Source organism: Arachis ipaensis, chromosome B10 (assembly GCF_059453495.1).
Source record: "Arachis ipaensis isolate K30076 ecotype BB chromosome B10, ASM5945349v1, whole genome shotgun sequence".
In the NCBI taxonomy this organism is placed as follows: domain Eukaryota; kingdom Viridiplantae; phylum Streptophyta; class Magnoliopsida; order Fabales; family Fabaceae; genus Arachis; species Arachis ipaensis.
In genome coordinates this window covers 19,986,153-20,058,241 of record NC_142435.1, presented here as the reverse complement: position 1 = coordinate 20,058,241, position 72,089 = coordinate 19,986,153, and the positions used below count along the sequence as shown (strand labels likewise).

Below are 72,089 nucleotides of genomic sequence, written 5' to 3'. Positions count from 1 at the left end.
TCTCATTCTAGGAAGACCATTCCTAGCAACTGGACGAACCCTCATTGACGTCCAAAAAGGGGAGATAACCCTGAGAGTCAATGAGGATGAGTTTAAGTTGAATATTGTCAAAGCTATGTAACATCCAGACATATCAGACGACTGCCTAGGCGTTGATATTATTGACTCCCTGGTGGAAGAGGTCAATATGACTGAGAGTCTCAAATCAGAGCTAGAGGACATTTTTTAAAGATGTTCAGCCTGATCTGGAGGAACCAGAGGAAATAAAAGAACCTCTGAAAACTCCTCAGGAAGAGGAGAAACCTCCTAAACCCGAGCTCAAACCACTACCACCATCCTTGAGATTTGCATTTCTAGGAGAAGGTGACACTTTTCCTGTAATTATAAGCTCTGCTTTAGGGCCACAGGAAGAGAAAGCACTAATTCAGGTGCTAAGGACACACAGGACAACTCTTGGGTGGTCCATAAGTGATCTTAAGGGCATTAGCCTAGCCAGATGCATATACAAGATCCTATTGGAGGATGATGCTAAGCCAGTGGTTTGACCACAGAGGCGGCTAAATCCCGCCATGAAGGAGGTGGTGCAGAAAGAGGTCACTAAGTTACTAGAGGCTGGGATTATCTATCCTATTTCTGATAGCCCTTGGGTGAGCTCTGTCCATGTTGTCCCTAAGAAGGGAGGAATGACAGTGGTTCATAATGAAAAGAATGAACTGGTTCCCACAAGAACAGTTACAGGGTGGCGTATGTGTATTGACTATAGAAGGCTCAATACAGCCACCAGGAAGGATCATTTTCCTTTACCATTCATAGACCAGATGCTAGAGAGACTAGCCGGTCATGAATATTACTACTTTTTGGATGGCTATTCAGGTTACAACCAAATTGCAGTAGATCCACAAGACCAAGAGAAAACAGCATTCACATGTCCTTCTGGAGTGTTTGCCTATAGAAGGATGCCTTTTGGTCTGTGTAATGCACCTGTAACCTTTCAGAGGTGCATGCTCTCTATCTTCTCTGATATGATAGAGAAGTTTTTGGAAGTCTTCATGGATGACTTTTCAGTATTTGGAGACTCATTCAGCTCCTGCCTTAACCATTTAGCACTTGTTCTGAAAAGATGCCAAGAGACCAACCTAGTTTTAAACTGGGAAAAATGTCACTTTATGGTGACTGAAGGGATTGTCCTTGGGCATAAAATTTCAAACAAGGGAATAGAGGTGGATCAAGCTAAAGTTAAAGTAATTGAAAAATTACCACCACCTGCCAATGTTAAGGCAATCAGAAGCATTCTGGGGCATGCAGGATTCTATAGGAGGTTCATAAAGGATTTTTCAAAAATTGCAAAACCTCTGAGCAATCTGCTAGCTGCTGACACGCCATTTGTGTTTGACACAGAGTGTCTGCAGGCGTTTGAGACCCTGAAAGCTAAGCTGGTCACAGCACCAGTTATTTCTGCACCAGACTGGACATTACCATTCGAACTAATGTGTGATGCCAGTGACCTTACCATTAGTGCAGTATTAGGACAGAGGCATAACAAGCTTTTGCATGTCATTTATTATACTAGCAGTGTCTTAAATAATGCCCAGAAAAATTACACAACCACAGAAAAAGAATTACTTGCAGTGGTTTATGTCATTGACAAGTTTAGATCATACTTAGTAGGATCAAAAGTGATTGTGTACACAGACCATGCTGCTCTTAAATATCTACTCACAAAGCAGGATTCAAAGTCTAGGCTCATAAGATGGGTGTTGCTTCTGCAAGAGTTTGATATAGAAATAAGAGACAGAAAAGGGACAGAGAATCAAGTAGCTGATCACCTGTCCCGGATAGAACCAGTAGCAGGAGCATCCCTCCCTCCTACTGAGATCTCTGAAACCTTTTCGGATGAGCAATTGTTTGCTATTCAGGAAGCTCCATGGTTTGCAGACATTGCAAACTATAAGACTCAAGGTTCTCCTTTTGTAACCATGGAGAGGAAGTATGAAAAGTTTCTCTCACTGCAAAGTCAACCCAAGCCCCCACAGTCAAACTCTAAGTTTGGTGTTGGGAGGCCACAACCAAACTCTAAGTTTGGTGTTGAACCCCCACATTCAAACTCTAAGTTTGGTGTTAGGAGGTCCCAACCTTGCTCTGATTATCTGTGAGGCTCCATGAGAGCTCACTGTCAAGCTATTGACATTAAAGAAGCGCTTGTTGGGAGGCAACCCAATGTTATTTAATTATATCTAGTTATTTTCCATTGCTATTTTATGTTTTCTTTAGGTTGATGATCAGGTGAAGTCACAAAAACTACTGAAAAGGCAAAAACAGAATGAAAAACAGTATTAAAAATAGCACACCCTGGAGGAGGAGCATTCTGGCATTTAAACGCCAGAAACAAGCATCAACCTGGTGTTAAACGCCAGAAACAGGCTACATTTGGGCGTTTAACGCCAGAAACAGGCAGCAATCTGACGTTAAACGCCAGGATTGCACTGCAGGGGCGTTTACACGGCTAATAGGAGCAGGGATGATACATCCTTGACCCCTCTGGATCTGTGGACCCACAGGATCTATGGACCCCACAGGATCTCCACCTACGTCACCATTCAAATTCAAACCATTCCCCTCCCAAACCCACCCATTCACACACCTCCATCTCCTCCATCTTCTCCACTTCTTTCTTCTTTTGCTCGAGGACGAGCAAACCTTTTAATTTTGGTGTGGTAAAAGTATTGCTTTTTGTTTTTCCATAATTTAGTGGTAGAGCAATTGACTGCAGATCAAAGAGCTATGAGGGAGGAGCAACAAAGGCAAGGAAGAGATATAGAGAAGCTCAAGAGCACCATTGGTTCTTCAAGAAGAGGAAGACGCCACCCTCATTAAGGTGGACCCATTCCTTAATCTCCTTGTTCTTATTTTTCTGTTTTTTGTTTACTATGCTTCATGTTTAATTATGTTTGTGTCTTTACTATATGATCACTAGTATCTAAGTGTCTATGTCTTAAAGATATGAATGTCCTATGAATCCATCATCTTTCTTAAATGAAAATTGTTTTTTGAAAAAGAAAAAGAAGTACATGAATTTCGAATTTTAAAATAGTTTAATTATTTTGATGTGGTGGCAATACTTTTTATTTTCTGAATGAATGCTTGAACAGTGCATATGTCTTGTGAATTTGTTGTTTATGAATGTTAAAATTGTTGGCTCTTGAAAGAATGATGAAAAAGGAGAAATATTATTTGATAATCTGAAAAATCATAAAAATGATTCTTGAAGCAAGAAAAAGCAGTGAAGAACAAAGCTTGCAGAAAAAAATGCAAAAAAAATAATACAAAAAAAAAAGAAAGAGCATGAAAAAGAAAAAGCAAGTAGAAAAAGTCAAAAGCTCTTTAAACCAAAAGGCAAGAGCAAAAAAGCCAATAGCCCTTAAAACCAAAAGGCAAGGGTAATAAAAAGGATCCAAGGCTTTGAGCATCAGTGGATAGGAGGGCCTAAAGGAATAAAATCCTGGCCTAAGCGGATAAACCAAGCTGTCCCTAACCATGTGCTTGTGGCGTGAAGGTGTCAAGTGAAAACTTGAGACTGAGCGGTTAAAGTCGAGGTCCAAAGCAAAAACAGAGTGTGCTTAAGAACCCTGGACACCTCTAATTGGGGACTTTAGCAAAGCTGAGTCACAATCTAAAAAGGTTCACCCAGTTATGTGTCTGTGGCATGTATGTATCCGGTGGTAATACTGGAAAACAGAGTGCTTAGGGCCACGGCCAAGACTCATAAAGTAGCTGTATTCAAGAATCAACATACTAAACTAGGAGAATCAATAACACTATCTGAATTCTGAGTTCCTATAGATACCAATCATTCTGAACTTCAAAGGATAAAGTGAGATGCCAAAACTGTTCAGAAGCAAAAAGCTAACAGCCCCGCTCATCTAACTAAGACTGATCTTCATAGATGTTTTTGGAATTCATTGTAAATTCTCTTCTTTTTATCCTACTTTGTTTTTAGTTGCTTGGGGACAAGCAACAATTTAATTTTGGTGTTGTGATGAGCGGATAATTTATACGCTTTTTGGCATTATTTTTAGGTAGTTTTTAATATGTTTTAGTCACTTTTTATTATATTTTTATTAGTTTTTAAATAAAAATTATATTTCTGGACTTTACTATGAGTTTGTATGTTTTTCTGTAATTTCAGGTATTTTCTGGCTGAAATTGAGGGAGCTGAGCAAAAATCTGATTCAGGCTAAAAAAGGACTGCTGATACTCTTGGATTCTGACCTCTCTTCACTCGGAATACATTTTCTGGAGCTACAAGAGTCCAATTGACGCGATTTCAATTGGGTTGGAAAGTAGACATCCAGGGCTTTCCATCAATATATAATAGTCCATACTTTGCTCAAGGATAAATGACGTAAACTGGCATTCAACGCCAGTTCCATGTTGCAGTCTGGCGTTCAGCGCCAGAAACAGGTTACAAGTTGGAGTTCAACGCCAGAAACAGGTTACAACCTGGCGTTCAACTCCAGAAATAGCCCAGGCATGTGAGAAGCTTAAGTCTCAGCCTCAGCACACACCAAGTGGGTCCCATAAGTGGATTTTTGCACTATCCATCTTAGTTTACTCATTTTCTGTAAACCTAGGTTACTAGTTTAGTATTTAAACAACTTTTAGAAACTTATTTGGTACCTCATGATATTTTTAGATCTGAACTTTATACTTTTTGACAGCATGAGTCTCTAAACTCCATTGTTGGGGGTGAGGAGCTCTGCAGCGTCTCGATGAATTAATGCAATTATTTCTATTTTCCATTCAAACACGCTTGTTCCTATCTAAGATGTTCATTCGCGCTTCACTATGAAGAAGGTGATGATCCGTGACACTCATCACCTTCCTCAATCCATGAACGTGTGCCTGACAACCACCTCCATTCTACATCAGATTGAATGAGTATCTCTTAGATTTCTTAATCAGAATCTTCGTGGTATAAGCTAGGATTGATGGCGGTGTTCATGAGAATCAGGAAAGTCTAAACCTTGTCTGTGGTATTCCGAGTAGGATTCAAGGATTGAATGGCTGTGACGAGCTTTAAACTCGCGATTATTGAGCGTAGTGACAGACGCAAAAGGATCAATGGATCTTATTCCGACATGATCGAGGACCAACAGATGATTAGCCGTGCTGTTATAGAGCATTTGGACCATTTTCACTGAGAGGATGGGAAGTAGCCATTGACAACGGTGACACCCTACATACAGCTTGCCATGGAAGGAGCCTTGCGTGTGTGAAGAGGAGTACAAGAGAAAAGCTGAAATAAAGAGGACAAAGCATCTCCAAAACTCCAACATATTCTCTATTATTGAGTAACAAGTATTTATTTTATGCCCTTTGACTTTTTACAATTAAAACTAAAAATTATTATTGATATTATATCTTGACTAAGAGTTACAAGATAACCATAGGTTGCTTCAAGCCAACAATCTCCGTGGGATTCGACCCTTACTCACGTAAGGTATTACTTGGACGACCCAGTGCACTTGCTGGTTAGTTGTGCGAATTTGTAAGAAATAGTAAGATTGACATTGACATATACAAATTTGTGCACCATGTTGCTTGTCCCTAAGTAACTAAAAACAAAATAGGATAAAATGAAGAGAATATACAATAAATTTCAAAATATAAATGAAGCTTAGTTCCAATTAGATGAGCGGGACTAGTAGCTTTTTGCTTTTGAACAGTTTTGGCATCTCACTTTATCCTTTGAAGTTCAGAATGATTAGCATCCATAGGAACTCAGAATTCAGATAGTGTTATTGATTCTCCTAGTTTAGTATGTTGATTCTTGAACACAGCTACTTTATGAGTCTTGGCCGTGACCGTAAGCATTTTGTTTTCCAGTATTACAACCGGATACATAAATGCCACAGACACATAACTGGGTGAAGCTTTTCAGATTGTGACTCAGCTTTGCTAGAGTCCCCAGTTAGAGGTGCCCAGAGCTCTTAAGCACACTCTTTTTGCTTTGGACCACGACTTTAACCGCTCAGTCTCAAGCTTTTCACTTGACACCTTCACGCCACAAGCACATGGTTAGGGACAACTTGATTTAGCCGCTTAGGCCATGATTTTATTCCTTTGGGCCCTCCTATCCATTAATTCTCAAAGCCTTGGATCATTTTTTTCCTTGCCTTTTAGTTTAAAGGGTTACTGGCTTTTTCTGCTTGCCTTTTTTTTTTCTTTTTTCTATTTTTTCGCAAGCTTTGCTTTTCACTACTTTTTCTTGCTTCAAGAATCAATTTCATGATTTTTTAGACTATCAATAACATTTCTCTTTTTTCATTATTCTTTCAAGAGCCAACAATTTTAACATTCATAAACTTCACTATAAAAAATATGCATTGTTCAAGCATTCATTCAGAAAACAAAAAGTATTGCCACCACATCAAAATAGTTAAACTGTTTTCAAGATAGAATTCAAAATTCATGTACTTCTTTCAGAAAACATTTTTCATTTAAGAAAGGTGAAGGATTCATAGGACATTCATAGCTTTAAGACATAGACACTAAACACTAATGATCATGTAATAAAGACAAAAATATAGACAAAACATAAAGCATAGAAACGAAAAACAGGAAAATAAGAACAAGGAAATTAAAGAACGGGTCCACCTTAGTGACGGCGGCTAGTTCTTCCTCTTGAAGATCCTATGGAGTGCTTTAGCTCCTCAATATCTCTTCCTTGCCTTTGTTGCTCCTCCCTCATGGCTCTTTGGTCCTCTCTGATTTCATGGAGAATAATGGAGTGCTCTTGGTGCTCTATCCTTAGTTGCTCCATATTGGAACTCAAATCTCCTAAAGAGGCGTTGAGGTGCTCCCAATAGTTGTGTAGAGGGAAATGCATCCCTTGAGGCATCTCAGGGATTTCTTGATGAGGGACTTCCTCATGCTCTTGTTGAAGTCCATGAGTAGGCTCTCTTGTTTGCTCCATCCTCTTTCTAGTGATGGGCTGTTGAGATGAATTTCTCTATCTCCCATGACTCGGAGTTGGAAGCAACTGCCTTCCCTTTCCTCTTTCTAGAGGTTTCTCTAGCCTTAGGTGCCATTAATGGTTATAAAAAACAAAAAGCAGAGGTTTTTCCCACACCAAAATTAAAAGGTTTGCTCGTCCTCGAGCAAAAGAAGAAAGAAAGGAGGAGAAAAAAAAGAAATGGAAGAGATAGAGGGGTGTTTGAATTCGGCCAAGGGGGGTTTAAGTGTTTATGATGTGTGAAATTGAAGGTGGTAAGGAGGGATATTTATAGGGTAAGAGAGAAAGGGAATTCGTGTAAGAAGGGGTTAGGTTTGGGAGGGAAATGTTTTGAATTTGAATGGTGAGGTAGGTGGAGTTTTATGATGGGTTTTTGGGAAATAGTGAATGGTTGTGAGTGGTGAAGAGATTATATGAAAGAGGTATTGATGTGATTGGTCAAGGGTATTTAGGGAAGAGTGTTATGAAAAGGTGTGAAGAGGAGAGAGAGTAAGTTGGGGTAGGTGGGGATCCTGTGTGGTCCACAGATCCTGAGGTGTCAAGGAATTCTGCTCCCTGCACCTTTCTGGCGTTTAAACACCCTCTGTGTGCCATTTCTAGCGTTTAACGCCATCTCTGCTACCTTTTCTGGCGTTAAACGGCAGGCTGATGCCCTTTTCTGGCGTTTAACGCCAATTTGTCTGCCAAATCTGGTGTTTAACACCAGCCAGACACTCTTTTCTGGCATTAAACGCTAGTCTATCTGCCAATTCTGGCGTTTAACGCCCAGAATGTTGCCAGACTGGGCGTTAAACGCCCATTCTACTATCCTTACTAGCGTTTAAATGCCAGTAAGCCTGTCCTCCAGGGTGTGCTATTTTTTATGTTGTTTTTTATTCTGCTTTAATTCTGCAGCTGTTTTTGTGACTCCACATGATCATCTACCTAAAGAAAACATAAAATAACAATGAAAAACAAATGTCTATAAGAAATATAATTAAATAACATTGGGTTGCCTCCCAATAAGCACTTCTTTAATGTCAATAGCTTGACAGAGAGCTCTTAGAGAGCTTCACAGAGACTCAGAGCTTAATGGTGGCCTCCCAACACCAAACTTAGAAGTTGAGTGGGGGGGCTTTGTTTGACTCTGTGTTGAGAGAAGCTTTTCATGCTTCTTCTCCATGGTTACAGAAGAAGATCCTTGAGCCTTAAACACAAGGTAGTCCTCATTCAATTGAAAGACTAACTCTCCTCTGTCCACATCAATTACAACCCTTGCTGTGGCTAGGAAGGGTCTTCCAAGAATGATGGATTCATCCTCATCCTTCCCAGTGTCTAGGATTATGAAGTCAGCAGGGATGTACAGGCCTTCAACCTTCACTAAGACATCCTCTACAAGTCCATAAGCCTGTTTCATTGATTTGTCTGCCATCTCTAATGATATTCTTGCAGCTTGTACCTCAAAGATCCCTAGTTTTTCCATTACAGAGAGTGGCATGAGGTTTATTCCTGACTCCATGTTACACAAAGCCTTCTCAAAGGTCATGGTGCCTATGGTACAAGGTATTAAGAACCTTCCGGGATCCGGTTTCTTCTGAGGTAATTTCTGTTAAACCAAGGCATTCAGTTCATTGATGAGCAATGGAGGTTCATCCTCCCTAGTCTCATTACTAAATAACTTGGCATTTAGCTTCATGATTGCTCCTAGATACCAAGTAATTTTCTCTTCAACAATATCTTCATCCTCTTCAGAGGAAGAATACTCATCAGAGCTCATGAATGGCAACAGTAAGTTTAGTAGAATCTCTATGGTCTCTGTATGAGCCTCAGGTTCCTTTGGTTCCTCAATAGGGAACTCTTTAGTGGTCAGTGAACGTCCATTGAGGTCTTCCTTATGGGAAATCACTGCCTCTTCCTCATCTATAGGTTCGGTCACTTTGGGTATATTGACGGCCTTGCACTTTCTCTTTGGATTCTCTTCTGTATTGCTTGGGAGAGTACTATGAGGGATTTTAGTAACTCTTTTACTCAGCTGACCTACTTGTGCCTCCAAATTTCTGATGAAGGACCTTGTTTCAGTCATAAAACTAAGAGTGGTCTTAGATAGATCAGAGACTATGGTTGCTAAGTCAGAGAGGCTCTGCTTAGAATTCTCTGTCTGTTGCTGAGAAGATGATGGAAAAGGCTTGCTATTGCCAAACTTATTTCTCCCACCATTATTATTATTAAAGCCTTGATTAGGTTTCTGCTGTTCCTTCCATCAGAAATTAGGATGATTCCTCCATGAAGGATTGTAAGTGTTTCCATAGGATTCTCCCATGTAATTTACCTCTTCCATTGCAGGATTCTCAGGGTCATAAGCTTCTCCTTCAGAGGAGGCTTCTTTAGTACTGCCGGATGTATCTTGCAATCCAGTCAGATTCTGAGAAATCATATTGACTTGTTGTGTCAATATTTTATTATGAGCCAATATGGCATACAGAGTATCAATCTCAAAAACTCCTTTCTTCTGAGTCATCCCATTATTCACAGGATTTCTTTCAAAAGTATACATGAACTGGTTATTTGCAACCATTTCAATGAGTTCCTGGGCTTCTGCAGGTGTTTTCTTCAGATGAAGAGATCCACCAGCAGAGTGGTCCAATGACATCTTGGACAATTCAAACAGACCATCATAGAATATACATAACATACTCTATTCTGAAAGCATGTCAGAAGGACACCTTTTGATCAATTGCTTGTATCTTTCCCAACCTTCATAGAGGGATTCACCTTCCTTCTGTCTGAAGGTTTGGACTTCCACTCTAAGCTTGCTCATCTTTTGAGGTGGAAAAAATTTGGCCAAGAAAGCATTGACCAACTTTTCCCAAGAGTTCAGGCTTTCTTTAGGTTGTGAGTCCAACCATATCCTAGCTCTGTCTCTTACAGCAAAGGAAAAAAGCATAAGTCCATGAAACTTGCAATTCTACTGCATTAGAGAAACTAATTGAGGCTTAAGCTCAAAGTTGTTTGCTCCAATTGCAGAAATTGAGATGCTTCTTCCATAGAAGTCAGAAGTTGGTGCAGTAAAGTCACCAAGCATCTTCGTTGCATCTCCATCATTGTTGTTGGGTTCGGCTGCCATGTCTGCTTCTTTTTCAAAAATTTCTGTAAGGTCCTCTCCGGAGTGTTGTGTTTTAGCTTCTCTTAACTTCCTCTTCAGAGTCCTTTCAGGTTCAGGATCAGCTTCAACAAGAATATCTTTATCCATGTTCCTACTCATATGAAAAAGAAGAGAATAGAAAAGAAGATGAATCTTCTATGTCACAGTATAGAGATTCCTTTATGTGAGTATAAGAATAGAAGAATAGAAGAATGAGGTAGAGAGAGAATAAGAGGAATTCGAACACAGAGAGAGGGAGGGGGTTCGAATTATGAGTAGAAGAGAAGTGTTAGTAAATAATTAAATAAATAGAAAGATATGAGAGAGAGAGTATTCAAATTTTAAAAGGAAGGAGAAGAAACATATTTTTATTTTTATTTAATTAATTAAGTTAGAATTCGAAATTTAAGAAAAGAAATAAAATAAAATTAGAATTTAAAACAATTAGTTAATTAAAAAGAATTTTGAAAAAGTGGTTAGTTGTTTTCAAAAATTAGAAGTGGAAAAGTAATTAGGTGGTTTTGAAAAAGATAAAAAATAGTAAACTTTTTAAAATTAAAACAAACAAGTCAAGTGGTTAATTGAAAAAGATTTGAAAATAAATTTTGAAAAGATAAAAAGTTAGAAAAAGATTTTGAAATGAAGTTTTGAAAAAAGATATGATTGAAATTTATTTTAAAAAAGATTTGAAAAAGAAATTTAAAAAGATTTGATTTTGAAAATTAAAGTTGATGACTTGACTAACAAGAAACTAAAAGATATGATTCTAAAATTTAAAGATTGAACCTTTCTTAACAGGAAAGTAACAAACTTGAAATTTTTGAATCAAAACATTAAATGTTAGCAATAATTTCGAAAATTATGAAATAAAATTAAGAGAAACATTTTGAAAATTAATTAAAAATTTTTCAGAAAACATGAAAGAAAAATGAAAAAGATTTGATTTTTGAAAAAGATTTAAAAAGATAAAGTTTTTAAATTGAAATTTTGACTTGATTAACAAGAAACAACCAAATTTTGAAAATTTTTGACTAAGTCAACTCAAAATTTCGAAATTTATGAGTAAAATAAGGGAAAGATATTATTTTTTATTTTTCAATTAATGAAGAAAGAGAAAAAACAACAAAATGACACAAGACATAAGAATTTAAGATTAAAACAAATAATACAGGCAAGAATACTTTGAATGTCAGGATGAACACCAAGAACACTTTAAAGATCATGATGAACATCAGGAACATATTTTTGAAAATTTTTAAGAAAAGAAACACATGCAAGACACCAAACTTAGAAATTTTTAATGTTTAGACACTATGAATTCGGAAATGCATATGAAAAACAACAAAAAACACAAAACAAGAAAAATTAAAGATCAAACAAGGAAAATCATCAAGAACAACTTGAAGATCAAAGAACAACACCATGCATGAATTTTCAAAAATTTAAGAAAATTAAAAAAATGCAATTGACACCAAACTTAAAATTTGACACTAGACTCAAACAAGAAACACAAATTTTTTTTGGTTTTTATGGTTTTATTAATTTTTTGTATTTTCTTTTGTTTATTTTTCAAAAAATTTTTGGAAATAGAAAATAAAGAAATTCAAAATTTTTAATAAGAATTCCAAGATTCCTGTAATGTTAGTCTAAAGTTTCGGTCCAAAAGAATTAGACATGGCCAAATGGCCAGCCAAGCTTTAGCATAACAAATACAGATATGTTCTTTTTACAATGGAAAGTGAAAACCTCAGTCCAAAAGATTAGACATGGCTTAACAGCTAGCCAGGCTTCAACATATCTCATGAAGCTCTAGAATTTATTCTTAAATATTTTTTTATGAATTTTTGAAAACTAAATTTTTTTTGTTTTTTTTTTCGAAAATAAAAATCAAAAGCTTAAACATAAAATAAAATTACCCAATCTAAGCAACAAGATGAACCGTCAGTTGTCCAAACTCGAACAATCCCCGGCAATGGCGCCAAAAACTTGGTGCACGGAATTGTGATCACACTTTTCACAACTCTGATACAACTAACCAGCAAGTGAACTAGGTCGTCCAAGTAATACCTTACGTGAGTAAGGGTCGATCCCACGGAGATTGTCGGCTTGAAGCAAGCTATGGTCATCCTGTAAATCTTAGTCAGGCGAATTAAAATAGTTATGAGGTTTTGATAATTAAAAGATAAATAAAACATAAAATAAAATAAGATACTTATGTAATTCATTGGTGGGAATTTCAGATAAGCGTTTGGAGATGCTTTGTTGCTTCTGAACCTCTGCTTTCCTATTATCTTCATCCAATCATGCGTGCTCCCATCCGTGGCAAGCTGTATGATCCTCTCAGTGAAAATGGTCCAAGTACGGTTTCTGCACGGCTAATCAACTGTCGGATTTCTCGTCTCGGATGGAAAATACCAGGTACAGCTACCGCACGGCTAATCATCTGTCGATTCTCACTAGCGTCGGAATAGGATCTCTCTATCCTTTTGCACACTGTCAATGCACCCAACTCATCCCTTCTCGGATCCTACTCGGAATACCACAGACAAGGTTTAGACTTTCTGGATCTCAGGAATGCTGCCAATTGGTTCTATCCTCTACCACGAAGGTTCTAATCTCATTAACTCGGTCCGTGGATTAGAGACCCAAGAGAATATACTCCGGCTATCATCCAATGACTACGTTGAACATCATGTAGACCACTTGTGGTTGTCAGGCACGCGGATCTTGACTAAGCGAGTAACGAAGATAGTGGGTGATTGTCACGGGTCACCCCTTCATTCTGACTTAACTGAATTAAGTACGAGAGTATATCTTGGAGAAGAAGTAAGCGTGAATTGAAAGAAAAACAATAGTACTTGCATTAATTAATGAAGAATAGCAGAGCTCCGCACCTTAATCTATGAGGTGTAGAAACGCCACCGTAGAAAATACATAAGAGAAAAAGGTCTAGGCATGGCCGAATGGCCAGCCTCCAAATGTAACATAAGATGATCCAAGTGTAAGGACTAAACGTCCAAAGATATGCAAATACAATAGTAAAAAGTGCTATTTATACTAAACTAGTTACTAGGGATTACAGAAAATAAGTAACTAAGTGCAGATAGTGCAGAAATCCACTTCCGGGGCCCACTTGGTGTGTGCTTGGGCTGAGCATTGAGCTTTACACGTGCATAGGCCATTTCTAGAGTTAAATGCCAGCTTGGATGCCAGTTTGGGCGTTTAACTCCAGTTCTGGTGCCAATTCTGGCGTTTTACGCCAGAAATGAGTCTTTGGCTGGCCTTTAAACGCCAATTTGGGCCATCAAATCTCGGGCAAAGTATGAACTATTATATATTGCTGGAAAGCCCAAGATGTCTGATTTCCAACGCAATTAAGAGCGCCCCAATTGGGCTTCTGTAGGTCCAGCAAATCCACTTCGAGTGTAGGAGGGTCAGAATCCAACAGCATTTGCAGTCCTTTCTCAGCCTCTGAATCAGACTTTTGCTCATATCCCTCAATTTCAGCCAGAAAATACCTGAAATTACAGAAAGACACACAAACTCATAGTAAAGTCCAGAAATGTGATTTTTGCATAAAAAATAATAAAAATATAATAAAAAGTAACTAAAACATATTAAAAACTATGTAAAAATAATGCCAAAAAGGGTATAAATTGTCCGCTCATCAGTATGGTTGAGGGTTATGTTGAGGGTATGTCTCATAAGCATATGGTGGTGGTTCTTGAAAGTCACAAGGAGATTCACCATAGCCATTTGATTGGTATACATCATAGAATGACTCTTGTTCATAGTGTATTGGTGGAGGTTGTTGCCATGAGGATTGATCATATGCATATGGCTCCTCCCACCTTTGATTGTCCCATCCTTGATACACATCTTCATTGTAGCTTCCATTTCTTACAACATAGTTAGAACCAAACTTATAGCCAAAGTGAGAATTCATGATAGTAAAGACAAAAATAAAAAGCACAAAAACAAAGAGATAAAATCTAGCTACTAAATCAAACAAGAAAACTATTCACAATATTCACATATGTACAAAAACCAATAACAAGGCAAACAATTGCAATTCTCCGGTAACGGCGCCATTTTGATGAGTGGATTTTTGACGGTTTAGAATTTCACTAATGAAATCGCGTTGTAAGTATAGTCTCTAAACCAACAATAATCCTTTCATACAAAAATTTGTTTGTCACAAGTACAAACCCCTAATAAATCTAATAACTAAAGTATTTAAACCTCGGGTCGTCTCTCAAAGGAATTGCAGGGTAGTGTTCTTGTTATTGGTTATGGACATGTATATTTTGGGGTTTTGAATAGGAAACAAGAAAAGTAAATGGCAATGGAAATCAAATGACAAAAAGGTCTTGGCAAGGTTTGGTGGTCAATGATCTCTATCCTTATCACTAACCACAATATAATAATTGCAAGGATCAATCCCACTAAATCATCCTCTAACAAGTAAAGAAAAGTCAAGTGAGCTATATCAATCAAAGTCAATAAGTCCTAGCTATTCACTAGTTGAGTTAATGAGAGCTAGAGTCAATGGCTACCAACTATCAATCACTTGGACATTAGTAACTCAATAATTCCTAAGTTACCTCCCCAAGCCAAGAGCATAAAATTCTACTCTAACATCCTTTCAAGCATTTTAACAAACACTTGGAAGGCATAAAAGGAAAGCATAGTAAATTGACAACAAGAATAAAATCTAACAACAATTTATTGCAAAGAATTAACAACAACAATCAAAGAAAATACAATTAACATGAATTACCTCAAATTGCATTAAAAGAAAATAGAAGAAACAAGAGTAGATCAACAACAAAGTATAGAGACAAAATAGAAGAAATTACAACAAGAGAATAGAAGAACAAGATGTAACAACAAAGAATTGAAAGGTAGAAGTAGATGAAAGTATGAATTAAAACCTAAATCTAAGCTTATTATCCTAAACCTAATCCTAATCCTAGAGAGAAGGTGGAGCTTCTCTCTCTAAAACTAACTCTAAACTAATCCTAATGTGTGAAGTAGTGGAATGAATGAATTGATGACTCTCCCCTTCAATCCTTGGTTCTTTTAACCATTTTGGCACCAAAGTTGGTTTAGATTGGGCCCCACAATCCCTGTGAATTCGATGGGCACATTTTCACTTAAAAATCACGTGCCAGCACTGACGTGTACGCGTACAGCATGCGTGCACGTCCTTAGGGTTTTCACGATCCACGCGTGCGTGTATAGTGCGCATGCGCGTGGATGATTGCATCCAAATCTTTGGCTTTTTCCATGTGTTCTCCACTTTGCATGCTTTCCTCTTCACTCCTTTGATCCATTCTTAGCCTTTTCAACCTGAAATCACCTAACAAACAAATCAAGGCATCTAGTGGAATCAAAGGTGAATTAAAATCATCAAATTAAAGGTCTAAAAGCATGTTTTCACATTTAAGCACAAATTAAGGAAGAATCACAAAACCGTGCTATTTCATTGAATAAATGTGAGAAAAGGTTGATAAAATACTCTAAATTCAGCACAAGATAAACCCTAGAAACGAGGTTTATCAACCAATCATAAATGCCTTCTTGTTTGCTATTATCCAATTTGTAAACTTTTACTTTTATTTCTGCTAAAATGAAAGAGTACTCTCTAGATGAAAACAAAATTTATTCCTTGTGTATTTGGCTAAAATTAGGTTTAATGCTAATCAAGTAATCACCACAAATCTTGAACAAGCAAATAGTTTGCAACTTAACATTTACATTAATGATAAAAGTTCAACAACATAAATTTTTATTACCAATTAGAAAGAATAACCTAACAATTCATAATTACAATTACTAATTACTAATTACCAACCAAATCAAGAAAACAACAATAATTAGAATAGAAAAAATAAAAAATATAGATGTTCATTACTTCATTTTTGTTGGAAGGGGGAGTGAATAAAGGAGTATGGTGCTAGCGGTTCATGGACTCTCTGAGACGAGATTTAACTCCCGTAGTCGTCATACTTCTCGCAAGAGTAGCAATAACAAAAAATATTGAGAAAAGTTAGAGGATCATAGGAGATTTAATGGTGAAATGGACATGAATTAGTGAAACATTACGGCTAGCTATTCCTCAAAATCGCCACTAGACTTACCTCTTGCAGCAGAAACACGACTTCCATTACTTCTTCTAAAAATTCATCTAAAAAAAATGCCAACAAATTTTCACCCTCCCCTTCTAAAACCCTTAACCCTTGATAGCTCAAAAGAGGGAGGGCGGGATTGAGAGTTTCCGAAATTGATAGCTCAGAGGAGGGATGGCAGGATTGGAAGTTTTTGAAAAAGTTCAAAATTAATAAAAATAATTAAAATTAAATATATTTTTTATTTCTTAAATCGATTCATTTATACATTAGTCCAACCAGGTTCATTTAAAAATAATTAAACTAGAATAGGAAAATTATGCTAGACCTAGGGCTGGAAGTGAGTCAAGCCAGCTCATGAGCTTGTTCGAGCTCGACTCGTTAATAGCTCAATAAGCTGAACTCGTGAGCTGTTGAGCCGAGTTTGAACCTGAAATTGAGCTCATAAATTATGAGTCGAGCTTGAGTTTGGATAAGCTCAACTCATTAGCTCGTGAGCTGGCTTGATTACACACACACACACACACACATATTTAATCTATGCATTTAATCTATACTTTTAATATATATATATATATATATATATATATATATATATATATATATATATATATATATATAATTTAAAATTTTATATTTATTTTTTATATATAATTTTGATGTTAAATAAAAAATTTATAATTTATTGATAGATAGATAATATATAAAATTGATCGTTTTAAATATTTTTTTAAATATATAAGTTATAATTTATTGATATAGAATTATAGACTATGCTCCTACTATTTGAGCCAATTCGTGAGCTCGAGCCAACTTGTAAGCTTTCGGTGAGTCGAGTTTGAACTTAAGAAATAGGCTCGATTGTTAATGAGGCGAGTTGTGAGCCAAACTCAATTTTCGTGAGCCGAACTTGAGCTTGGTTTAGCTCGCCTCGGCTCGACTCACGTCCAACCATATGGATGGACCAATTCTTGATTTCCGGTCCATCAAGAAGGACACATGCCCACAAAATCTTTAATGCCAAAATACATCCAGTAATACAGCTTTGAGTTTAAGCAAAAGTCATTTTTTATAACTTCATTGGAGTATCCTCCAAAAAAAATTCCTTAATTGTCTCTTCAATCCCAAACACACTGGTAGTGAACGCAAGAGGACATTAAGTACCTTTCTTAGTCGATCAAATCAAACTCAGATTTTTCAATACTATATGCTGCATAATTACGTACCATGCTTTTTCGTCTCTACTAGTCTTGTCACTGCACTTCCAGGTCCTCTTTAGTCATAATTTAAAAATTTCGTGATCCATACCATAACACAAGGGTAAGTGAAATGCCTCATCACCAACTAGTATCAGTAATAACAATAAAAAATATGAGATCAACTAAACGGCTAATTTTTTCTTATATTGGATTGTTATTGATGATTTTTGTGCATATTATGATATCTTAGTATAACATGGTGATTTGAGAGGTATGTAGGATAAAAAACGTCAGTATCGATTTTAAATAAGACAAAAAATTAAAATAAAAAGTTATTAGAAATCGTGATCGTAACTCACATTTTCAAATAAGATAAAATGATATCAGAAATTGTAAGTCACATTTCAATTTTTAAATTTTAAAAACTGTAACTTATAAAACACGAGATATTATTTTTTTAACTTCTATCATGTCCTGAGTATACAGTAAAGAATCATTAAACATACAGCTCGAGCACTATGTACCTGGGATGTGACATATATGTTTAATGTTGTCAATTGTCTACCTATTACACATTTCGATAAATATTGAATTTATTTAATCTCAATAAAAACACCCACGTAATTGCAGTAGCATTATTTCCTTTATAGGAAAAATTTTTAGAAATGAAAAAAAATGATTTCATACAAATCATATTTTCATCTTTATATTCCAAATCCAACTTTTTTTTTAATGCAACGACAACTTTGTCCACTGCATTGCCAAACTTCTGCATTCTTGTTAAAGTTCGCCCACCGTACCGTAGCTGTGATACTATTGTTTTATTTGAGCGAACTTACCCCTATCAATCCTTAAATATTACATTTATCAAGTCCTCTTCATTCCCATCTACACTTACCTTTTCTTTTATATTTAGTTTTGCTCAACCGACTTTTGTATAATTGCCAACTGAAGTGAGAGAGCTGTTGACATTAACAAATTTTATAATACACGTGATTAGTCAACACATCGAACAACAAATCTAACTTGAAAATAATCCTCCATGTTGAACTGCAATCAAAATGCGATTACGTAGTCAACACTAGGCTGGCGAGAGTTAGCATTATGGTTTAGGGTATCAAACTTTTTTCTTCAAGACAAAAACTGTCTTATTAGTTATTACCATCGATATGGGTATAAGCAGAGGTAGATTCACCGAGGGCAAGTCGTGGCTTTTGTTCTCAATAAATTTCCAAACTTTCATTATATATTATATGATGTCAGAAAAATTAATATTAGTCTTACTACCCTAATAATTTTTTAATAAAGTTTTTATACTACAAGGCATACTACTTGATCTTATTTCTTACTTTTTAAATTTGGTTAGCTTTTTTTTGCTAATAACTATATTTTTATAGGTCAAATATCATATCAAAATTAAGTTGTATTATTAACATCAATGTTCGTAATAGTTATATGACTTTTGAGTTACTATTAATATTATGACTAGTAGTATTAGTATTGCTGTCGTGACTAAAAATTTTGGATTAGGTATTATGATTACTAGAAATATATTGAGAATATCAATTATAGGAGGAAGGGTTCCAAAGCCTCATGGTGGAGGGGTCTTCACTCTCTTCGTGGTTTTCTGTTTTTTTTTTTTTTAAACTGAAAACTCTATCAATCACTGAGAACAATTTTTTTTTTGTTATTAGATGGAGCTTAAAGCCTAAAGAAAACAAACAAGAAATAACCAAAGTACATATTAAGCGGGGTAATGTTGCCCCCTCTATCATCCACATAGAGAATTCTAACAAGATCCTGGGGAGGAGAATCCCATAACAAAAAACCTTCTTCATGCTCTAAACTCTTTCTGCCTAGGCAATCAGCACTGTACAAAATGAATCCTCCAATTATAGTTTTTGAGCTCAAGGATTCTATGAATTAGAGGATTAGGATGCCTGGTGAGATTCTTTCCCCCATTGAGGAGCTTCACCACTGCCGCGGAATCGCATTCAACAATAATCTTTTTCAGACTCATCCTCCACGCCAGTTTCAAGCCATCCGCCACTCCCCATAGTTCTGCAGTAAAAGCTGAACAAACTCTGAATGTTTTGCGTGTAACCAGCAACCTACCTCCCCTCTTCATTTTGAATCAGCCCGCCGTAGCCAACCCTTTCCAAATTTTGCTGCACAGACCCGTCCAAGTTGAGTTTCGCCTAACCTTCCGGAGGAGGCTGCCACCTAATTCCGATTTCAATCCTTTCTATCATTCTCCCCACGAGGTAATCTTTCTTATACGCATTCTTCATTTCTTGAATTTGCTTGAAAATTTCTGCTTGAATGTGATTGGGTTTGTTATAGCCTTCTTCGTTTGCTTCTTTGTTTCTCGACATCCACAATTTTTAGCAAATTATGATGAACAATTCTGTCTATTTATTTCGCTGAGTGTTACCTAGTTGTTAAGTGAAATTGGTTACAATCCACTCTTCCTAGTTTAGATGGAAGAAACTATAGATTTTACTAGGCATTAGGAATCTAATCCACACTATTGAGGCCTTTCTACAATCTCTGAACATATGTAAAAGATCTTCTTGCACGCTTGGACAGTAGTTACAGCTTCCATTACTCCTAAAGATCCTAACTTTCTTTTGGTTTGTCAGGATCCTTCCATGAATTATAGTCTACATTAACACTTTAGCCTTCTGATGCCCTTTCCATTTCCATATCCTACTCCATATGGTTTGCTTTGGTTTGGTCCAATTGTTGATTACTTTGTAAGTTAATCCAACTGAGAAATCTCCGTCTTTCAAATATCTCCATCCTCTTCTAGCATCTTCCTCATTCTGGTGAGCGGGTGGCATGGCTATGATTTTCTGAATTAGGCAGATTACTGTTGAGCTGCTCTAGATTCCAGTTTCCTTCCTCATTTGTCCATTCCCAAACCAAGCTATTGCCGTCGATGTCCTGAGTTAATGTATGACCTTCCAAGGTTCCTTCTCCATTAACCCAATTATCCTTCCAAAATTTGGTAGTTGGCCCATTCCTGATAAGTTGCATAGTTTTCTCTGACTAATCATCTCAGTTTCATGATCTCCTTTTAAAGGTTGGAGTCTGTACTTCTAATCCGAGCCTGACTCACCCCTAATTTTCGTCATACTACTTATGGATGAGCACTTTAGTCCATAGCTGATCAGGATCTTCCTGAATTTGCCATAAGACTAAAGGTTAGTCTCCTAAATCCCATACCTCCTTCATGTTTGGGATGGCATAAGATTTTCCAACCGATTAGATGCATCCTTTTCTGACTTGGTTCATCTTCTCATATGAAGCTTCTCTGAGCTCTATCTACTTCCTGGCATATACCTTTTAGAATTCTGTCATGTTGCATGTGGTAATTCAAGATCGGGCTAATAGAGGCTTGAGCTAAAGTCAATCTCCCAGCCAATGATAAGCATTTACTTTTTTATCCTTTTAATTTGCTTTTCACTCTTCCAAGCACGTCCTTAAATTTCTCTAACGTTTCTTTGATGGTTTTCATCTATTTAGTTGAGGCTTCTGCAAAAAGAAGTAAATTATCTGCAAACATCAAGTGCGAGATCTTAGGTCCTATTCTTCCAACTCCAATACGGTTCCAAGTTCCTTGGAAAACTTTTTCTTCTATAATATGGGACAGCTTGTCCACACAAATAATAAAAAGGTAGGAAAAAATTGGATCTCCTTGTCTAACTCCTCTTTTTGACATGAAATCTTCTGTTTTGTTTCTATTCCAGAGAATATTGTATGATACGCTTGACATGCAACTCATGACTATCTTAATAATTTTTTCTAGTAACTTGAATTCCTTTAGCCTAGTCTTGATGAATTCTCATCTCAATCTATCATACGTCTTCTCAAAATCGATCTTTATAGCCATAAATCTTTTCTTCCCCCATATTCTTCTCATTGTTGGATCAGCTCCTTTGCTATGATGATGTTGTCTTGAATTTTCTTTCTTGGTATGAAACTTGATTGGTGGATCATTATTCTACTCTCCAAGTGGGGTTTGATTCTCTCAACTAGAATTTTGGTGATAATCTTGTAGCTCACATTGCACAAGGCTATAGGACTGAATTGACTGATATATTCCGGGTTGTTAATCTTAGGCACAAGGACTAAAAGAGTGGAGTTAGCCAGTTGGATGAGATTTAGTACTTTCCAGTATGAGCCAATAAAGTCACACACTTTTTCCTTCATGATATCCCAGTTGTTTTTTGTAAATAAGAGCCGGAAAACCATCACTTTCTGGGGCCTTTGTGGATCCAATGCTAAAGACTACTCTTTTTATTTTTGCTTCGTTGGGGTTTTCTCTTAGCTTCCTGCAATTATGAATATCAAAATTAGGGGTGTCATAGTGATCAAGCTCAAAAGGAACAATTCTCACCTCTTTTGTATAAAGATTTTTGAAATGGTTGATTATGTGCATTCCTAGTTCCTCTTCATCTTCAATCCACCTTCCTGTTGTGTCTTTTAATTTAAGGATTCTATTTTTTCTTCTCTTTATGATGGCTTTTGTGTAGTAAAACCTGGTATTTCTATCCCCATCCACGATCCATTTCTCTCTAGACTTACACATCCAGTATGTTTCTTCCTGATCAAGGATCACATTTAGTTCCTGATTCAGTTTTTGTTCTAGCTCTTTAAGGAAAGGGTTTCTCCCATAATCATTACTTCTTTGTATACCTGTTAATCTGTTTAGAATTTTGCTTTTTTTGTTTAAAAATATTGCCAAAACAATTTTTATTCCACGCAGTCAAGTCCTTCTCCAACTTGTTGAGAGCGACCATAAAGCTGTTATGATTGTCTTAACTACCTTTTAAAATATTATAGAAGTCTGGATGTAGCCCCCACATAGTTTTGAAATGAAATGGCCTGTTCTTTTCCTTAATAGAATCTTTTTCCACTGTGATGAGTATGGGGTGGTGATCAGAGTTAGTTCTGATCAACACTTCCACCACCGCATCATGGAATCTAGTTCTCCAAGGTTAGTTAGCTAGAGCTCTATCAAGCCTTTTGAAACTCTATCGTAACTTTCCCATTTTTGGTCCTCTCGAAGTGTATCTTGGGCCAATGGATCTTAGGTCAATAAGACCACAACTGTTAATCCAATTCGCAAACGCATTACACGCTTTCGTGTCGATGTTTACTCCACCTTTTTTGTCTGTACCATCCTTTATTTCATAAAAATCACCTGCCATAAGCCATTCTTCTTGCATGGAGTTAGCTATGTTTAAGAGCTTTGGCCAAATGGATCTTCTATTTTGGTAATGTAGGTTGGCATAGATCGCAGTTAAAAACCAGTCCCTTCTGCCATGTTTTCTAACTTTCATATGAATGTATTGATTTTGAGACTCCATCACAATAATGTTTAAGTCGATTCTATTCTGAAGGATCTAAATTCCCCCTACAAATCCCTGCGCATCCTCTATGATATAGTGATTAAAATCTAGTTGTTATATCATTCTCTTGGTCTTATCCCTACTGCACTTGATTTTTAGTAGAATTGCTATATCTGGCTTGTGTTACCTCATCAACTCTTTAAAAGTTCTTCTAAATGCTCCGCTAGCTGCCTGGCTAACATTCCATACAAATAATTTTATCATTATAAAAATAAAATAAATAAGAAAAAAGAAAACCAATAACCAACTAAAAAAATTCGGGGAATTAATTCATGTGCATATTAGTGTCCTTCAATGCACTGATCTGTGGAGTAGTAAAGTCCACTCCCTCAATTAGGTTGTTAACAAGATCTCTGTTTGCTTCCTCTGTATCCATAGGCGTTTAGCTAGCTTCCCCATTTCCTGCATTAGTGTAGGAGTCTGGAGGTCTTCAAGAGGCTGGGTGTTCTTTGCTTGTAGGCTCAATACATTCCTCCATCAAAGTGGGTGTGTCAATGGTTTCTTCAATCCAGTTCTGTTCATGATGCACATTCGCTACTTCTATATAATTTTCTTCTTATTCTTCAACTTCCTCTTCTGTCTCTTTTGGCTTCATTTGATTGCCTCTTTCAGACTTTGTACTTTGTTGCACTTGAAAGTCCTTCTATTTTGTTTGCTGATTTTTATTGGTTTTAGATGTTTCCTTATTGCTTTTTCCTTTTAGATGCTTGTTGTTAACTCCCTTGTTGTTTTCTTTTTGTTGCTGTTCTGGTTTTTTGTTGGTTCTGTCATTGTATTTATCTTGCCTCTCTTCATTTATAGTCTGCTCTGGTTCCTCAATAGTAAGCACTCCATATCGTGAGTTTGTCTCTGTGTAGTCTTCTTTTCCTTTGACTTTACTTATTTTTGGTTTGTTTCTGGCTTCTTCCTCTTTTTGGTTTCTTCTTCCCCTTCTTGGACGTTGTACTATCATCCGTTCCCCAAAGTTATATTGTTCACCAGTCATTATTTCCTTGCCTTTATCTCTTTTAACCATGACGCCTGCTTCTTCAGCATCTCTTAGTGCGTCACTGTTTTCTCTTTCTTTGTCTGAACTATCTGCTCTCCCCTTGTTTTACATGTTATGGATTTCATCCCCCTGTGTTTTGTCTCTCTTAAATGGACAATTTTTCCACACTGAAAGCATATTTGGTGGATACCTTCATATTCCACCTTATATTCTCTTCATATCCCATTAAAGGCTTTGTAATGTCCACTTCCACACAAAGTCTTGCGAACTTGCCTCTGCATAATCCAGTTATGTTATCATCTACTTTTATTGTTCTTCCAATTAAGTTTCCAATCTTTCTTAGTATAGTTATGTTTTAAAGCTCGATTGGCAAGCCTGGGAGTCTGACCCATGCAGTAATTTTGTCAATAGATGCTATTGAAAGGTTGAAATTTGGTTCCCATAGCCTCACAATTAGGTAATGATCATAGAGATTTTATGGACCTTCTAGTAGAGCGAAATCAAAATCCTCACTAGAGTGGAACTTCACTAGGTAATATTCTTGACCAAGATCAATAACGTCTATGGTTCTTTTTTTCCCCACATGGATTCTAGCCTTCTTTTCATAACCACATAACCTGCTTTTTTTCCCAATAATTTGACTATAAGGGTGTTCCACCATGGCTTCCAAGGTTTTCTCTCTATAGCATCCTCAATAATAATGTTGAGAAGTCCTTCTTCCACTTTTTCAATCCTGATTTCTTGATCTGTATCTTTTCTAATATCTTCAAAATCCTCTTTATCTGTTTCCTTTGAGTCTTCTTCTTCCATTTCTTAAACATCCTCTTTGTCATTTTCGATAGGTCCATTTTCAACTGCTTGGGCAAAAGAATTGCTTTTTCTCTAGTGGCTTCCTAAGACGGGCCCCTCCCTTATCCATTCTTCTTTCTTTGGAATCATACTTTGCCTATCTGATATTCTACACCCTTTTTTCTGACTTTCTTCTTACTTTTTTGCATTAGGTCTGCTTCTTTTTTATATTGTTGGTTCTCATGGAGAGTTCCACCGTAATCGATGTCCCCAGCTATAGAAGCTTGCTCAAAGTTGTTTGTTTTTGTACGGAGAAAATTCCTCACTTCTAACAGCTATTTTTCAGTGTCAAATAGGCAAATTGGCAATTGTATAAGTTATATTGAACTTATTTTTTTTTAGCATAATTAACTATAGAGTAGTGGTAGTAGTTGATTAGCCCTTTTTTTTTGGTTAGGGGATCATTCTTTCATTCAACTTGGCCTTTTGTTACAAAAAACAAATCCATTGAAAGCGTAAGCCCAATCACATGTTCTTTTCTATTGAAAGCTTCAACAACATAAATAACATTTAAGACCCTCCAAAATTGAAAATAATCATATTGCAGATAGCCAAACTATCCTAATCCCATAAAGGCCCCAACCACCATAACCATGCAACGACCCATCATTAACAATAATTACAATACAGCTCAATTAGTTAATTACCTACGCTTAATGAGAAGGTCATCACATGATAACACTGCAACACTGCAAAAGCTCTGCAACGTCCTACAATGTAAAAATAAAAAATAATTAATCGCTTAATTAAAATAATTTAATTGCCTGAAATAGGTTCAAAGATTTAGAATATTAATTAGAAAATTTAAATGATATTTGGACTCAGTAAATTTTTCTGAGTTGGAAAATATAATTTTCTGTGAAAAATTATGTAAAAATGCATACCGGTAAATTAGCCAGCAGTACCGACTTAAGTCTGTCCGGTACTGTGTGGGAATAATAAAAATCGTAGAAAAACTTAAAAAAATAATTAAAGTTAAGAATCGGACGCTAATTCTAAAGGTTTGGCCCAATTTTGGGCCAAACGGGCTAAAACACTAATGGGTTGGATCGGGCCCAAGGCTAACACATATAAGTTCGCTAATGGACCCAATTTAGCCTCATAACACACTTGAATATAACCCTACACTACAACGGGAGTGGGAAATTGCGGCGGTTCATATAAGGATTTGTCGCGGTTTTAAACCGCCGCAAAACGGAATTCCAACGGTTCGTTAAGCGTCACCTATTAGGGGATGGTAATATGATTTTGCGGCGGTTCTATCGAACCGCTGGCACAACCGCCGCAAAATCAAGAAATAGCGGCACAAGATTTAGAGGCGGTTTAAAACCGCCGCTATCTATCCAACATTGATTTCGACACAAATTTACCAATGGTTTGAAATCGCCGCTAGTTAACGGTCGTTTTTTTCAAAAGTATTTGGCGGCGCCGCTATCTCGTATCCTATTTTTTCAAATTTCTTACGGCTATTTTACAACTGCCGCTATTTTTCGGTTAAATGGCCGCAAAAATATTGTATTGTACACTGGCAATCAACGCTCTTTTTGATTTGAATGTACTAGGTTTTATTTTTTATTTTTTTGTTATTTTTGGAACATTTCTTAATATTAGTAGGTTAAATTATTTTATATCTGAAAAAATTAACTGATGGGTAAATGACATTAGCAAAACTATTAATAAAATTCATATAATTATCCAAATATCAATAAAGTGTACTCCTTACCAAAAGTTGCATAGTCAACACCAAAAAAGTGTATATTAAAAACAAAAACTTCCACAATCCCAAGAGCTACTTTCTAATCTGTCCCTCCAATGAATTCATCCATGCGGCGACGTCTGATGGCAGCTTCCCACCTTGCCCTTGAAGTATACATATCAGAGCACTCTCCATTGCCTGCATCCTTATCTTTCCAACTGCTACTTCATCCTCCATTGTCTGTCTTTTTGTCTTCTCGGCTGCTACTTCATCCTCCACTGCCTAACGTTTTGTCTTCTCGGCAGCTACTTCATCCTCCACTTCCTTCCTTTTTAATTTTTTGGCCGCCAACTCTGCTTGTAGTTCAAGCAGCACCCTTTGGGTCTCCTCCCTTTGAGCTCCATTGCTCGGCTGATGGCAATTCATACCAAAGACTTGACTAGAAGTCGGCCCCAAACCCATGCCACGCACTCTACCCGGGTGTTCCTTTCCGAGAGTTTGAGCAAGCGAATCATTCTGAGACAACAGTCTAGAGGATTCATCACGTTGCTCAATAGCCTCAATTCTTTCCTACACACATAGATAAGCAAATATAAGCATTTATTAGCTAGTTGCTAACCACATAGACTTCCAATATAATTTTAAAAAATAAAACATACGAGAAACTACTTCGCGATTCTCAACACATTACTTACACCAATAGTCCGAGATGCATCATGGATATAGGAGCCATTAGGTCTTTTGTGCGTTAAGAGATACAATTTTCCTCTACCAACTCTCCTCCCTTGTCGTTTCGACTATACCAATAATGATGACAAAGTGAATATGTAGACGAAGAGATGGTTCAAAAACATTCTCAAAAAATGGATTACCTCTTCTTCTCCGAGCCTTGCCATGCTTTTCGATCCGCCAGTGTGGGTGTAAAGCTGCTTTGATCGATTCTCAGTATTTTTCTTACACTTCTTCTATCATGCCATTAAAAGCAAGAGTTACTAGACACTAGTTCTGACTAACTCAATGTAACATAAATAGACTTTTTCTGTTATCAAAAATAAAAATATATTACCTTTGTCTCTTCACTATTGTGATAATCGAGGTACCATCTCCAATGGTCCGCAATAATTCCCGATAGGTGGCATTCAATATTATCTGCAAGAGTCAGTTCTGAGTCATAGCAGTGATGATATAATTTGTTTCTCGTTTCCTTCCAAGCCCTTCCTAGCATTTTTAATATTATACGCTTGATAATTCCTCCACTATCTTCATCAAAATGAAATATTTTCTGCAACAGTAAAATTAAATTCTCAATAGGGTTCAAATTATGAGTCCGGAATGGTACAAAAATATAAGTTTTTACCTTTACACATTCATTATAGACCTTGTCCCTGGTGCGAACCTTTCTCCAGTCTTTCTCGCAGATTGAGAATTTGTCCGAGAACGCCGCTCAGTATACCAGCTTCATCTCCAACTGGTTACAGTTCACTGTTGAACTTGAGTATGATCTTTCTTCCGTTAGGTGGCTTCATAGCTTCCTTCACACTCAATTTGACCTGTTTAGTTGTGCCATCGGATTCTGTAAATCATAGTTATTCTGTGTGAGTAACCATTATGGCCAAGCTGCGATGAAATCATAGGAAAATAGCTGAATGAAAAATTTTATTAAATAAATTCTTGTATACCAATTGTTTTAACATTCCAAAACTAAGTTGTCTTGCGTCCCTTGCTCTTCTGAGCCTCCGATGCAACAAACAGGTTGTCAACATGTTGCTCAAAAAAATCTACCTCATCTACCTCTAGGTCTAAGTCTTCAGGGTTCGGTTCCAAATTTAGAACATCATTCGTGCAAGCCTATGGAGCAGGTGGTGGTTCACTACGGGGCGGACGAAAGGGGCGTAAAGACGAGGATGCGGGGGCACCACTACCACTGGGCGGCGGAATTGGGCAGTCCGCTTGATGGGAAGTTGAAGCCGCAGTAGATCCTACTTGAGGTTGCTGACATGCTGTGTCTAACCGGGATTTCTTCGTGTAACGACCTATCCTGAGCATCTTTCCTCTCTGCATTTGGATCAAAACAAAGTGATAATAATTAATATATAGTTATTAATATTTATTAATATACAAAAAAGATACTAGCAGACACCAGTTAATATTTATTAAACTCTTACATTTATGACATTTTGATAATAAACAATTTATAGTATGAGACCAGAGACTGCAGTTAAGGGTGATGACGGAAGAATAGAGAGCACAATTGAGTAAAGACTGCATATTGATTCTAATTTTTCCACGTCATCATCTGTGCTTTCTATCGTCTGACAACAACACGCCCAAATGCGTACTCTCCTCATGCATGGCCATTAATGATGAGTATAACGAATAATAGTATGATGAATATAATACATAACAGACAAATTACTGCCAAATTTAAGAAGATTGAACTAGTTAAATTTAGATTAATTTGCTTGTGAACTTCCTAACAAGTAAAGATAATAGATAATTTAATCAGAATTATGAAATATACTAACAATTAAAGGTATTAATGAAGTGGCATATGTTAAAAATATAAATTCTCATAATAGATCTATATACACTGAATTGAAAGGAGAAACTAATTAATATTTATTAATTTCTTACTTTTATTTTTTTTATTGATAATAGTTAATATATAGTATGAGAACAGAGGCTGAAGTTAAGGGTTAATTACATAAGAAAAGAGAGCACACATGAGTAAGATGCCATGTTCATTCCATATTTAATGCATGTTATCATCTGCGCTCTCTATCTTCTAACAAAAATACGCCCAAATACCTCATCTTCTCATGTATGATAACTGATTATGAGTATAAAGCATAACAGTAAATATATCCATTATAGTATGATGATAAATCAATTTGATGAATGTAAGTTGATGGAAGCAATTAAATTTGGAAAAATATTTTTACTCAACACCTTGACAAGTGAAGATACTTGTTAGTGGTAGTTAAGAGATATAAGGTTCTTTTCTTGTAAATAGGATTTTTCTTAAGAGCTATTGACAAGAGAAGATGTCCCCATACCCTTCAATTTACATGGCAACAAAATTAATGTGCAATATGATCAATTATTTTTTTTTTCAACTTTCTTTTGTTTGTTCTCTTTCTAACTATTTTAATAAATAACTTAATGGAAATTACATCTACATAAATTGAGACATACATGTGCGTCATTCACAGGCAACCATTATCAGCAACAAAATTCAAGATTAAGCAATGCTCATGAATAATGTATGGCAACAACATTCGCCCAGCAGACCAACCCTATTCCCATTAAGAATATTAAAAACGCATTCAAATATACTATTAAACCCCAACTCAGAATTTTCCATCACTGAATTCTACTCCCCATTAATAAATTAACTCAGGTAATAACATCAGGAAAAGCTTGCATGTCCATTATAAACTCATTATTGGCCTCAATTTCAACCACTAAATCAGCAATTGAGCACAAGGGGACCAGTAGTGCTTACCCGAAGCGGGAGGATTGGATTGACCATGAGAGAGGAACAAGCGGGCCTCGGGCAGAGAGAGAAGGGGCTCGAGGACATGGGCTTGCCGCGGAGACAGACATCTTCCTTCCGACGATGACGACAACGGAAACCGGCGATGGATACGGCAATGCCAAAGCTTCTGGCACAGACATGGAGGAGAAGAACCAGGACGATGCAAGCTTTAGAGGGGATGGATTATATGAATGGTTTAGTAGTAGGGAAAGAATAAGGATTATGGTAGTAGTGGTGGCTTCTTTGATTTGAAAACTAAAGAAGCTGAGTAACAGTGAATATATACTTAAGTGGGGTTCTCAAAATTTATAAATAACAATAACCATAATAATAAATTTAAAGTGGTTAATTTGCCTTTTTCTAAGAGAATGCAAATATTAATAATAAATAAAATCAGACCAAACTCAAAGTGTTATAATAAAAATATAATTCACAATATAAACAATGTCATTACTGTAGCAGGCTAAGAGAATGCAAATCATAAGAATAAGAAACACCAGATAATACGATGATATTAATATTTTTTTACAGTTATAATATAATAATATTTACTGATTATAAATTAATATGATTGTATTAATTTGGGTTAAAATAAATTACTAAATTATTTGGATAAATTAAACTATGTTAAAATTTTAAGTTATGAATGCAATGCGTAATTATAAATCTTAATTAATTAATTTATGTCTATTAATTAATCTATGTCATCTTGTCAATATAATAGTCATGATTATAGAATGTAATTCATTAAACAATTTTACCACTTGGGTTTGTATATATATATATATATATGAATGACAAATCCATAATATAAAAGTCTCGAATTTGTATGAATCATTAATCTAACAAGTCAATATTAATTAATTAAAGACATATATACTAATTTGAGATTAATTTCCAACAAATTCATTGTTTCTTCATCAAATTCAACATCTAAGGAGAAGATCACAATCAGGGATTTTTTATTTTTATAAATTAAATAAATGTAATAATTACTAAAGTAAATAATTTAAAAAATATTTAACGAAATAAATACCTCTCTCTTATGGTAAACGAGATATATGTATTTTTTTTAAAAAAGAATTTTGAAAATAATAAAAAATATTAATAATATCAATAATTCAAATTTTTAGCATGCAATTAGTACATAAAAAGATTGATAGAAGAGATTAAAATGGATATGCTTGATCAATTTTAGTCCATTTTAAAATATATGGATTAACACGCTGCCCACTATTAATACGGTTACCTTTTTTTTAATTACCCACTTTTTTAAAAATTTAAAATATAATTTAAATACACCTGATTTATTTAATGACCCAGTTAATGCATGTCACTACTCTATTGGTATATAATATGAAATCTTTTTTACTTAAATTATATTTCAAATTTTATGTGCTTCCATGCAACAAATAAAATTGATATGTGCTCCCGTATGAAAAATAAAAGGAGCGAGTGAATATGGAAGAAAGCAAATGTGCTATCCACTATTGATAATGGGTAGTTACAAATATATTTCTTCCAGCACACTATTAATAATGGGCAGTTACAAATATATTTTTAACTATACATTATTAATATATTTGTTTCTTCCATATTCACCTACTTTTTTCGTTTGTTGTACCGAAATACATATAAATTTTATTTGTTGCATGGGAGTACATAAACATTTGAAATATAATTTAAGTAAAAAAGATTTCATATTATATACCAATAGAGTAGTGACATGCATTAACGGGGTCATTAAATAAATTACGTGTATTTAAAATATATTTTAAATTTTTAAACAGTGGGTAGTTAGAAAAGAGGTAACCGGTATTAACAGTGGACAGTTTAATGGTTTCCAAGTAAACGTGTTAATCCCTATCATTTAAAATGGACTAAAATTGATCAAATATATCCATTTTAATATCTTATACCAACCTTTTTATGTACTAATTGCATATCAAAAGTTTGGATTATTGATATTATTAATATTTTTTATTATTTTCAAATTAAAAAAAAATACATTTATCTCGTTTACCGTATAAACGAGATAAACACGTGTCGCATACATTTGTCTTATCTCGTTTACACCTTATCTCGTTTACACTATAAACGAGATACATGCAAAATTATCTCGTTTACAGTGTAAACGAGATAAGAGAGAAGTATTTATTTCGGTAAATATTTTTTAAATTATTTATTTTGATAATTATTACATTTATTTAATTTATAAAAATAAAAAATCCTCACAATCAGTCATTGAGTTCAATTCAGTCCCAATTTTTCATAAGACAAGTCAGACTAATGCTAAAAATTTGAGTCAACAGATATCATTCTCCTCTAAAGTTTTATTGAGGTCAAAGATTAGCATGGAAGCATTGTATCCTTTAAAGACAACCTCATCAGAACTATCTGGCACAACGTCTTCTTCAAGCATTGAATCTTGAACTATCTTGCCTGTTTTTTCTGGAGTTTCTTGAATCCTTTCCTGAGCTAAACCTGACGGATACACCATAGGCAATAAAGTTCTTAGAATTTACAAATTTTACAAAAAAAAACATGATTCAGTTTCACATTATAAACTGCTTGTTTGGCTTACGTTCCCAAAGTTTTGTAAGACCTCTTTCTATAAGAGTGAATTCCTCCTGAGGTGCAATTTCAAGTTCAACAATCAGACTATTCTCATAACGTGCCTGCACAAATTAAAAAAGGTGCAATCTGAAAAGGTGCATTAATTGGTAGCTAAAAGTCATCAACACCACTAATAAGAGGCACTTTCTATTCTTCATCAGCAACATTTCATGCTTCATGTCAACTAAAGAACATGCCAACTAGACACTATGGTAACTAATTAACTAATAAAGTACCAAATAAACCTTAATTTGAATTTAGAATCCCAAACTAAAAAAGAAATTAAAAGTAAAATTAATATAAAGTATGTAATATAAAAGAAGCAATAAAAAGTGCCAGCTAGCAAATTAAAATCCATTCCTTAAAATTCTAAACCGATCTCAATAGTATGCAATAAAAAGAAGCAAATATTATGATAGCCTTGTCAAATCATACTGTGCAACATCAAAGGAAACCAAGCTTTGGAAATAAATAAATAAATAAATAAATAAATAAATAAAGAATAATAATAAGAAAATACTAAATTCAAGAATCTGGTGAACAACCTTTGGAAAGATCATATTTCATGGTCAGCTACCAGGCTATGAGTAACTAGATACAGTCAATAATAGTCAGAATTCTACATATTTCACGTATTGAATCACGTTCATTGCTCTTATGTTACAATAAAATTGCAAGTTGACACTAATACAATATTACTACAATATATAATCTGAAAAATTCACTTCATGTTTCGATGTTCTAATCCAAGCATTGTAAGATTTAACGAACAAAGTTAACTTACAAAATTACATCCACATCCTATTTTCCTTTTCAACTTTCTTCTTTCAATTCATCTCCTTAGGAAGTAACAAAAAAAAAAAAAAAGGAGGAAAAGGGAAAGAGATGAGGTATACTAACTTAAATTACTATGATCTTGTTGGACTAATTAACAATTTACTATAACATGATCTCGTGCATATTCAGATTTGAGAGTCAAATATTTGACATTTATTCCAGAAACATACATATAATTATTTACTTACCCATTTAGTACATCATTTCACAAAAGAAAATAAAAAAAAATGGCACACTTGTAAATTATGTGATTTAGGTAAATATTGTATTCTTTAATCTGGTGAAAGAGAGTGATGAATAACAAATGAGCAAATCAGTGGTGGTTTGTCCCTATTATCTTATTGAACAAATTGAAGGGCCGTTGAGATATGTATATGTTAAGGGGTAGCTACTGTACAGTAGTGCTTTATATATGTTTACTAGAAAGATATGTATATGTTTATTCCAAAAACATACATTTAAATAAACATTACTGAACTATGCAGAATAGTTAGCAACCGGCCCTATCCCCATTGAGTTAAACTATTGTACCCAATTAAATGGCTAAACAAATCGCAAAAAATCCATAATGTACCTTCACCTCCTCCAGTATTTATTGCGAAAGAAATAGGTTCGTACTAGTTACGAATCTGAAGCCAAATTTATTGCGGTACTTTGTTCTGAATTGAAGCAATCCTTACAATGTCCAGAGTCTCAAATATGTAAGGCCTTTGGAAAGTGTCTTTTAATTACAGGATCATAAAAGCACTGAATTTACTATGGCAGGTTGAAATATAGTAAAAGACCCTTTTTGCAAGAAGACATATGACATTGTACCGTCCTAATTTCTCCATGCGCTATAGTAATAGCATCACCTATGTGCCTGTGTGCTGAGAATGCATCCAGCCATGACTGAACTGGCAACATGTTGAACCACAGGTCTTTTGTGAATGATATTGCGTACTCCAGCAAAAAGAACGGGGAGGCCTCTTCCATCGCCTTGCAAAACAAGACACTAGAGCCACAAAGAAAGAGGTCCCTCTCTTCCAATTTTCCTGGTAAGTTCGATCATGTCAATCAATATATAACTTCAATTACAATATACTAACAAATTACAAATTATGCCATATTAAGACAAAATATGTTATTAAAATCACATGGTCCAGGTGGATCAATTATAACTAATGAGTAATATACATCAAGTGTTTCCATGTTCTAATTTCTATTATATGGTAGTTGCTAATTAATAGAATAATACTGCACATGTCCTAAATTGGTAACTAAATACACTCCCTAATCGACAGCCTATTCGCAAGCATCGATGGCATCAGTGGTGGGTTCTTCTAAGTCGTCGTCCCTTCTCAATGACAAACCTTCGACGTCAAACTCAGACAACCCAATCAAAATCGGTTGGGGGGAAATTCGAAGCAACATTGTCCTATGTCTTCACCCATGTTAAACATATCCCTTGGGTTCACATGGACTACTACACTCCATTCTTGATCAACTTCATCATTCACATAGTATACAAGGTGAGCTTCAGATGCAAGAATGTACGGTTTGTCATCTTCTCAATCACCAGTATGAATTGGATGAGAGAAGTTGACCAATGTGTGCCCACAAGGAGTCTTGTTTTATACCTCTATCAGAGGTGGTGTTTGCCTAGATACATCAAGAAGACTGTGAATTGACCACTGTAATTTAACTTAATGATGTCCACTATTTTTACGTAATACGAGACGCTACCAACAGCAACATTACTACCGCGCTTGCTTGCATAACTCCTAGTGTCCGAAGTGACATAAATCGCGCTATTTTGGGTTTTCAACCCTTCCTCTCTCGACAGAGTTCTAAACTTAAATCCATTTATGTTGTAAGATGTAAAGCGGCTAGCTTGAACATTAGGCCCACATGCAAGCCACTACAATTCGTTCGGATGCATGGTGCTTCCCAATGGAACTGGCAGGGAACAATTACCTGTTTCATCAGCTTGGGATACAAACGACACGACACCATTTGAATACAAAATGGAGTAATGATAACAGGATTCACCTCATGCTTGAACCACTCAGGAAATTCTCTGTGCACAACACTGTCTATGTGAGACTGGGACCTTGTCCTACTTCGTAATTTTTTCTTTGTGATGGCCTTAAAATCATTGGATAGGTCACAATAATTTCATGTCAGGATCTCCAACTATAGTAGATCATTTGAAGTCCATAATTTCAAAAGCACTTACTCTAAGAATTTTTCCACGGCCAGGCAATTGACCAATATGTGATGATGAGCTTGGAATTTTTCAGTTGGTGTGAGAGTGTAAAAAGAAGCATCCCCGACAGCCTTTCCAACCTCTGGGTACATGGTTGCACATTCATCAAGCATAAGATCACGCATTGGTCGATTAATCCTACTCTCGACATTATCTAGGTACCTTGAACAGAATACAAGAATCTCCTCAAATAAGTACCCATCTGCAATTGAGCCCGCTGGCTGTGATCTGTTACACACGTACTGCTTGAGACGACATAGGTACCTTTGAGGATATAACACTTGTCATTTGCCGAAATTAAAAACATAAACACAAATTTGTTTGATGATTACCTTTCAATTGGGTATATCCACCTATAATGCACTAGGCCACCGAGACTCACCTCCTCGACCAGATACACTGTCAAGTGAACCATGACTGTGAAGAAAGAAGAAGGGAAAATCATCTCCATGCGGCACAGAGTATGAACCACATGATCCTGAAGGAGAGGATGTTATTGAGGGTCTATGGATTTGCTGCATAATCGGTGAAAAAAGGATGATAAATCCGCCAGGACAGAAGACACTGGGGCAGGCAATGCATTCCTTAACGCAATTGGCAGTAGATGTTCCATTAGAATGTGACAGTCGTGGCTTTTCAAGCCCGACAACTTGCACTGCCGTAAGTCAACACAGCGGGATATGTTGCTAGAGTATCCATCTTGAAAGACCACGTTCTTGATAATTCTTAGAAAGAGCTCCTTTTGTGGATTGGTCATAGTAAAGATGGCGGATGGGTACTTTTCGTCTTCCCGTGGCCACAAACTATGCTTGACTCCCATCGACTAGAGGTCTCTTCGAGCTTTAATGTGGTCTTTAGACTTACCTTTCTCGTTCAGTATAGTAAAAACTATGTTGTCGCACACATTCTTCTCTATGTGCATGACATCAAGATTGTGACGCAATCCATTGTTCTCCCAATATAGCAGCTCAAAGAATATACTCCTCTTCTTCCAAGGAGACTCGTCTTGCACGGTAGTTTGTTGTCCGCGTGTCATTTTCCCTGTAATCGATTGCACCTTGCCAAATTGGACATGCACACCCTCTAATTGCCGGACAATGTCTCCACCAGAGAATTTGACAGGTGGACCTCTATCCTCTATCTTTCCATCAAAGGAGTACCGGTCTTTTCTATATTTGTGGTCATTATTCAGAAAGCGACGATGACCCACGAAACACTATTTCTGATTGTGTGTGAGCCGGTTAGTTTCAACATCCAAATTGCATGCAGGACAGGCTCTCCCACCGTATGTATTCCACCCAGATAAGTTGCCTAAGCCTAGAAAATTACTGATTGTCCACATCAACGCAGCATACATCTTGAAGGTTTTTTTCTCGACTGCATCGTAAGTTTCAACACCAACCCATAACTGCTTCAACTTATTGATCAAGGGCTCTAGGTAAACATCTATGTCATTTCTAGGCATTTTAGGATCAGCAATAACCATAGAGAGGATAAACGAAGTGGGTTTCATGCAAATTCAGGGGGCATGTATACAAGATAAGAACCACGGGCCAAATTGAGTACTTCGAGCTCATGTTTCTAAAAGGGTTAAAGCCATCGCTAGCTATGGCTAGGCGAACACTACGCAGATCACCGGAGAAGTTGGGATATCGTCTATCAAATGACTTCCATGTCTCGGCGTCCCTTGGATGCCTATACATACCATCAGAGTTAGGACCTCTCTTATGCCACAACATGTTAACGGCTGTCTTACTAGACATGTATAACAGCTACAATTGTGGAATAAAGGGGAAGTAACGAAGAATCTTTGCCGCTTGTAGTTTTCCGTTCTTCTTAACAACCATCTTGATCATCACCCTAGAGTTCCACAACCATCTCGATGTCCCACACCGCTTGCATTTGGTCAGCTCTTGGTCGTTGCCCTGGTATAGCATGCAGTCATTTGGACATGCATCTATCTTCTTGTACACGAGACCGAGCTTTCTTGTGACTTTCTTGGCATCGTGCACAGTGCTAGGAATCCGGGCATGCTCAAAGGCGTCTGCGAGCAACTCCAATATCATTCCAAAGGTCTTATCGCTCACTCCGCACATGGACTTTATATGATAGAGCCTCACCAAGAAAGACAGCTTAGAGAACTTTGAACATCCTGGTATAACTCCTGCTCTCCATCATCGAGTAGGTCATGAAAATTGCGGGCCTCATGACAAGGTTCATTGTATAAGTAAGGCAACTCATCCGCATCGGCACCAGCATGTTCATTCTCTGAGTCTTCTTCGTCGCTGTGAAGTCTTGAGAATTTGAATGCCTCGTGGACCATATCAAGCATCGGGGCATTGAAGTTTCTTTCGAGTTGATCTTCTTGTCCGTCACTAGAGCTCTATACCACGCGTCTCTCACCGTGATAGATCCAAAATGTGTAACTAGATGGGAAAGGGTTTATCAGCAAATGATCGAACGCATCCTCTCTATTTTGTAAAAGGCCGAACCCACACGTCGGATATGGACAACGTATCATCTCATCGGATGATGCATTGGCAAATGCAAAATCTAAGAATATGGTCAAACTGTTCCTATATTCTGCACCAACTCGTGGCTTTGGAATCTGGTGCACGAAATTACAATCACACTTTTGCAACTCCGCACAACTAACCAGCAAGTGCACTGGGTCGTCCAAGTAATACCTTACGTGAGTAAGGGTCGATCCCACAGAGATTGTCGGCTTGAAGCAAGCTATGGTTATCTTGTAACTCTTAGTCAAGATATCAATAATTCTCAGATTTAATTGTAAAAAGTAAAAGAACATGAAATAAATACTTGTTATTCAGTAATGAAGAACAGGTTGAGACTTTGGAGATGCTTTGTCTTCTAAATCTCTGCTTTCCTACTATCTTCTTCTTCATGCACGCAAGGCTCCTTCCATGGCAAGCTTTATGTTGGGCATCACCATTGTCAATGGCTACTTCCCGTCCTCTCAGTGAAAATGTTCCAAATGCGCTGTCACCACACGGCTAATCATCTGTCGATTCTCGATCATGTCGGAATAGGATCCATTGATCCTTTTGCGTCTGTCACTACGCCCAACACTCGCGAGTTTGAAGCTCGTCACAGGCATCCCTTCCCAGATCCTACTCAGAATACCACAGACAAGGTTTAGACGTTCCGGATCTCAGGAATGACTGCCAATAATTCTAGCCTATACCATGAAGGTTCCAATCTTAGATTAGAAACCCAAGAGATACACATTCAAGCTTGATTGCATGTAGAACGGAGGTGGTTATCAGGCACGCGTTCATAAGTGAGAATGATGATGATTGTCACGGATCATCACATTCATCAGGTTGAAGTGCGAATGAATATCTTAGAATAGAAGCAAGCGTGATAGAATGGAAAACAGTAGTAATTGCATTAATTCATGAAGAACAGCAGAGCTCCTCACCCTAACAATGGGGTTTAGAGACTCATGCCGTAGAGAATACAATAAGAAACGTGTAAAGTGTCACGAGGTACAAGATGAATCACTAAAAGTAGTTTTTATAGTAAACTGGTGACCTAGGATTTCAGAAAATGAGTAAGCTAGGGTGTTTAATGTAAAAATCTACTTCCGGGGCCCCTTGGTGTGTGCTTGGGCTGAGCATTGAAGCTTTCATGTGTAGAGACTTTTCTTGGAGTTAAACGCCAGCTTTTGTGCCAATTTGGGCGTTTAACTCCAGTTTTTATGCTAGTTCCGGCGTTAAACGCCAGAATTCTTGAGCTGACTTGGAACGCCTGTTTGGGCCATCAAATCTCGGGCAAAGTATGGACTATTATATATTGCTGGAAAGCCAGGATGTCTACTTTCCAACGCAATTGAGAGCGCGCCAATTGGGCTTCTGTAACTCCAGAAAATCCACTTTGAGTGTAGGGAGGTCAGAATCCAACAGCATCTGCAGTCCTTTTTCAGCCTCTGAATCAGATTTTTGCTCAGGTCCCTCAATTTCAGCTAGAAAATACCTGAAATCACAGAAAAACACACAAACTCATAGTAAAGTCCAGAAAAGTGAATTTTAAATAAAAACTAATAAAAATATAATAAAAACTAATTAAAATATACTAAAAACATACTAAAAACAATGCCAAAAAGCGTATAAATTATCCGCTCATCAGAATCCAACTCTTATCAATATCTAATTTAATGAAATAATAGAATGACAAAAATTCATAAAATAAAGTCAAACCACCAGAAAAAAGTTGATAATTAACAATTAAATAAATTAAGGGAGTGTATAATATGACATAGTCATACTTCTTGATATAAAATGGGAGAATAACTCTTAAAAGAAAAAATAGAAAACACATTTACTAGCAATCAGGATAATACACAGCTAACAAAATTATTTGAGAAAGTTGCTTACTCATTGAAAAATTCTACACTTTCAAAAAAAATTACTAGAAGAAAGAAACTCTGGTCCAATGCCAAAAATTTGAAATGAAAAAAAAAAATTCCTTCCTTAAAAAAAAACAAAAACGGGGAATATTATATTAATTTGAGAAATAATAAAATGAGAAATTAATATTGTATTACAATATAATGTATGAGTTGGCGAACTAAACAATATATAAATAGAAATAGGTAAATCAAACGGGTAAAAGTGATAACAAACAGGATAGTTTTATGTTTGGAAACACCCAAAATAAAAGTATCAGAATCTATTGAAATGCTAACTCATAATTTTCTCTGTCCTTGTTATTCTATAGTAGAAATACGACATATATAAAGGAGAAGTTGAACAACACATCCTGTATTTAATTATAGTTATATGCTTATATACAATAGGGTGGGTTCTTCTTACTCATCTTCTTTCACATCAGTATTTTGATGATACAATTTATATTAGCAATTATCCACTAGTTCCTAAACCAAATGCATGTGGTTTCATATTTGAGGAAACATAGCTGTGTCAAAGGTTGTAAATAACTTGATAACTAATTGGAATATGATGATTAATTTTAGCTAGATTCCAATTACTGAAATATAATGTAAAAAGAAACAGAAGCAAGAAGCTCTAGCGGGAGTTCAAGTTCAAATGACCCTTTTATGTTTAATATTTCAGTCTTGAAAAATAAGTGTGATGTTCTTATATATTAAAATTGTGGAATTGAAGTTATATGAAATCTAACTGATCTATTAATTAGATCACATAAGAACACAAGAGATATATTAAAATAAATGATGAAGACTTCATTTGAGTATAGGATTGACTCATTATTTTACACATCTTGTGAGATTGTAATTGTCTTTACCTAACTTCTAAGCTATTAATTGTATATTATTCAAGAAATTCATAACCAATAATTGCTTTCTTTCTTTCATTATTTCAAGCATTTGTAGGTATAGTTCTTCAAACATTCAATTTAAAAGTAATTAGCAAAATAGAACTGAAAGCTATCTTTGTTTTTAGGATAAAATTAATTATTTGAATTTAATGTACCCGCAGGACCAGATAGCAAAATAGCTCTTCTTGCTAGATAAAAGTTTCTGGTGTGCTTGGAAAAATCAATATGCTTCAAATGAATATGTGCAGCACTTGTCAACAACACTCGAGTTTTTTCGCTGCCATTGTCAATATAATATGGAAATATGAACAACAATAACAACAACAACAATAATAGAAAATTTATTTTTATGTACTAGTAGTAAAAAATAGTTACTTTTTTTACCCTATAAACAAGATTTATATACACACCTGCTCCTACCCAATTCCAAGAAGGTGAGTGCCAAAAATTTATCAAAAGAGAAGAAAAAGGTGAGACAATATAATGAAATTTAAAAGCGTGCTAATTGAAGTTCAAATCAGTAATTTAATTTGTACATAACAATCCTAAATTTTACTGTTTCAAGTTGGTAGAACAACTTGAGTAATAGATAGGGATGGCAACGGGTCCCCATGGGGCGGGGACATGCCCCCCGCCCCCCGCCCCCAATATCTGTCCCCGTCCCCGCCCCGTCCCATGACGGGTAACGGGGACCCCGTATCCGCCAGGGACCTGGGTCTCCACGGATATCCGCAGATTTTTGTAAAAATTAATAAAAATTGAAAAAAATGAAAAAAATTAGAGAAAATCAAAGATAATCCTACATCGACAAAAAAATAATTTAAAGTTAAAATCATATAATAACTCAACAAATCAATAATATAAAAATTGATAAGATGTACGCAAAACTTCGATTGGATCAAGCTTTTGTCCAATGAATCAGACAATGAACCATTTTTTATCATTGCCATCCTCCTTCAAACTAAAACTCCACACTGAGACGCAATTTTCATGACCTACATTAGACATTAAACGTACTCAAATTATCAATGAAGGGAAATGAAATTGGCAAATAAGCCTATACATATATGGAATCTCAGAATTTCATGAAATCTAAAAGTATATCAGTGCGACTGTTAAACTTAACAAATTCCATAATTCAAATATTGAATGAAAACCGTGTAAAATTGTTTATTGAATTATCAACAAGTCAATAATTCAAAAATATAAATTAAAAATTAAAAATAAAAAATTCAGAACTCAGAACCTAATTACCCTAAATCAGAAATTTAGAATCAAATCAACCCTAATTAGAAATCAGAATCAGAAAATTCAAAACTCAGAACCGAATTACCCTAATTCAAAAATTCAGAATCAAATTAACCCTAAATATAAATTAGAATCAGAAATCAAAATCATATCAACGTAACTTAGAAATATAAATTACAAAACCAGAAATTTATAATCGGAATCAGATTAACCTATATTAACTCAAAAATATTAATCAGAATCAGAAATCAAATTCATATCAACCTAATTCAAAAATATAAAACACAGAAATTCAGATTAATCGGAATCTCATTAATTCCGAACAAAAAAATTCCTGACCCTAACTCAGAAATCTAAATTTAGAGAAGGGGATGGAAGACGAGGGTTGACTTACCTGAACCTGACGGAGAAAAGGGGAAGGAAGACCAGCGAAGACCGGCGATGCGAAGAGGAGAAGATGACAACTGGCGACAAGTCTGCTGCGACCAGGAGAAGACAATGACGTTCCCGAGTCTGCTGTGACCAGGAGAAGAAGACGACATTGCTGCGAGCCCGCGACGGTGAGCTCGACTGCCTCGACACCTTTAGGGAGAGACTGAGCCACTCAGGGGGACTGGGGTGGGAGGCGGCGCTGAGGGACCAGAGGGTGGAAGGCGGCGGGCAGCGGTCGGCTTTCGGCGGTCAGCGGGAAGGAGACAGGAGGGGCTGAGGGTTTGAGGAGGAGTAGAGACGAGAATCTCAGTTCAGTTCTCGCTCTCTGAAGTTTGAAGCAGCCAAGCAGGGATTGAGGGATAAGGGAATGTGACGGCTAGGGTTATGGTTAAATGGCTAACATATTATATATATATATATATATATATATATATATATATATATATATATATATATATATATATATATAAAGGCATTTTTGTCTTTTCATATAAACGGAAATTTAACGGGTCTCCACGGGCGGGGACCTCTACCCCCGCCCCGCCCCGTTTATTATATGGGGCCCCGTCCCCCGTCTCCGTGGATAAAAATTATCCCCCATACCTGTTTCCCGACGGGTAAATCCCGCGAGTACCCGCTCCGCCGGAAATTTTTGCTATCCCTAGTAATAGAACAAATAAATCTGCGAAGTGGTTTGCCATTAATTTATAGGTCTTTAAATTATAAATAAATACTAAGTAAATTCTCGAAAAGATTTTGTGCAAGACTTATTGGTTCTTGACAAATGAAATACCTGTCATAGTTGAAGGTACAGGAACACACCCCAAATATTTCAAATCTCCAAGATATCCACTTGTCAGAGAACCTGCTTCAAGGCAAACAAAAAGAATACATAAATAAGCTTAAGTTAAGACAAATTTAGAATGTTACTCTAAGAATTAGAAGAAACATTGAAAAACGGTAACCAAGATATTCCTAAGCTAATGAAAGATCTTGAGAATAAAATCATGGAAATTTCAGCATTGAAATAAGAAATAGAAACATTCAAAAAGATAATCAAGATGTTACTAAGCTGGTGAATGATCTTGAAAAGAAAAATGCAGAATTTTCAACAAAGAAGCAAGAATTAGAAGAGGCATTGAAAACTAGTAACCAAGATATTGCTAGGCTGACGAAAGATCTAGAAACAATGAAGAAAACATATGGTTTACAGTGCTCACAGTTGGAAGCAGAAATCAAGGGTGCTAAAGGAGAGTTAAAAGAGAAGTCACAAGAATATGAGCATCAGTTGGAATCATTAAGTAATAAGATTAGAGAGAATGAGGCCTCTTATGAGTCTCAGTATCAAAAGTGGAACCTAAAAGTTATCCAATTTCAGAAAGCTACAACTTTTTAGCTTAGTTCGATGAGGGTAAAATTATAAATGTGTTAATGTCAATTTTTTATTTATTTATTTACATCATTTCCAATCTTACAACTTAGAAAATTTTCAAAAATCAAGTTCTTGAAATTGTCTTAGGAAACTGTTAAGGAGCATGTGCTAAATGAGCCAAAGCAATAAACACAAACATATCAAGACTCAATGGTTCAGAAATTTGAGAAAAATTAAATCTAAATGTTAAATTGGGAAAGAAAAATATGGGCAAAATTAATCGATCAACGTTGTTGAAACCAAGATTCAGAAGGCACAAAGATTAAATTGATGCAAGATTAATTTATCAACAGACATAAAAAAAATTGGGACAAAGGAGAGGAACATACGACTGAGAGGGAGTCTCTTGCAATCGGCAACGCACAACAGGGCAAGGGGAGAAGGCTGCTGATGATGACATAGGGACGGATGGCTAGGGAGAACGCCGACGACGTCACGGACATGCACGGCAGGAGAAGACTCAGACGACCCCTTCCACTTTACCTTCGAGCACGGGAGCTACACGGCGGAGGGAGGAGATTGGTGACCGGAACGAACGATGAAGCGGACGTGGCTTCTGGAACTAACGGAGGGAAGAGTCATGACAGTGGGAAAGGAGACCAGTGATTGACTTATGGTGCACGAATTGTAAATCACACTTTTTACAACTCGTACCACTAACCAGCAAGTGCACTGGGTCGTCCAAGTAATACCTTATGTGAGTAAGGGTCGATCCCACGGAGATTGTTGGCTTGAAGCAATCTATGGTTATCTTGTAACTCTTAGTCAGGAAAATAATAAAATAATTCACTTATCAAATTTGATTTCAAGGAATAAAAGGGGAGAACACAAATTATACTTGTATGCAATGATGGAGAATATGTTGGAGTTTTGGAGATGCTTTGTCTTCTGAAATTCTGCTTTCCTCTGTTTCTGATTCACGCACGCACGTCCTCCTATGGCAAGCTGTGTGTTGGTGGATCACCGTTGTCAATGGTTACCATCCATCCTTCCAGTGAAAAGGGTCCAGGTGCGCTGTCACCGCACGGCTAATCATCTGCAGGTTCTCAATCGTACCGGAATAGGATTTACTATCCTTTTGCGTCTGTCACTACGCCCAGCACTCGCGAGTTTGAAACTCGTCACAGTCATTCAATCCCTGAATCCTACTCGGAATACCACAGACAAGGTTTAGACTTTCCGGATTCTCTTGAATGCTGCCATCAATCTAGCTTATACCACAAAGATTCCGATTAAGAGATCTAAGAGATATTCATTCATTCTACAGTGGAACGTAAGTGGTTGTCAGGCATGCATTCGTGGAGGAATGATGATGATTGTCACGTTCATCACATTCATATTGAAGTGCAAATGGATATCTTAGATAGGAACACGCATGTTTGAATAGAAAACAGAAATACTTGCATTAATTCATCGAGACACAGCAGAGCTCCTCACCCCCAACAATGGAGTTTATAGACTCATGCCGTCAGAGATTACAAAGTTCAGCTCTAAAATGTCATGAGATACAAAACAAGTCTCTAAAAGTTGTTTAAATACTAGACTAGTAAACTAGGTTTACAGAAAATGAGTAAACTAAGATGGATAGTGCAGAAATCCACTTCTGGCTCCCACTTGGTGTGTGCTGGGGCTGAGACTTAAGCTAATCACGTGCATAGAGCTGTTTTGGGCGTTCAACGCCAGCTTTGGATCCTTTTCTGGCGTTGAACTCCAACTTGTAACTTGTTTCTGGCGCTGGACGCCAGACAGCAACATGGAACTGGTGTTGAACGCCAGTTTACGTCATCTATCCTTGAGCAAAGTATGGATTATTATATATTGCTGGAAAGCCCTGGATGTCTACTTTCCAACGCAATTGGAAGCGCGCCATTTGGACTTCTGTAGCTCCAGAAATTTCATCCTGAGTGCAGAGAGGTCAGAATCCAACAGCATCAGCAGTCCTTTTTCAGCCTGAATCAGATTTTTGCTCAGCTCTCTCAATTTCAGCCAGAAAATACCTGAAATTATAGAAAAACACACAAACTCATAGTAAAGTCTAGAAATATAAATTTTGCCTAGAAACTAATGAAAATAAACTAAAAACTAACTAAAACATACTAAAAACTATATGAAATTAACCCCAAAAAGCGTATAAAATATCCGCTCATCACAACACCAAACTTAAACTGTTGCTTGTCCCCAAGCAACTAGATAAATATAGAATATCAATAAGTCAAGAAGCAATAATGTCTCAGAGTTTTTTTGAATGAAGCTCAGATTCTAATTAGATGAGCGGGATTAGTAGCTTTTTGCTTCCGAACAGTTTTGGCACCTCACTTTATCCATTAAAGCTCAGAGTGATTGGCATCTATAGGAACTTAGAATTCAGATAGTGTTATTGATTCTCCTATTTTAGTATGATGATTCTTGAACACAGCTACTTTATGAGTCTTGGCCGTGACCCTAAGCACTTTGTTTTCCAGTATTACCACCGGATACATAAATGCCACAGACACATAATTGGGTGAACCTTTTTAGATTGTGACTCAGCTTTGCTAAAGTCCCCAATTAGAGGTGTCCAGGGTTCTTAAGCATACTCTTCTTTTGCTTTGGACCTTGACTTTAACCGCTCAGTCTCAAGTTTTCACTTGACACCTTCACGCCACAAGCACATGGTTAGGGACAGCTTGGTTTAGCCGCTTAGGCCAGAATTTTATTCCTTTAGGCCCTCCTATCCACTGATGCTCAAAGCCTTAGGATCCTTTTTATTTACCCTTGCCTTTTGGTTTTGAGGGCTATTGGCTTTTTGCTCTTGCCTTTTGGTTTTAAGAGCTTTGGCTTTTTCTGCTTGCTTTCTCTTTTTCTTTCTCTATACTTTTTTTTCTGCAAGCTTTGTTCTTTGCTGCTTTTTCTTGCTTCAAGAATCATTTTTATGATTTTTCAGATTATCAATAACATGTCTCATGTTCATCATTCTTTCAAGAGCCAACATATTTAACAGTCTTAAACATCAAATTCAAAAGACATATGCACTGTTCAAGCATTCATTCAGAAGATAGAAAGCATTACCACCACATGTAAATCATTAGAATTTTTCTTGTTAAGAACTCGAAATTTATTGCCTCTTATTCTGAAGATCTACTATTTTATTCATGTTTGCTGATGATGAGAAAAATAAATTATAACTTAATTGAAATTAAGATCAAAATAGGTATGCTAATTACTACTACTTATATCTACTTTCTAAGGTAAACTCCTATAATGGCAACTATCACAGAGTTAAAGCAAAAATTAGAATTTAAAAACCTTTGTTCTGGGAAGTGGATGTTCCTCTAATCTGCGGGATGCTTGGTCCTTCAAAAGATAATTTCTGGCGCTTCAATTCCCTTAAATCACACCCTTGCTCCTCCTGTTCTTTAAGCATATAGCAAAGAATGCTACTTTGTTCCTTCTGTTCTTTCTTTATTTGTTCCATAGCTTCTTGCATCTTGGTAATAGATGTTTCAAGATACTCCCAGTATTCAGATTGAGGGATTTCTGGGAGAAATTTCTGTGTTTTCTTCTTGATGGGGTCATCCTGTGCTTGTTGTTTTTCCATTGATGCTTTGGTGATTGGCCGCTCAACTGAGATATACTCAGTTATTCCCATCCTTACTCCAGCGTCCTTGCAGAGCATAGAAATCAAGCTTGGATAAGCCAACCTGGCATCTTTGGAATTTTTGTTTGCAATTTTGTAGAATTCAGTTGAAATCAGTTGATGAACTTCCACTTCTTTTCCCATCATGATGCAATGGATCATCACTGCTCTTCTAATAGTGACTTCAGAACGGTTGCTAGTGGGCAGCAGAGAATGCCCAATGAAGTCCAGCCATCCTCTGGCGACTGGTTTGAGATCTTCTCTTTTGAGTTGATTTGGGACACCCTTCGTGCTGGTGGTCCACCTGGCTCCAGGGATACATATATCCTCTAGAATCTTATCCAGGCCCTTGTCTGTTCTCATCATTCTTCTATTGAAGGAGTCTGGATCATCTTTCAGCTGAGGTAGCTTTAAGATCTCCCTAATCTTGTCAGGGTGGGTATGAACAATCTTTCCTCTGACCAAGGTCCGATAGTCATAGATAGCAGATCCAGATAGTCTTTGCTTGTCTGTATGCCACATATTAGCATAGAACTCCTAGACCATATTCCTTCCCACTTTCGTTTCAGGATTAGCTAGGATCTCCCAGTTCCTGATTTGAATTTGCTCCTGGATCTCTGGATATTCGTCTTCTTTCAGATCGAATCTAACTTTCGGGATCACTGATCTTAGACCCATTATTTTGTAATAATAGTCTGAATGTTCTTTAGTTAAGAACTTCTCTTGATTCCAAAGTGGTTTTGGAACGCTTTCTTTCTTGCCTCTTGGAGTGGGTTGTTTTCCTTTAGGAGCCATGATCTTAGTGATCACGGATAAGCACACCAAACTTAGAGGTTTGCTTGTCCTCAAGCAAAAAGAAAAGAAAGGAGAGGGAGAGAAGGAGAGCTAGGTGCAATGGTGGATGGGAGGGGAGGGAGGCCGAACCCATATTTAAAGGGAGAGAGGGGTGGGTTTTCAAAAATAGGGAGGAAGATAAGATAGAAGATATGATTTTTAAGAAAAATTTAAGTATGATAAGAAAAGATATAATTTAAAATTGAAGAAATATGAAAGATATTTGAAAAAGATAGATTTGGATTTTTGAAAAAGATATTGATTAGTTGAAAAGATTTTTGAATGAAAAGAGATAGATTTGTTTTGAAAATTTTGAAAAAGAGTTGAATTGGATAAAAAGAGGATTTGTGCTTATGGATTAAGATACATTTGATATTTTTAAAATAGGGTTTTTGGAAATTAGGAATTTTAGAAATCAAGGTTCTTAACATGTTTATGCAAGAAATCATGAATTGAAACATGAAAATTAAAATTAGAATGAAAAATATGAAGTAAAAACGAATTCACCTCCTCCCTACCATCCTGGCGTTTGAACGCCCAAACGCTGCATGTTTTGGGCGTTCAACGCCCAAATGCTGCCTCTCCTGGGCGTTCAACGCCCAGCTGTTGCTTCTTTCTGGCGTTGAATGCCAGGAACTCCTTTGTCACTGGGCGTTTTTCTAAACACCCAGGACGCTGTAAATCTGGCGTTAAACGCCCAGATGGCTATCCTTACTGGCGTTCAACGCCCAGTGGATGTTTCTTTTGGGCGTTGAACGCCCAAAACAGACTCTTACTGGCGTTTTCTTGCCAGTGAGCTCTTTTTCTCTGTTTTGTGTGCAGAATCCTTCTGTAACCCTGTGAACTTATACAATTGACTCTTTACCTTAGTATCAGTGAACTTTATATAAACAAATAAAATCAAGAATAGGGCAAAATGCTTAGAGGAAGTGATGCCCCATGGCTGGGTTGCCTCCCAGCAAGCGCTTCTTTATTGTCTTTAGCTGGACCTTGCTGAGCTTTTAATCTAGCTTTAGCCTTGAGCACTCTTGCTCAACATTGCCTTCAAGATAGTGCTTGATTCTCTGTCCATTAACAATGAACTTCTTGTCAGAATCAATATCTTGAAGCTCCACATAACCATATGGTGATACACTTGTAATCACATATGGTCCCCTCCACCGGGACTTCAGTTTCCCGGGGAATAGCCTGAGCCTAGAGTTAAATAACATAACCTTTTGTCCTGGTTCAAAGATTCTAGATGACAGCTTTCTGTCATGCCACTTTTTTTATTTTTCTTTATAAAGCTTGGCATTTTCGAAAGTAGTGAATCTGAAATCCTCTAGCTCATTTAGCTGGAGCAATCTTTTTTCTCCAGCTAATTTGGCATCAAAGTTTAGGAATCTGGTTGCCCAATAGGCTTTATGTTCCAGTTCCACGGGCAGGTGGCATGCCTTTCCATACACAAGTTGGTATGGAGAGGTCCCTATAGGAGTCTTGAATGCTGTTCTGTAAGCCTACAGAGCATCATCCAAGTTTCGTGCCCAATCCTTTCTACGGGTACTTACAGTCCGTTCCAGGATTCTTTTTAGTTCTCTGTTAGAGACTTCAGCTTGCCCATTTGTCTGTGGATGATATGGAGTCGCCACCTTGTGGCGAATCCCATACCGAACCATGGCAGAGTAAAGCTGTTTGTTGCAGAAGTGAGTGCCCCCCATCACTGATTAGTACCCTGGGGACACCAAACCTGCTGAATATATGTTTCTGGAGGAATTTCAGCACTTTTTAGTATCATTGGTGGGTGTGGCAATGGCCTCAACCCATTTTGATACACAGTCAACTGCCACCAGAATATAAGTGTTTGAGTATGATGGTGGGAAAGGCCCCATGAAATCAATACCCCATACAGCAAACAACTCAATTTCCAAGATTCCTTGTTGAGGCATGGCGTAACCATGGGGCAGATTACCAGCTCTTTGGCAACTGTCACAGTTACGTACAAACTCTCGGGAATCTCTATAGAGTGTGGGCCAATAGAAACCACATTGGAGGACCTTGGTGGCTGTCCGCTCACCTCCGAAATGGCCTCCATATTGTGATCCATGGCAATGCCATAGGATCCTCTGTGCTTCTTTTCTAGGCACACATCTCCAGATTATTTCGTCTGCACATCTCTTAAAGAGATAGGGTTCATCCCACAAGTAGTACTTTGCATCAATAATTAATTTTTTCTTTTGTTGCCTGTTGTACTCTTTGGGTATGAACCTTGCAGCTTTATAGTTCGCAATGTCTGCAAACCATGGTGCTTCCTGAATGGCAAATAAATGCTCATCCGAAAAAGTCTCAGAGATCTCAACAGAGGGGAGGGACGTTCCTTCTACTGGCTCTATCCGGGACAGATGATCAGCCACTTGGTTCTCTGTCCCTTTTCTGTCTCTTATTTCTATATCAAACTCTTGCAGAAGCAACACCCATCTTATGAGCCTGGATTTTGAATCCTGCTTTGTGAGTAGATATTTAAGAGCAGCATGGTCAGTATACACAATCACCTTTGATCCTACTAAGTATGATCTAAACTTGTCAATGGCATAAACCACTGCAAGCAATTCTTTTTCTGTGGTTGTGTAATTTTTCTGGGCATCATTTAAAATGCGGCTAGCATAATAAATGACATGCAGAATCTTGTCATGCCTCTGTCCCAGTACTGCACCGATGGCGTGATCACTGGCATCACACATTAGCTCAAATGGTAATGTCCAGTCTGGTGCAGAAATAACTGGTGTTGTGACCAGCTTGGCTTTCAGCGTTTCAAACGCCTGCAGACACTCTGTGTCAAACACAAATGGCGAGTCAGCAGCTAGCAGATTGCTCAGAGGTTTTGCGATTTTTGAAAAATCCTTTATAAACCTCCTATAGAATCCTGCATGCCCCAGAAAGCTTCTGATTGCCTTAACATTGGCAGGTGGTGGTAATTTTTCAATTACCTCTATTTTTGCTTGATCCACTTCTATTCCCTTGTTTGAAATTTTATGCCCAAGGACAATCCCTTCAGTCACCATAAAGTGACATTTTTCCCAGTTTAAAACCAGGTTGGTCTCTTGGCATCTTTTCAGAACTAGTTTCAGGTGATCAAGACAGGAGCTGAATGAGTCTCCATATACTGAGAAGTCATCCATGAAGACTTCCAGAAATTTTTCCACCATATCAGAGAAAATAGAGAGCATGCATCTCTGGAAGGTTGTAGGCGCATTACACAGCCCAAATGGCATCCTTCTATAAGCAAACACTCCAGATGGACATGTGAATGCTGTTTTCTCTTGATCCTGGGGATCTACTGCAATCTGGTTATAGCCTGAGTAGCCATCCAAAAAGCAGTAATAATCATAACCTGCCAATCTTTCTAGCATCTGGTCTATGAATGGTAAAGGAAAATGATCCTTTCTGGTGGTTGTATTGAGCCTTCTGTAGTCAATACACATGCGCCACCCTGTAACTGTTCTTGTAGGAACCAGTTCATTCTTTTCATTATGAACCACTGTCATGCCTCCCTTTTTGGGGACAACTTGAACAGGGCTCACCCAGGGGCTATCAGAAATAGGATAAATAATCCCAGCCTCCAATAATTTGGTGACCTCTTTCTGCACCACTTCCTTCATGGCTGGATTTAGCCGCCTCTGTGGTTGAACCACTGGTTTAGCATTATCCTCCAATAAGATTTTGTGCATGCATCTAGCTGGGCTTATGCCCTTGAGGTCACCTATGGACCACCCAAGAGCTGTCTTGTGTGTCCTTAGCACTTGAATAAGTGCTTCCTCTTCCTGTGGATTTAAAGCAGAGCTTATGATCACTGGAAAAGTGTCACCTTCTCCCAGAAATGCATATTTAAGGGATGGTGGTAATGGTTTGAGCTCAGGTTTAGGAGGTTTTTCCTCTTCCAGAGGAAATTTCAGAGGCTCTTTCATTTCCTCTGAATCCTCCAAATCAGGCTGAACATCTTTAAAGATGTCTTCCAACTCTGATTCGAGACTCACAGCCATGTTGATCTCTTCTACCAAAGAGTCAATAAGATCAACTTTCATGCAGTCTTTTGATGTGTCTGGATGCTGCATGGCTTTGACAGCATTCAACTTAAACTCATCATCATTGACTCTCAGGGTTATTTCTCCCTGTTGGACATCAATGAGAGTTCGTCCAGTTGCTAGGAAGGGTCTTTCTAGAATGAGAGTGGCACTCTTGTGCTCCTCCATTTCCAGCACTACAAAGTCTGTGGGAAAGAAGAATGGCCCAACTCTGAAAATCATGTCTTCAATCACGCCTGATGGGTATTTAATGGAGCCATCAGCAAGTTGGAGACATATCCGGGTTGGTTTAACTTCTTCAGTTAAACCAAGCTTTCTGATAGTGGATGCAGGTATTAGGTTGATGGTTGCCCCAAGATCACATAAAGCTGTCTTGGTGCAATTACCTTCTAATGTGCATGGTATCAGAAAACTCCCAGGATCTTTAAGCTTTTCAGGAAAGCTTTTCAGAATGACTGCACTGCATTCTTCAGTGAGGAGAACTCTTTCAGTTTCTCTCCAATCCTTCTTATGACTCAAGATCTCTTTCATGAACTTGGCATAAGAGGGTATTTGCTCAAGTGCCTCTGCAAATGGAATCTTTATTTCAAGAGTCCTGAGATAATCTGCAAAGCGAGCAAATTGCTTATCCTGCTCCTCTTGGCGGAGTTTTTGAGGATAAGGTATCTTGGCTTTATATTCCTCAACCTTAGTTGCTGTAAGTTTATTTCCTACAGAAGTGGTTGAAGAAGCCTTTTTAGATGGGTTGTTATCAGCACTTGTGTGTGTCTGATCCCTCACTGGCAATTGAGTGCTGGAGTTAGAAGCTGGAGTGATGTTAGACGCCAGCTCCTCATCTGTTCCTGGCGTTTGAACGCCAGAACTGTGCTTCTTTTGGGCGTTCAACGCCAAATCCTTGCTTGTTTCTGGCGTTGAACGCCAGTCCTGAGCATGGTCTGGGCGTTCAGCGCCAGCCTTCCACCCAACTTCTGGCGTTTTAGCACCAGAATTATTTTTTCTTGGGCTCTTACTGTCCTCAGATGGATTCTGGGTGGTTTGCTCATTTCTTGGTTTCCTACTGCCTTGAAGTGGGGTATTTAGTGCTTTCCCACTTCTTAATTGAACTGCTTGGCATTCTTCTGTTATTTGTTTTGACAGCTGCTGCTTTGTTTGCTTTAATTGTACTTCCATGTTTATATTAGCCATCCTTGTCTCTTGTAGTTTATCCTTGAATTCAGCTAACTGCTTTGTTAGAAAATCCAATTGCTGATTGAATTCAGCAGCTTGCTCTGCAGGACTGAGTTCAACAGTTACTGTTTTAGCCTCTTCTTTCATGGAAGGGTCACTGCTTAGGTACAGATGCTGATTTCTAGCAACTGTATCAATGAGCACTTGAGCTTCTTCAATTGTCTTTCTCATGTGGATAGATCCACCAGCTGAGTAATCTAGAGAGATCTGAGCTCTTTCTGTAAGCCCATAATAGAAGATGTCTAGCTGAACCCACTCTAAAAACATTTCAGAGGGGCATTTTTGTAGCATCTCTTTGTATCTCTCCCAGGCATCATAAAGAGATTCATTATCTCCTTGTTTAAAGCCTTGGATGTCCAGCCTTAGCTGTGTCATCCGTTTTGGAGGAAAGTATTGATTCAGGAATTTTTCTGTCAGCTGTTTCCATGTCCTTATGCTAGCCTTAGGTTGGTTATTTAACCACCTCTTGGCTTGGTCTTTTACAGCAAATGGAAACAGTAATAATCTGTAGACATCCTGATCTACTTCCTTATCATGTACTGTATCAGCAATTTGTAAAAACTGTGCTAGAAACTTTGTAGGTTCTTCCTGTGGAAGACCGGAATACTGGCAGCTTTACTGCACCATGATAATGAGCTGAGGATTCAACTCAAAGCTACTGACTCCAATGGAGGGTATGCAGATACTACTCCCATATGAAGCAGTAGAGGGGTTAGCATATGACCCCAGAGTCCTCCTGGACTGTTCATTTCCACTTAGATCCATGATGGAGAAAGGGATATGATGTAAAATAAAAAATTTATTTTTATTTATTTATTTATTTATTTAATTATTTCTAAAATAAATAAAAATAGGTGAAGATTTTCGAAAAAATGAGGAGAGAGAAAGTGGTCAGGAAGTTTTGAAAAAGATATGATTTGAAAAAGATTTTAAATTTTGAAAAAAAAATCTGAATTTTAAAAATAGATTTCGAAAATTTGCTTTAAAATAGAGAGAAAAGATATTTTTGAATTTATAGAGGAGAGAGAGAAACAATAAGATAGCACAAGATTTAAAATTTTTAGATCTAATGCTCCTTGTTTTCAAAAATTTTGGAGGGAAAACACTAATGAACACCAAACTTAAAAAATTTTAAGATCAAGACACAAGAAAAACTCAAGAACACTTTGAAGACTCATAAGAACACAAGAACATGAAGAAAGAACACCAAACTTAAAATTTTTTTGAAAACCAAAATAAAATTTTCGAAAAACAAAGGAAAATCAACAAGAAAACACCAAACTTAAAGTTTGGCACGAGATTTAATAGAAAAATTATTTTTGAAAAATTTTTGAAAAGAAAATAAAAGACTCTGACCCAAAAGACAAAAATTTCCTAATCTAAGCAACAAGATTCACCGTCAGTTGTTCAAATTCGAACAATCCCCGACAACGACGCCAAAAACTTGGTGCACGAATTGTAAATCACACTTTTTACAACTCGTACCACTAACCAGCAAGTGCACTGGGTCGTTCAAGTAATATCTTACGTGAGTAAGGGTCGATCCTACGGAGATTGTTGGCTTGAAGCAATCTATGGTTATCTTGTAACTCTTAGTTAGGAAAATAATAAAATAATTCACTTATCAAATTTGATTGCAAGGAATAAAAGGGGAGAACACAAATTATACTTGTATGTAATGATGGAGAATATGTTGGAGTTTTGGAGATGCTTTGCCTTCTGAAATTCTGCTTTTCTCTGTTTCTGATTCACGCACGCACGTTCTCCTATGGCAAGCTGTGTGTTGGTGGATCACCGTTGTCAATGGTTACCATCCATCCTTCTAGTGAAAAGGGTCCAGGTGCGCTGTCACCGCACGGCTAATCATCTGCAGGTTCTCGATCGTACCGGAATAGGATTTACTATCCTTTTGCGTCTGTCACTACGCCCAGCACTCGCGAGTTTGAAGCTCGTCACAGTCATTCAATCCCTGAATCCTACTTGGAATACCACAGACAAGGTTTAGACTTTCCGGATTCTCTTGAATGCTGCCATCAATCTAGCTTATACCACGAAGATTCCGATTAAGAGATCTAAGAGATATTCATTCATTCTACAGTGGAACGTAAGTGGTTGTCAGGCACGCATTCATGGAGGAATGATGATGATTGTCACGTTCATCACATTCATATTGAAGTGCGAATGGATATCTTAGATAGGAACACGCATGTTTGAATAGAAAACAGAAATACTTGCATTAATTCATCGAGACACAGCAGAGCTCCTCACCCCCAACAATGGAGTTTAGAGACTCATGCCGTCAGAGATTACAAAGTTCAGCTCTAAAATGTCATGAGATACAAAACAAGTCTCTAAAAGTTGTTTAAATACTAGACTAGTAAACTAGGTTTACAGAAAATGAGTAAACTAAGATGGATAGTGCAGAAATCCACTTCTGGGGCCCACTTGGTGTGTGTGCTGGGACTGAGACTTAAGCTAATCACGTGCATAGGGCTGTTTTGGGCGTTCAACGCCAGCTTTGGATCCTTTTCTGGCGTTGAACTCCAACTTGTAACTTGTTTCTGGCGCTGGACGCTAGACAGCAACATGGAACTGGCGTTGAACGCCAGTTTATGTCGTCTATCCTTGAGCAAAGTATGGACTATTATATATTTCTGGAAAGCCCTGGATGTCTACTTTCCAACGCAATTGGAAGCGCGCTATTTGGACTCCTGTAACTCCAGAAATTCCATTCCGAGTATAAAGAGATCCGAATCCAACAGCATCAGCAGTCCTTTTTCAGCCTGAATCAGATTTTTGCTCAGCTCCCTCAATTTCAGCCAGAAAATACCTGAAATTACAGAAAAACACACAAACTCATAGTAAAGTCCAGAAATATGAATTTTGCCTAGAAACTAATGAGAATAAACTAAAAACTAACTAAAACATACTAAAAACTATATGAAATTAACCCCAAAAAGCGTATAAAATATCCGCTCATCAACTTACCATCGCTTTACTAAGGATCTCGCGCCAAAGACTGAAGGTTTATGGTGCATATTAATTTAGTTTGGATTTTTTAGTGAAACAAAACCCCCCTCCCCCAAGGTTATTTGCTGCAGTGAGGGCCCAAAACTTCCTCAAGTCAATTGGAATGGAGCTACATTACGCTTTAAGAACCGCATCAATTCAACCAAGTTGTGGCGGTTTGGGAAATGGCCAGTAATTTTTGGCCGCTATATTCCATTTTTCTTGTAGTGCTAGCAGTTGCACGGGTTGAGAGAAAAGGGATGAAGAACACTATTCATCTTCTCTTTCTTTCTCTTGTAACTTGAGTTACGGAGTTTCGATTCGTGAACGGTTTGTGGCCACGTGAAACTCTCGCCGAGCCCGTTAGTTTCATCTAACCAAAGTGGTAAAATTTTCGAAAATCCTTGCCCAGTTTTTATCTCTATGAAATTCGAAATTTTAGGTTTGGTTTTTGAGATATTTTTGTGATTTCGAGTGTTTAGGTACACTCTAACACTTGGTTGCTATTGGGTTTTGCCCCTAAGACTATTGGGTAAGGTAAGAATGTCTTAAACCCTTATGGATTTATGATTTTGGCAAACTCTAGGTATTAATTATGATGAATTAATTATGTATAGCTTGGAATTTATGATTATTGGAGCTTTGGGATTGTGTATGGTGGCTTGATTGAACTTGAAAACTTGTGGAAGCTTGGTTGGGGTCAAATTTTGGTGTTTGGTGCATATTAGGAATCGGCCAAGGTATGGTTTCGGTTTTCTCTATGTAATATGTAGTATTTCTAGACACTTAGGCTAAGCTAGTAGACCTTAGGATAGGATTGGATCGATTGTTTATAATTGTTGAAATGAGGTTGTTGTTCATAAATGGTGTTGATTTTTGAGTTAATGTTGCATGATGTTGAATTATTGATGTTAAGCTATGATTGGTGGTGGATGACTATTATCATGATGATGGGTGGTAAGTGATGAATTTATGTATGAGGAATTATTGATGTTTGATGTTGTTGCATATTGTTTGAGAGATTAATAAATGGAATGATGATTAGGTGTGAAAATGATAAAAATGTGAATAGGTAGATTGTGGAATGAATTGGAAGATATATGAATATAATTTAGATACATTAGGACTGGTTTGGATGTAGAGCAATTGGTTTTTAATTGAGAGACTTGGTAAAATTGAGTTTTTAAAATTTTTGGTAAAAACAGATTTTGGGCCAACTTTTACGGATTATATATTGAGCTACAATTTTTGAAATTGATTGAATTTTGTATCAAATTAAAGATAATTCAAAGAGTTTTAAAATGGTACAGATTTCGTGGAAATTGAAATTTTGTAGAAAAAGATAAGATCATTAGAAGTTGGTGTCAAAAATCTGAATTCTGTGATGTTGCAGAAATTGTGAGTTCTGGTTTGTGTGCAGATGCACACTATTGGGCGCATGCTCCGAGCAGGGGCCATGTTTTCACTTGTGCGTACGCACACACTGGTGCACACGCACACCCTGTGATTTTCAGAAAACATGCGTACGCACACTTTAATGCGCACACACACACACAGGGATATGCCTACTGTTGAGAGCGTTCACACACTCTGGTGCTCACGTACACCCTGCAAAATTTACAAGTTGTATCGTAGCGTGGAATTACACTTTGCACTAATGAACCAGCAAGTGCACTGGGTCGTCCAAGTAATACCTGAGTGAGTCAGGGTGAATCCCACGAGGCTTGTGATTTGAAGCAAGCTATGGTTATCTTGTAGATCTTAGTCAGACGGATAAAAGAGTTGTTTGTTTGTTTAATTCGCATGAAAAGAAAATAAATAAAAACGTTAGTCATTTGATGGTGAATGCAATGATATGAAGATGGTTGAGGCTTGGAGATGCTTTGTTCTTCTGGATCAATCCGATCTTACTGTCTTCTTCAACTGTGAATGATTTCTTCTATGGCAGGCTGTATGTGATCAATGCCTTTCTTAAGGGATCGCCAATGCTCCTCCAGATCTGAACCCCAGGGTTAGTGCGGATCCAGTCTAATTGAGGGTGAAGCTCCTGCAGTCCATTCTCCTTAGTGATCCTACTCAAAATGCCACAGACAAGGTCGAATCTCCCGGATCAGAAAATGTTGCGCCTTTGGTTCTAGCCTCTACCACAAAGACTCTAATCTCCCCGTACCTCGGCTGAACTGGTGTCTCGAGAAGTTCCCAACGAAGTCGTGGATTAGCCGTCTGAGAGATGTATGACCAAGCTAGTGGTTCATCATTGTCCGATGAAAGACTCACTCTGAACCCATATAGAATGTGATAACCTTGTGCCGGTTCAACGCATTCATAATGATGAAGAACAGATATACATCTTAGAATAGAGAATCAAACACGTATTGAGATAGAACAGTAGTACTTTACTAATCCATAAAACTCAGCAGAGCTCCTCCCCTCAACTTAGGAGGTTTAGAAACTCATACTGATAGAAAATACAATAAACGAAAATATGACAGGTCCTCCTCTTAAGTCTGTAAAAGTTCTCAAATAAATACTAAGCTAATGACTAAGGATTACATAGGAAGGGTAAAACAGTCTTTTAGTGCTAAAATCCACTTCTGGGGCCCAGAAAATCTCTTTAGAGTGCAAGGAGGTTAGATCCTGACAGCATCTGCAGCACTTTCTCTGTCTCTAAATCAGACTTTTGCTCTAACTCCTCAATTTTAGCCAGAAAATACCTGAAATTTCATAAAAACACATAAACTCAAAGTAGAATCCAAAAATGTGAATTTTGCACTAAAACCTATGAAAACTAAATAAAACTTAAACAAACATACTAAAAACTATATGAAAATGATGCCTAAAAGCGTATAAAATATCCGCTCATCATTGTACATATGCACAACATCGTGCGTACGCACAAGCTGGGAAAACTCCTCTGGGCGTGCGTATGTACACCCCTATGCGTACGCACACTGCTCTGTTTTTCAATGAAAACCTTGTTTTTAGCCGTTTTACCTTTCTGGCAAGCTTGTAAACTTCCGTAACGCTTATCTAAGATGTTTTAACTTGTTTTTAGGCTTTGAAATATAGAGAATACCCTAAGTGAGTTTAACTAGATATTTTCTGGTAAAAAGTTTAGAAGACGGAGACTTAGGTTTCTGAAGTTTGTGAGTGGACCGTTGAAGTACTGTATGATGATGAGTATAATGAGCTGCGAAAATAAGAAAATTGGAAATGTTTGTGACGAGTCTGGAACTCAAGCTAAATGAGAAAGATTGAATACTGAAAGTGATCACTGATGGAATTTATAATGATTTATACTGATATTGTTGAGATGTTATGCGCCTGGCAGGGACGGTAGGTTAATCCCTCCTGTTGAGGTCGTGGCGGCGACATAAGGGCGGTGGTTAGTCCCGCTTACGTTGAGATGTGAGGTATGTGGCTGAGTATCCTGCTCGCATCCTTTCGGAATCATAGGAGTGTGCGTAGGCACTATATCCCTGGACCGTGTGTCGGGCACGATATCCCTAGGGGTACCCATTTTATTCGTGATCGAAAGGTGACATTCCCATGGGAATGTGTCGGGTTGGCAATTGAACTAACAGTGTGATATCACAGCCAATAGGGCAGGCATTCATCATGTGCATCTTCTATATGGTTGCTTGCTTCGTTTACTTGCATAATATGCCTAATTGTATAACATGCTTAAGTACTTCTTGATTTACCTGCTATACTTGATAATTACTTGTGCTTTACTTGTATGAATTACTTGTGTTTTCTACTGGGATTGAGGAGGTTCGGTAGGCGGTGGCAATGGGATCGCATGGCGGTTAGGTTGGCAAAGGTTGTGGGACAGTGGTGTAATGTTAGATTAGAAATCCCCTAAGATAGTTGACCTATTTAAGGATTTATTTATCTGTTTTATAAACTTGAATACTATGCTTGATGTGAAGTTCTAGGATTGCCTCTGGTGTCCCAGAATCTTATATCTTGTATCTATACCTTGTACCCTTATGCCTTTAGTTTCGTGTGAACGTTTTGCGCTTTTGAAACTCTGCTTTTGAGCTTATTTCTTCATCGGGTTTCTAAAATTACTATTTCTTTCTATATATATATATATTATTGTATGAGCCTTAGAATTATCATGACCTTTAATTATCCATTGCTTTATGACATGAGGTAAGGCTTAGGGTAATTAGGGTGTTACATGCAACCCCTGCAAAAAAATTTCTACTTCCATTAACACTTGTCGCACTGATATCTACACAGGAGTGTTGGCCTAATACTTTTTGTTTTATTGATTTATTGAATAAAATATATTTTAGGTGCGTTCTTTGGTGCCTAAACATTTTTGCCGAAACGTTGCCGAAAAGATGTGGTAGATTGTAAAATTGACAAGTGGACATGAGACTGTCAGGGATAGCAGTAAGTTTTGCAGAGTTAACAAACGGCATTAACCTGATTTCTTTATTCTCTCTAACCCGGTCATTATTTTTTCCAATTTTTCAATCTTCTTAGTTGGTAGTGTGATCAGCCATTCTTTACCTCTCTCAAAGCCAAAACTTTTATGGCTCCTCCTTCCTTTGTTTGCTGACAATACTTTAATCTGTGCTTCTTAGTTTCTTCTATTCACGAGTCATTACCCTTTCTCCACTCCTCCATTGAAAGTAAATCTGAAGACCCACAAACTGAGGTATGGCATCTTCCTCCATCACTATTGGTGTTGCGGTTGCCCTCACCGTGCGTCCATTGCTGTTGTGGAAAGTGACATTATGGCCCTCCTCTCACACCTCCTCCATACACCTCTTTCCATTAATTTCTAAGGTAAGATTTGGGAGTTTTCTCCGATATTTTTTTAAATATTTTTTACTTTTTTGGTTCTTGGTACTTTTTCTGGTGAGTTTTGTTATTTGTTGCTATTGTTATATTCAACATTGTTTCTCCGAAATTTTGAGGGTTTTTTCTCCAATCTTTTCTCCCTTAAGAATTTTTTCTTGCTCTACTGCTTGTACTTTTCAATCATGAATAACCCAAAAGCTTTATTAAAAACACAATGAATAATAACCCTATTACCAAATTTATTCCATGCATGTATTAAGAGAGGAAAATGTTTCCTTGTTCTTATTTTTAATGGCATGAAAATTTTAGTTTGATGTGTTTTTATATATGAAGACAAAGAATCCTAGTTGTGCTTCTAGGTGATTTGTAAAATTTTTTTGGGTGTTCTTTCTTTATTAGGTGCTGCCTTTTAAGTTGGAGGCTTGAAAATGGATGAATTTAGCAGTGGTGATCAAGCTCCTGAGTGGAGCAGTAGCAGCAATGATGATAGCTTTTCCTATGAGGATGAAGATTCTCATCAAGGTGTTGAGAATACTGATAATGTTGAATCTAGCATAGAGAAAGATGATGACAAGGTTACCGCAACTATGCTATAGAGTGCTGAGTTTGACGAGGAGGTTCATGCCTATAAAGCTTACGGAAAGTATGCGAGAGATATGGGTTTTACTATCCGTAAAAGAGACCTGTCAAGAGATGAGGATGGAAATTTGAATAGAAGGTACTATGTTTTCAATCGCCAAGGGACAAGGGATCCAAAACACTATCGTCTAGTCGACGGAAAGAGGAATTATAAACCAGAGACTAGAACTGGTTACAAGGCACGTTGTTCTGTTTATTTGGATAAGTTGTCAATGAAATGGAGAGTCAAGACACTAGAAGAAGAGCACAACCATCCAATGATCCCAGAATAATTTATTCATTTAATTTCTAACCATTGGAAGTTGAATGAGGCTGACAAAGCCCAGATTGTTTACATGAAGGAATATGGGTTTCAAACTTCTCAAATTGTTGGGATTTTGGCTAAGCTTGTTGGTGGCTATGGTAACCTTAATTTCACGAAGAAGGATGTTTATAACTTCATTGATCGGGATAGGTGTGCAAAGATAGAGCACAAAGATGCTGCGGCCGTAGTAGCTTATCTTCAGAGTAAGGCAGATGTGGACCCAATGTTTGTTGCTCGTTATACACTAGTCAACAGTAATAAAATGGGCAATCTTTTCTGGGCTGATGGACTTATGATCAATGACTACTAATACTTTGGAAATGTGTTAGCTTTCGACTCCACTTATAAGAAGGATAGATATAATAAACCTGATTTTCTCTGGATCAAATAATCATTGCTTGACTTGCATATTTGGGTTTCTTGTGCTTGCCAATGAAACTCGAGATACCTACACATGGTTGCTGAAGGAATTTTTGGATGTCATGATGAACAAGGAACCAAGTGTTGTAGTGACTGACGATGACGATCAAATGCGACAAGCAATAAAGGAGGTCTTCCCTAGCGCCACACATAGGCATTGTGGATGACACATTGAGAAAAATGCAAATAGTCATATCAAGGATCAATCTCTTTCGGATGCTTTTAAGGTATCGATATATCCTAATATGACGGTACCCCAATTTAAAGCTTACTGGGAAGAAATGATTCAGAAATTTGACATTGGTGAGGACCACTGGCTTTTAACCAAATATGCCAATAAAGAAATGTGGGCCACTATATACCTACGTGGAAAGTTTAGTGCAAGTGTTAGAACAACATCTCGATGTGAAGGTATAAACTCTTTCCAAAAAAAGGTTTATTAAGTCGCGAAAAACCTTGCTTGAGCTTGTGGAAAATCAAGAGCGTGTGGTTAAAGATTACCGTAACAATGAACTCGTTACTCAATTCAAGTCTATGTATAGTAAGCCATTGCTGACTACTGGGTTGGACTCCATTGAGCAGGCTGCAGCAATGGTTTACACTGCAGAATTATTTGCAGAGGTGGAGGATCAACTAGCAAAAGTTGCTGCACTAAAGCATGTCGGCAAAAGTGGTATGGGCAGTAATGTTGTTCATTGTGTTGCAAAATTTAGACGACCAGGTAGACTTTATCATGTTCTTCATGATGTGACTTCAGAAAGGATTGAATGTGAGTGTCACCGTTGGAAACAAAGTGACATACCATGCAACCATAAAGGAGTAGATACCTCTACATTGTGAGACCTCCACAATCGAGATAAATCATCCATTGATAGATCCACACTCCACAATCATTTCTATTTAGTCAATGTAAATAGTAATTCCAACAAGTAAGAGTAAGACAAACACTATCTAGTATTATACAAGATTGTGATTTTGTACTAGGAAGATAACAAAAAGCTTACGTTCCAACTTCTTGCTAATTGACCTTGGGTTCCACTAGCTTAAATTCAGAGATAGTTGGCCTTTCATGCCTTTTACAAGCATACCAAGACTCATCTAAAACTATTTCTTCCAAGAACAAGGCCTGTAAATAATATAAGTTTAGAACAAGACTGAAAGTCTGTGACCGGTAATCTCTATCCATGCACTAGTACAATAAGTAATTTACCACTTTTTTAATCTGCAAGACATGTGAATCTCTTTTCTTAGCCAAATGTGCGGTGTCCAAGTACAACAGCTGCTTTGCCAACATGTCAATGACCAGTAAAAACCAATGGTCGTCGTGCCAAATAGGTACATATATCTTCAACACCTCATCTATCTTGGCCATGTATTTATCCTTAATCCATTTGGCTGTTCCACCATGGAAATGTCCACAGCCACAAGCTAGTTGCTAAAATTTATCCCAATTCATTAATTTTTTGAGATAAGATGCATGCAAGTAGGATTTAAAATAAGCATTAATTCTCACTGCAAATGTTGGAGGCAAATATCATATTAGGCGACCAGAATTGTAGGTAAGCATCGTTGCAACAAGGATTATAATCTAAAAACGATGAATTTAGCCATGAAACGGGTGACAAATTCATTAAGAGTTATGCGAATAGTTAAAATATCACAGAGACATTTAAATATACAAGTTCATTACCAAAGAGGTTAATTGATTGAAACAATCAAGCATAAAAATTAAATGCCACCGTTATTAGCCACTTACATCGTCTACAACTCTTCGGCCGGGGATAAGAGTTTGGAATGCTTTCCTATCACCATAGCAATGTAGGTCCGAGACCAAGATTTCCCTGTGCAAAGCATATAACCATTCAACAACATTAATTGTTTATTGCATATTATGTTACCTCAAATATATCACATAAGGCAGTAATGCAAAATTATCTGAGTTATGTGCCTACCTTTTGTCTTTTCCCATTCCAAAAATGTATGCCGCTACTGCAAGGTCGGTGCCTGCTAATCGCATTTCCTTTTGAGGATAAAATGTGAACATGGTGTTTTGTGGCATAAATCACAACTTCATTTAAAATAATTCTCAATTTGAAATTACTTGAGAGTTCTACGATTAATTATGATCTGAGACAACAAAAATTCCTCTAAATTACAGTTATACCATATTTCTATGAACATACATACCTCTGAAATTTTTTCACCTACTTCTGCTTGGTTTGGGTTAAATCTCTGCACAGTAGATCGACATAAGGTCTTTCACCAATATGTGATGCAGGTCTTGATGGACCAATTTTGTTAGCTTGTGGTGTCCTTTCTTTTTTGTCTTTGGCCCTATCTTTGTCTGAGAATAAAGTCCTCTGTTAGGACACAACCATTTAAGAAGAAATTACGGTTCCAAAGGGATGTACAATGACAAAATGAAACCAAGTCTCCAACTTCATAAGGGATATAAGTAAACTACCTTCAACTTATCATTTTCCCCAGAGATAATTTGTTTAGGTGTCCCAGTCGATGAGGTCTTCCTTTTACGCCTTGAGCGACGAAAAGCCAAATGGTCCAAGTTGTAATTTGGTACATCAATAGGTGTATCCTTATGAATGCCTTTTTGTTTTGAAGTGGATCGTCTTTTTGACTTGGATGATGTCTTGTCTGGTTTCGTGTCGCCTATTTTAGTCAGTGATTTAAAATGGAAGACACCACTATTTTTGGTTGTTGATGTAACAGTCTTGACATCAATGGATGGGTCTGCATCAGCCACATAAGTTGTCTTAGTAGTAGAGCCATCTCATCCATCTTTTGACTGTGTCGCTTCATTTCTTCCTTTAGTCCTTGTATCTAGATTTGCATGGGCATGCAATTGTTGCAACCTTTCCCACAATCTTGAGCTACTGCTTTTGACTCAGCTTCCAATCCCACGGTCTTACTTTTATCTCTGTGTTTTGCATGACGAAGATTCTAAGACACATATCGTAGTTCAAAGGATGCACATGTACGCAGTAATCAGATAAAGATGGATTTACTTACTTTGGATCCAATCAAATTAAAGGAGCATTGTTGTTGACGTGTGCGCTGGAGAGAAACAACCAATCCAATTGGGATGAAGCAAAACCAGATGTCGAATTGCCATAAAGTCCAAAGTCTGCAGCAAATCCTTCCATGGTCTTAGCAAGTTCTACAAAAATTTGTATGTTATGGAGTTATAGAGTACATTATTCTTAAGAACTAAATGAATCAGGCTAATTCATTTTGATTTCTTCTTTATATTATTATTGTAAACATGAAAAGCCATTCATACCAGATTACCAGTGTTCTCAAACCCACAAATAAATTAGCGAATTCCCAAAATCACCAAGGTTATTTCTCTTTCTATTTTAGTCAAACAACTACTGTATCCTTAAAAAATTCACTGAAACTAATTTATTAAATTAAACAGTGGGCAAAAAACCTTTCTCTTCTTCAAGTAGCGTAAAGCAGAGAATACTGTGCTGGAGGTGCAAGAAGCAGCGGAGACAACTTTTGTCTGTATCGTGGCCGTAGCCTTCTCCTTCGTCCTCTTCTTCCCTACTTCAACGACTGCATGACGGGCAGAGTAGCACCTAGGGCTAGGGGTTACTATTTCACAATGCTACCAGAGACGAGGCGTGTAGAAGAACGCAAGCGGAGAAGAAGCAAGCAAATAAAAGGGAAGAAGGACAATAAAGAGAAACGCAAACAAAGAGCTCATTCCAGTAGCATAAATTTGGGGAAATTCCAAAGCCGTTGGGATTGGGGTTTGCATTTTGTTTCTAACTGAACATGCTAGAGCTTGGGTTTTGTTTTTAGGTTTTGTTTCTAAGTTCTAACAATGAAGACGGGTGATGTATTTGGAGGGAAGAATATTTTAATTGAAATATTTTGAGGGAAGAAGCTACTCTTATATTTTATGTAAGGTAACACATATTGTGAAAGTTTTTTTTTCTAAAGTCAGATAATTTCATTCATGAAACGAAAGAAACATATGGGTGTCCATATATGGGACAAGTAAAAGAAATGGGAGACTCCCAATGCTCTACTATAGAGGTAACATCATATAATAATCTAATAAGAGAAACAAAAGAAAGTGAAATGCTCATCAATTAGGAATTAGAGATTTGTTGAAGCTCCTTCTACAACTTCAAAGGCGATGCCATTATCTCTTCTACACTAGTTGATACATTATCAAAGATGAACTTGTTTCTAGCCTTCCATAAGAACCAGCTCAAAATCACCATCATCATCCTTTGAGAGGAGCTATTGGGTTGGGTACGCAAGACCCCTATTCTCAAATTCCACTCAACATAGAAATCAGAGTCTTCGGTGCCCCTTCTAGTAGCTGGTAAACCTATTTTTGACCAAATTTTCTTTGATTTCTCACAATAGAAGATGCAATGATTGATTAATTCTGGAAATTGCAGGCATCTTCGGCAGGTGGATTGAATTAATGGGATGCGATGATGAAGCTTTTGCAGCACTAGAAGCTTTTCATAGAAGCCCCTCCAAAGAAAAATCTTAATCTTCGCTGGGATTTTCATCTTCCACAATTCTCATCACAAATTCCCTTATCTCATAATCTCTGGGTAAAATTCAATGGGAGAATGCGAGAACCCATAAGCCACACAGTACCTAGTACTCACTTCATACAAACCACTTTTATTAAGGGCCCAATAAATTTTATCTTCTCCACCCCCAATTGTTGTTGCTAGCACACGCTGACTAGTGCTCTCAGAAAAAATACTTCTAATTAAAGTCTGATTTCACTGACCATTAGAAAGTATTAAGTCTTTGACCATCAATAGTGGTTGATTTTGCAGATTGAAAGCTTCAGATGAAGGAACAACACAGGGATGTGGAGGAGCAAGCCAAGGATCGTTGAAGATTCGGATACTGGACCCATCACCAACTCGCCAAACCAGCCCCTTTTCAACAACCTTACACCCTTCCAATATGCTACGCCACCCCACGAAGGTACTGTTCCGATCTCTGCATTCATTATAGAACTGTATCAAAAATATTTACCTTTGCGGAGTCTAGATAGGAGTGATTGTGGCTGAGAGACAACTTTCCAATATTGTTTGCTAGTAGCGCCAAATTCTGAGCCCCTAGGTCCTTAAAACCTAGTCCACCTTCCAGTTTCGGTCTTATCATATTATCCTAACTAACCCAAGCCATTTTTCGCTCTATACCTTTTTTATCCCACCAAAATTGGGAGAGTATGTTGTGAATCTCCCTAATTAAAATGTCAGGAAGGTGGAAACATGATAATGAATAAATTGGGATAGCCTCCCCACCAATAGCTTTGATTAGAACATGCCTGCTTGCAGAGGAGAGAAGTTTTTTTCCACCCTTGAACTCGCTTCCTCACCTTGTACTTGATTTCTCCGAAGATGGCCTTTTTTATTTTTGGACTGTAGATGGAAGACCCAAATATTTATCCTATGCACCAATATGAACAATTTTCAATTTCTGAGCCAGTAGTAATCGAGCAGCGAGAGGAGTATTATTACTAAAGAATAGAGCTGATTTATGCAAATTAACTTTTTGGCCACTGAACCCCTCGTATGGCTGAAGTATACTGAGAATATTTTTACAACTGTTTTCTGACGCTTTGCAAAAAATGATTGAGTCATCCGCAAACAATAAATGATTAACAGTAGGACATCTTCGGTTGATCTGAATACCTTCAATGAGACCGTTTTACTCTACCTTATTTAGCAAAAAGGATAATCCTTTTGCACAGAAAAGAAAAAGGTAGGGAGATAGAGGGTCTCCTTGACGGATACCTCTATTTGGTTTAAAAAACCAAAAGGTTGACCTTCAACAACGACAGAGTAAGAAACTGTAGTCACGACCTCCTGTATCCAACCAATCCACCTAGATTCAAATCTCAATTTCTCTAAAATGAACCAAAGAAAATGCCACTCAGCACGATCATAGGATTTGCTCATATCCAATTTAATAGCCATTTCACTCGATGGGCCTCTCTTCTTTGTCTTTAGATAGTGCATGCATTCTTAAGCGACTAGGACATTGTTTGAAATCAATCTATCCTTAATGAAGGCGCTCTGATTAGGGTTGATCTACGAAGTCATAAATTTCTATAGCCGATGGAATAGTACTTTAGAAATAATTTAATACACAACTGAGGAAAGGCTGATGGGTCTAACCTATGTCATATCTTTTGCATCAAGAATCTTATGAATGAGACATATTTGTGTATAGTTGAAGCTCTTTAGTAGTCTACCACTGACAAAGAAACTGCGAACAGCCTTAAAAACATCCTGCTCTACTAAACTCCAGTAGAATTGAAAGAATTTAGCCGTAAATCCATCATCACTAGCAGCGCTCTGGGGGTGAACACTAAAGACCGCCCGTTTTACCTCATCAAAACTGACCGGTCTAGTAAATTTTCGGTTCATGGTTGCTGAAATTTTGGTTTCAAAATCTTTGAATGCATGTGCCGGATTAGCTTGGTTAATTGATGTGAAGATATCCTTCAAGTATGTTTCAGCTACTTGTGAAATTTCCTCATGGGTGGTAGCATACGTACCATCATTCTTTTACAGTTTCCAAATTTTATTTCTTCAGATTCTGGATTGGAATGATTGGTGAAAAAACCTTATATTTTTGTCCCCCTTTTTAAGCCATTTTACACAAGATTTCTCCCTCCAATAGCTTTTCTCCTTAAAGTAAGCATCCTCAAGTTTATTTTCCAATCCTTCAACCTGTTCTCCCCCTATAATACCCTCCTCTTTGAGAATTTCAAGCTGAGATGTGAGTTCACCAATGTTCTTCTTCGAATTATATTTGTTCTGTTGCTGCCATTGAACAATATGGTGCCTACAGTGCTTCAATTTGTGAGCCAAAACAAACATTACTGAGCCATCCACCCATTCCTTCCAAGCTTTGGTGATAATTACCTGAATTTCTTCTAAACCACACCACCTCTCTTGAAACTTAAACCTCCATTTAGATTTTTCCATGACCCAATTTGTATTAAGGAGGATAGGCACATCATCTGAACTATTTTCTACGAGCCGAGATAGCGAGGCTGATGGAAAACGGTCCATCCACTCACCGTTTGCAAGTGCGTCAAGCCGCTCCCTGATCTAGTCCTGCCCTCATCACCTATTAGTCCAGGTGAACCTTCTCCCAATCTTACTCAAGTCCTTCAGTCTACCAATATCAATAAAATTCACAAATTCAGAAATAGATTAAGATGATTTTAACCCCCTCCTTCCTTCTCATCGAGGCTCACTATAGCATTAAAATAACCCATAATTACAATATTTCCAAAGAAACGTTGTACAAAAACGGAAGGTTCTGTGTATTGGGTAGACCGAATCTCATCCAGACTATTTAAATATACTCCAATCAGCCCCAAGAATAATTCAAAGTAGTATCAGTTACCTTGGCAGCTATGAAAAACTCTTTTTCAGCGAGAATCTCAACCGTTGTGCGCTCCTTCCATGCTAAAACCAATCCACCCGCTGTATTCGTCGGACTAACAATCTTTCAATTCGTAAAATGACAAGATCTCAACTTATTTTCCACCAAACGAGATTGGTTTTTTGTTTCACATAGAAACACAATCTCAGGGGAGTGGGATTAGCACATCCCTTTAAGGTTATGGACTGCCAAAGGTCTCCCCAAACTGCGATAATTCCATGAAAGAACTCTTATGGTGAATTGAAGAGAAGGAATAAAGAAGGGAATAAAGAGAGGAATAAAGAAAGAAATTGACAAAAGTCAAACATTGACCTAGATGGCAAAAACATTCTGTTTTGGAAAAAACCCTAGCAGAGCAAATTGAAGAAGTACGTGCTCCTCAAGTAAAAAGCATGACGTCGTTGTTCCACTTATTGTGAAAGTTATTAGTGATGAAACTTTTCATTTTTATCATTAATATTGCTATATAATCAATTGATTTTAAAAATGTTTTATTTTTCTTTTATAAATAAAAAATATTATTTCCGAAATGAAAATAAATTACTTAACATAATTTATATAATTACTATTATGCAATTTGTATTATGATTAACATCAAAATGAAATTCTGAAAGACTGATAAACCCCAATTTTGTGGTTTATCTTGTGTTAATTTTAGGAGATTTTATCATCTTTTCTCACATTTATTCAATGAAATAGCATGGTGGTGTGAATTACTCCTATTTTGTGCTTAAGAGTAAAAACATGCTTTTTAGGCCTTTAAATCACTAATTTTAATTCACTTTAATTTCATTCGATGCCTTGATATGTTTGTTAAGTGATTTCAGGATTAGAAGGCAAAGATTAGGTTGAAGGAATGAAGAAAAAGAATGCAAAAATGGAGAATTCATGAAGAAATGAGGATTTGCTGAACTGAAGGCCACGCGCACGCGTACGCGTGAGATGAAGATTCGCCAGCGACACGTACGCGCTACCCACGCGTATGCGTGACCAGAGAATCAGCAAGCGATGCGCACGCATCATCCACGCATACGCGTGATGTTGGTCACGTGACTCACTTAGAGGCAAAACGCTGGGGGCGATTTCTAAGCTAAAGGAGGCCCAAATCCAACTCATTTCTGATGCTTTTGAACCTAAGGATAGCAAAGGATTGGAGGGAGAACCATAGTATAGTTTTTCATCATGTTGTAGGTAGAATTATAGAGAGAGAAGCTCTCCCTTATCTCTAGAATTTAGGATAGTTTAGGTTTAATTTCTTTAGATCCAACTTTCAATTCTTGTTTTGATTTAGTTTTCCCTTTTAATTTCATGTTGTTACATCTTTATTATTCTAGTTTTACTTGTCATTTTTCCTATTTTGCTCTCTTTTATGTTTATAAACTCTTGTTGATTTCTATTTTCTTTTAATGCAATTTAATGTTTCCATATCTTTTATTGCTTATCTTAGTTGTTATTATTGATTTCTTGCTTATATTAGTTATGAGTTTCTTTAATTCTTGCATTTGGTGATGTTTACTTTTCTTGCACTCTAGGTGTTTGATGAAATATTTTCTCTAGTTATTGTGTAGTTTTCCTTACTCTTGGCCTAGGATAAGGGAATTGAGTGACCTT

General features: G+C 37.1%; 1 protein-coding gene and 1 pseudogene across 2 annotated transcripts; one reads left to right on the top strand and one right to left on the bottom strand.

Annotated features, from left to right (window-relative positions):
* Window positions 1–19,060: 19,060 nt before the first annotated feature.
* LOC107624085 (protein FAR1-RELATED SEQUENCE 5-like) lies at window positions 19,061–67,827 on the top strand (annotated as a pseudogene). Its single transcript, XR_015906977.1, has 3 exons — window positions 19,061–19,730; window positions 34,326–34,444; window positions 62,048–67,827. The product of XR_015906977.1 is annotated as a protein FAR1-RELATED SEQUENCE 5-like (transcript).
* Window positions 26,699–27,641, bottom strand: LOC107620293 (uncharacterized). Its single transcript, XM_016322474.3, has 4 exons — window positions 27,483–27,641; window positions 27,289–27,381; window positions 27,112–27,213; window positions 26,699–26,986 (listed from the first exon to the last, which is right to left on the bottom strand). Exons 1-4 carry the CDS (start codon window positions 27,639–27,641, stop codon window positions 26,699–26,701), a joined length of 642 nt encoding a protein of 213 aa, XP_016177960.1.
* Window positions 67,828–72,089: the final 4,262 nt, after the last annotated feature.

Excerpts from the sequence above, each read along its gene's own strand:
- LOC107620293 (XM_016322474.3), bottom strand. The coding sequence starts at position 27,641 with ATGCTAGGAAGGGCTTGGAAGGAAACGAGAAACAAATTATATCATCAC. Across the intron at positions 27,214-27,288 it reads CAAGGCTCGGAGAAGAAGAG|TCGAAACGACAAGGGAGGAG; the intron begins GTAATCCATTTT and ends TTATTGGTATAG. Across the intron at positions 26,987-27,111 it reads ATGCATCTCGGACTATTGGT|GAAAGAATTGAGGCTATTGA; the intron begins GTAAGTAATGTG and ends CTATGTGTGTAG.